The following is a 71931-nucleotide window of genomic DNA, read 5'->3' as shown; positions in this document are numbered from 1 at the left end:
TTCAATTTAAATGCTTTGCAGTTGCAACTTCTTCATATGCTGCTGCTTCATTACAATTGTGCCACACACGACGTCCTTAGCTGCAAGCGTTTTGGCCTTTTGCCTTTTGCCTCTTTGCTGCCACAGCGAACTTGCCACACCAGCTGTCTCAAGATGCGAGCAAACTGTAAACAGACCTTTGGTCACTGTCCAAGTCCGAGTCTTGCAACAGTTGCACTTCCGTCTTGCCACCGACACAGACTTTAATTAGATTCTCGCACAAGTGACCAGTGGCCATTTGAATACTTTTGCTAGTCGAAATGTATTCATTTATTTATTCAAACGAGTATTGTGCATTTAATTATGAACTAAGTGAATGAATAAATGAATAAACGAATAAAATTCTCTGATTCAAATTGTTAGTGTCGTAAAAGAAACCAATTTTTTTGGCTTTACATTTAACTATCCTTTCATTTTGCTTCTTAGTTTTCTTGTATAATTTAAAATTAAATTAAATTAAGTTAAAATTATTTTGAAACAACATTTTTATATTATGTCAACCAGCGCCAATAGCTCAATATTATCATTTGTTCAGTAGTTATTTTGAATTTGCATAGTTTATTTTTTAAATTGGAAACTGTTTTATTTTGTTGATTGAACACAGACAGATTGTTATTGACTTTTATATTATTAAGTTTTATTTATACTTTTTTTTCTGAAAATTCCAATTAAAAGATTCTTTGCTTAACTTTAATTGTCTTTAAATAAGCAACAGCAAAGCTAATATTATTAATATAATATAATAGGGAATTTTGTGTACGTATTTAATATTTGTACACAACAAAAAAAAAACACTTTCTTTAATATAAATTCCGAAGCAGCCTCCAAACTATACAAAATAATTGTAAACGTGGCCAACTTTGGATCAATGTGGATTTGGCAATCGAAGCAAGGATGCTGGCAAGGAATTTGTAGTTGTTCATTTGGCTAATTGAATTGGGATGAACAAACAAGAAAAAAGAGTGCACACCCAATTATGAATTATCGGTGGGGCATGAGATACCGTTATGTGGAGCTGCCTCGCTGTGTGTGGTTGCCGTCCTGGCTGCCTTTTCATAAGCTCATAATTCATATATCGAACGGCAAATCTTGGAGTAACGCCGGAAATCACGTACCAGCGGCAAAAGTTGCCACGTTGCGTGTTGGATTTTAGCGTTATTGTCTTTTAAGCTAAGACAGCATGAGTAGCACTAGTGGCAGCAGCAACCAATCCCTGCACCACCCCACCACCCACCACCCGACCGACCACAACAGCTAATTAACGTTAATTTATTAAATCAGTGTGTAAGTAAACGAGAGTGGGTGAAAGGGGGAGGGGGTGTAGAGGGAGCGTAGAATGTGGTTGTAGCTGCCAGTGGCAAAGATAAAAGTTTCACACGATTCGGAGAATGCCGAGGCTAAGGCTTAAGCATAGCTACACTCGGAAAAACAATCTACTTAAAATGTTGGAAATGGAATTAAAATGAAAATCAACATGAAAAGTAGAAAATTCTTCAGAATCTTACCAACAATTAATAAATAAACAAAAGAAAAAAAAAAGTAATGCAAATCATCTAAATTAAATAAGTAAAGAATTAATAAGATCTGTTTATATTTGGGAAATATTAAAACACTAATATTTAAGCCACAAAAAAGTATTTAAGAATTCTGTGGATACATATAAAAGGAAGGCTAAAAATTCGACAATTTTATTTAAATATTTTTATTATATATTTTATTAAAAGAGAAACTTTAGTTTTAAGAATGACAAAACTCTGAGTTTTATAAATATACTTTCTGGTTAACAAGTTGTCGCCAAAAGTAGGTTGATTTTCTTAATTACAGGTCGCTTTTTTCACAGTGTATATTTTCCACTTTGAGGGGGGTTTTCTTAGCTGGAAAAGCATGAAAACCACACGCAGCAATTATTAATTCAATTATTTTAGCGCAAACAGCACCTAAGACGCTCTCTGCAGCAGCAGCAGTGGCAGCAGCAGCAGTGGCAGCAACCAGGATCAGAGCTAAATGGTTTGGTCTTATTTCAAGTGCGGTGTGGGGTGAGATGAAAAGAAAAAAATGGGAGTTGTCTTTGAGTGTGTCGACTGAAATAGAGTAGCACAAAACACAATTAAGACAGAAACGAGAGGAGGAGTGGTAAAGAGGCGGATGGAAGAGGGGTGGAGTGTGGCAAGGATGTGCGAATCCTGATGCACAGCGCAAATAAAGTGGCAAATTTAATTAGCAACACAACAAAATGACTAAGATATACACAGAGAGAGCTGGTAAAAGTGAGAGTGAGACAGAGCATGAGTTACTTACCACCTGGACTCAGCTGGACTCTGTTGCTGTTGTCCGTCCTTTGTTGCCGCCGCCGGACATGCAAATTAATAACAGGCTTCCGTTTCCGGTCAAAAATGAGCGTGGAATATGGCGACGACATAATGCTAGATTATACGAGCTATAACAGTAAAAGCAAATAAGGACTTCGCAGTGTACGTTGTCGGGCGTAAGCGACTGAGGAATACTCTGGTAGATTGCCGGGTCAGGAAGGACTTTACCAATATTTACAATTTTAATTATTACTCCACATTCTAAGTGATCTAACTTTAGATCTAAAACTGTGCGACATACCTGGTTTTCACGATGTTTGAGGGTCTGAGTGGAGAGGGTCCAAGAGGAAGATTGCCACCTTCAAGCTTGGCAACTTAAGCTTTAAAATGTGGACGGATGTTGTTTGAAGGGCTTATTCAAATCAGCTTTTGAAATTTTGATAACTCTGCTTTATTTTGGCAGGGGCAAGATATTTATTAACCAATCTAAGAAGATAGTAGCTATTAGTCTACTTTGCAATTCCTGGAGGCAGAGGTGGAAGTGGCCAGAAAATGGATAGATCGATTTTTAAAGGACGTCATAAGCAATTTACCTTCCAAATTCGGTGACAATAGCTTTCAGATTGTGTAATAATTTTGATTGCATTGTTCTGCAGATATCGATGTTATCGATTTCTTGGGTCTTCGGTGGGTGAGCGTAGGAATGGCTGGAAAACTCTATGTCGATCTTTGAAGAAGGTCACCAGCAATGCACTCTTTAAATTTCAGGATTCTAACTTTGTGGGTGTTGTATGAATTTATCGATATTTTCTTATCGATCTTATGGATTTACTTACCTTAACATCGCAACTCTAAAATATTGCACGTTTTCGCTTTCAGTGTGTCTGACCAGCTTTATAAGTGTCGTTTACGAGTATAAGTGGTTCCATCGATTTGCACTCATCGATGTTATTGATTTCTCAGTCTCCAATTTCCGCATCTTGTCTAGCGACAAATCGTTTTTCAAAGTTTCAATTCTCTAACGCATTGCAGGTGGCCAATATACTCGTTTACCTTCGGTATTCAGTGTAGAATCATAATAATAATAATAATAATGAGCAGCGTGGCCAAAAATATATATGCCAGGCTAACACATCCGCACATCCGACAAAACGTGTCCGTAACAACTTCCGGCTGGGGAATATGCTGCAGGAGTCGCTCACTAAAAACTTGCTGCAAAAAGAATAAATAAAATAGGTGAAATGCAAAAGTTGGCAACTTAAAATTAAAGTCACCTGCGCTGGTTCCCAAACTATATACACAATTGTCCCAAACCCCAGCCCCCTGGAAAAGTTTACGAGTGGGAGGAGGAGGGGGTGGGAATGGGAATGGTATTGGTCCCTTTTGTTTCAATTCACGGCAATTGGAAGTCAGCTAGCTCATCAGGCATCAGGTATAATTTGGCCGGGGACTATTTCATTTTACGGCCAAAGTGGCGCATTTGCATAAAGTTTTATTTTCTTTGACCCGCACTTGGGGATTTCCATTCGCAGCCATCGCCATCGCCATCGTCATCGGAGTCGTCGCCAATTTCCATTTCATGTTTTTCCTTTGTATTTGCTTGCTGCTACTTTGTCTACAGCTTTGTCGCCGCTCGTCTATGAAGTGATTTCTTTCTTGCTATACTCTGTTGGCGCAGGTGGAAAGGGGATATTGGTTTGAGGCAGTCTCCGTCATGCTGACTGTCCATTTCTTTTCATCTCAGCTAGATAATTGAAGCTTTAAAATTAGATTCGTGCAACAAAGTTGGGGAGTTACGAAATTGATAACATCGATAACTGCTTATCGACCAGACCTCACCAAATTCCAATAGATGTCGATCTTATACATTCCACAATTACTCCCCCATAATAAGTCCTATATCCTATATCTCCCTCAATTTTGGAGCTAATCGTTGTAAAAAGTCTTTAGATTGGAAATTGATAAGAGCGATAAATGGAAATCGATTAAACTTCATATCTTCCACAGTTTTAAAGTTAGAGGCAACAAATTGTGATGTTTCTATATATGATAGAAAAAATGATTAATACCCCCAAGAAATTTCTTTGTCAACTGTTATCAGTTTGTATTACACTTTTATTTATTTAATGTCAACTAAAGTCAGTCGACTAAAAAAAATAACTAAAAATATAAGATATTTGTAAGACATTTCCAGAGTATTCCTCAGTCGTTTACCCCCACTGCAACTTGCTCACTTATTTTTTCTATTTCTCTTTATGTAGATATTGAAATTCAATATCAACTGGCTGGGTCAGCTATAGCTTTCTCCCTCTCCCACTCTCTTTGTATTCCTCTCTCTCTCTCTCTTCAAGCAGTGGCCATATCCATGTCGTGGCTTGAAATAATGCTGTTCTGCATGCTAATACCGTTACAACTGTTTCCAGTTACGCACACACACCGTCACACACACACATCATTCGCCACACTCACACCCACACACCAACACACCCACACACCCACACACACACGCGCACACCAATGAAAGGTAATTTCAAAATCAAACACTCACCAAAAACAAAAATGATACATGGGGGGAGGTAAGTCTATTCAAGTGCAAGAGGGGTAGCTGAAGGGGGGTAGTGGAAGCCATCGCTTTGCTGTCGCGTCTCAACAGTAAATCCTTTCAATTGCTGCAATTTACAGGATAAATAGGATCAAAATCGAATTTAAATGGCAAACAAATTTTTGTCGTGATTTTGATTTTGTTGACAGAACTTTTCACTTATGTGTGCAAAATAAGCAGATTATGTGAAAACGTCGCTGAGGATAAGCTAAACAAGGGTTGCGCCTTGTATATTGAACACCTATAGCACTCACACCCCACACGCACACACACTCATCACACACACACTCACGCACACCCCACAAATAAAACCAGCTATTTGCATATATAAATAACATTTGTGAGCATTTATTTTTTATTTTACTTTTATATATATTTTAATTAAATGCTCACAGTTATCAGTTCAAGGAGCACGCAGAAAACTATCCGAGAAACCAAAACCAAAACCAATACTAATAATATAAATGTATAAATGTGAAAAGACTCGATTTTATTTGGTTTCTGTGCCTCAAAGAAAGTTTGGGGACTTGGGCACAAAAGGGCACGCAAAAGTTTGGGGCGCCAACTTTTCACGCGAGTCCTTGGAAGCTCCTCCTGCAGACTGCAGACAAACATAAACAAGATTAGTTTCACATATGCAAGGGAGAGAGGGAAGGTGCTGCTGGGAGGGGGTGTGGGGCCGAATAACTTGGTTTTCTTAGAGTTGAGCTGTGAGGCAGTTATTACTTTGATTATGTTTATTTTAGTCATGAATATCCTAATTCCATTTTCATGTGCACTTCTCGTTCATTTAATAAACTCCCCCCTCTCTTCTCCTCTCCCTCTCTTTCTCTCTCTCTCTCTCTCTCTCTCTCTCTTATTCTCCATCTCTCTCTTTCTCTCTCTCGTACAGACGAAGCGCGAAATTATTTTCACTGAATTTTTGCTCCTTGCGCAACTTTTGTGTGATTAACCAAGTGAAAAAACATGAGATTAGGCAAAACTATTCACAACTTCATTAGCATCGTCATAGGAATTATTATGGCATAATTTTATGGTGGTAAGGTGAGGTGAGAGGTGGTTCTTATAGCATATATACTCCTAAGACTTAAGATAAGCATAAATTATGTATAAATGTAACTTTTAGCTTCTTCTTTTGTGCGCACAACTTTTAATTCAAAGATAATTATTTATTTTCATAAAAATAGTATTAACCATTTTACTATTGCACTTCAAGTTTGAATCCCAGTTTTGTTGGGTTAGATTAATTTTAAGATTTTAATGCAGCTTGGTCATCTGAAGAGTTGTAGATCTTGTTGCTTAAGATCAGAAATTATAATTTAAGCCTAATAATTTACAGTATACTAAATTATAATTAAAAGTGCAGATAAGGCTAAATGCATTTACTTTTCTCTGGAGTAGACTACACCTCCAACCTTACCCCAGTTAATAATTGTAGCTCTTTCCAACACTTTTTCTAGCCTTATTTAATCTTATGACAGTTAACAACTCTAATTTCTTTTCACATTACTCAGCACTTTCAATAATGGAAATAATTTGAGTTAAATAAGCGAAATCAACTAAAATTGTTTTGTACTTCGACTAAATATCTGAGATTTAGTATGTGGGAACAATAAGTGGACCTTGATGAAGTTAAATAATTACATTATTCTCTGCTAGAATTATATGTATTATAGAATCAATTCAAATGTGCACTATAATTTTATTATGGCTTACCTATTTTCAGTAGACCACTTAATTGTTTCTAAACTAGCATCATTAATTAATTCATTTAATAAATCCACAAAACAAAGGAAACACAAGACAAATACTTGCGACCAGACCGTCTAATGCCCATAGCTAATCGCCGCCTAATTATGCTCATTATCTGAATTATTTTTGGTATTTTTCATTTTTCGCAAAAACAAAGTGCGCTTTTGATTTGAAATGATTGCCTGCAATTGGCCCGATTAAAATCGGGGGCTGCATACGAAAAGAAATATAAATGCGTAATTCAAATGGCCAAGACTGCAATCCACAAGTGCATCTGCCAATTTGGCGCAACTTGGCGGTGCTCCAACAACAGAAGGGGCAAGGGGGAGATGGGGCAGCTGGGGCAGCCACTGAAGTCAGAGGCAGGCGGACGTGCGTCTTAAGTGCTTTAATTATGTCCACGTCCACTTTAAACCAAATATTGCAAGTTTCCGAATAACGCAAATCAGAGAAGCTAATACATGCCTAGATATTTTGATGTATATATCTATGCATATATATCTGCATGTATCTGGCAACACCATCTCCTGCCAGCTTCGAGGCGGGCAATTAACAGGAGAGCTGGCAGACCACACTCAGAAAATAAATTGCCCTGAAATTTCAGAAAATTGCTCTCTAATGAAAAACACCTCGAAATCTGGCAAAATGTTCTGTTTATTAGAAAAACACAAACAAATATTTCTTCAAGTTGAAAGGGCTGGTTTACATTTTTCTTAGCAATATTATTGGTAATGTGAAGTCTTAAAATATAATTTATGTAATTAAAAAGGTGATGAACAAATTTAGATTTAAACACACTGAAAACAATATACAACATTTGAATTCTTAGCAAAACAAACCTGCAACTTAACAAAAAGTTGTTGCTTTAAAAAAGGCGCAAAACTTGCCTGTTAGTAGTACACATTTTGAATAATACAGTGAGCTATCCTTGGACGCAATTTTTTTCTGAGTGTAGCGTTGCTTTAAATAAAGCGTAACAATTTATGAAATTTTAATTTCTTACACTTAATAACACGGCGAGTTATGGCGTGCAAAATCTCGCTATGCTCGTCTATAGAGACATCAACGTGCCTTGCCAAGTTCCCTGCTGCCCTGTGTGTGTATGCGAGTGTATGTGTGTGCTGCAACTTGTGTGGCATGGCAGCAGACGGTGAGCATAATTAGAAAACGGTGCGCCAGCTATAAGTTGTCTAAATTTGGATTCACATTCCCAGTCGGATTTATTGCATTTGTGTGATGTGTGAATTAGCCAAACCCATACGGAATACACTCAGAAAAAAAGTGATATGAGTAACTTCATAACTTCTTAAGAGTCACCTTAATGTTAAAAAGTTTAGTCTTAAAAGGCAAGCTTTTCCAAATTATTTTGAAGTGTTAGAATTTGATTAATTATAGTTTTCACTTATACTTTTAGGAATATTTTTTATTAATTGAAAAATGAAATCGAAATCGGAATCGAAAAACAATATTTAAAGATTCCAGCTATCAAACAAATTTAGATAGTTTGAAAATTAATATAATTTAACATATTTAATTACTTCTGAATTTTTAATATTTTTTCTAAATGTAAAACCTTTATTTGTAGGAAATAAATTGTAAAATTAGGAAAGCTTTTTTAAATTAAATTATATCAATTATCAAAAAATATAAAACTTTTCTAGAAAGTTTGAAAGGCCCGTCCTCCAAAATACTCAAATAATGATAGTCCAGTATTTTTTTTGGCAATTCATTGCTTTAAAATTGAAAACGTATCTAAAAAACAGTAAAAGGGTAGTTCTAATTTTAATAATTTTTTTTTCATATATATGGAAACTATTTCTAAGCACTATAGAATTTTGCCATTTTTCAAGACGATTTGCTTTTTTTTTCCAGTGCACACTGCGCACTCATTTAATAATCTGATGTATAAATAATTAATTTAATTTCAAATGTCCGCATCTGGATTATCGGTACCCTCTTCGTGGCGACTCTGCGGCAGCGATGCATTCGAACTGGACTCCGATTGGGCATCCGTCTCATCGAGCAGTTGATCGAGGAGCAGCTGCTGCTGGACCTGAAACTTGGCCTGGAGACGCTGCTGTTCCGCTGCCTGCTGCGCGACGAGCAACTGGAAAAGTGGTCGCTGCTCCTGTTCCATGTCCTTGAAGAGGAGCTTCTGCTCCACGCCGCTGCTGAGCGTGGCAGCCGCCACCTTCTTCTTGCGCTGTGTGGCACGCGGATCATAGCTGAGCCGCCGCTGGGTACAGCTCATCCTGGAGCTGGAGCGCTCCGCCTGAGCATGGGAATGGGCATGTGCCGCCGAGCTGTAGCTGAGCTGTGATTTCGATTTTCTGGATTTGCTGCCACTCGGCTTGGGGAGCGAGAGTTGCTCGGTGTTTGAGTGTATTTGCTTTATGTGTATCTTGCTGCTGGGGCAGATTAGGGCTGTGTTTGGTTTGGTGCTTGCTACACGATTTGGTGTCGTCAACTTGTAGCCAAGTGGATAGGAGTGATAACGTTTCCACAGCTGCGAGTGCTGCCACTCCTCAGCCTGCCCATCATGAGCAACCTTTGGCGATTGTAGCAACGGACTCGTTGAGGCACGTTGCAACAACTCCTGCTCGCTTCTCTTTGATTCCCGCTTGAGTGGAGATCGCTCCAAGCGCCTTGTAAACTGTGGCAGGGCCTCTTTAGTCACCGCATACTGTGGCTGCAGCTGTGGACAGAGCCAACCCACTGCCTGGATTAGGCTTGTCTTTGTGTACTTGATGATGGCATTGCATCGATTGTCGTAGATCAGCGTCTCCGAGAACTGCAACTTGTACTTCTTTGTCTTCGCCTCCGTATTGGTGCTGGCATCCACAAATTGCGCCCGCTGGAACGGCTTGAGGCTCCTCGGCAACCTCATGGACAGGTGTGGCACTGGCTGCCGCTCAATGGCCATGGCGGCCTGGCGATACTTCTGCATCTCCACACGACGCTCAGGGGTCATCTGAAGAGATAAAGGCATAATTATAAATATAGATATAGATATAGATATAGATATAGATATAGATATAGATATAGATATAGATATAGATATAGATATAGATATAGATATAGATATAGATATAGATATATGTATAGATATAGATATAGATATAGATATAGATATAGATATAGATATAGATATAGATATAGATATAGATATAGATATAGATATAGATATAGATATAGATATAGATATAGATATAGCAATGAATGATCATTGAATTTTTTAAAGTTACTACTTCTTAGAAAATTAATTAATAATTGCAAATTATTTCTAAAAAATTAAAAGAAAATCATTTAGTTGGGTTTTGTCGACTTATGCCGTTCTAATTTTTAGAAACATTTTTTTAATTATTTAAAAATATATAAAAATTTGTAAAAACAAGAAAAAGTACGTAGTTCTTAAAACGCTTCTTTAAAATGCAGTGCTATTTTTTGTTAAGTGTAAGCATTTTATCAGCGACTTACCAAAGGTGGCAAAATGCATTTGCCATTTATGGTGAAGATGGATTTATAACCATCGTTCCTCTCCTGTTGCTGGTGCTGCTGCTGATCCACTTCCGCCCACTGTTGATCAATCTCGTCGGCCATTTTGAGCATATAATCCATAATGGAAGGAGTTCACTTGCCAATTAGTTTGAGAGCAATAAATTTCTTGATTTTTGGTCAATTTTTTTTGTTGTTTTCTGCTAACAATTCTCAGAATGACAAACACAAATCGACTTTGTATAAAAGAAGCAAAGAAAATAAAATGACAGGAAATTCCTGTGCCAACTACGAATTCAATTTGTATGCCAGGCACACATGCGAGTACACACTGTACTCTGCCACGGGTTGACAAATGTGCGGCTCGGCGAAGCGTGCCACAAGGTATGAGGCACATGGGGAAGCCCTGGTCCAGTCCACTGATGCGTTGCAACAAACACAAATAAAGTCCACTCCATTACCGGCAAAAGTGTCTCGAGTCCGGAGTCCTGTGTCCCGTTTCCCGTGTCCTTTGAGACGGCGCAAACTTGTGTGCACTTCCGACCCAAAAAAAAGCAAAAGAAACGTTATATGTCGGAAATTTGTCTTGCGGGTTTGAGTGCTTCTTGTAGGTGTGTGATTTGTTTTTTAAATTTTCAACAGTCCTGGAAATAACATGCTTGATTCGGGAGTGCTCGACGGGAAGATACTGCTTAAACTTGAAGAGATGAGATTGTGGCAGGGATGAGCGTGTCAGCTAACTGGAATAAAATTAATTAACTTAAGATGATATTCTGTAAATATACATATATTTAAAAATGTATTGAAGATCGTAGTTGGGCTCAGCAATATCAGCCAAAACAGACATGAAATATGTTGATCTAAAGAGATATAGTGTGTTTGTATAACTTGAACGCATAACTACCCATTTCAGAATTTGATATCGCTTTATTCCATATATCCGTTTATAAAATATTATATCCATTGTTTTTGCTCAAGAGCATTTTCATGTCGGAGAACTGAGAACGAGAACTAATATTCAAAATTTAGGGTTTCTATCTAATATTGTCTCCGAGATGGTCCTGTTAATAAATGGACTGTTTTTAAATATCATATATCTGGGCATATTATGTATCAATTAGAATATAGCTTTAAAATTGTGGTTTCGCCATCGGAAATCGATTAAATAATAATAATATTAATCTACGTAGGCTATAAGAGTACCTATATTTCAAATCTTAAGTTTCTGGCTCATGCAGTCTGTCTGCCGATGCTGATCAGGAATATATAGCCCTTAAGGTTTCACAGTTGCTTCCCTCTGCTTGTTACATAATTGTACTTAACTTCATCAAACCCACTTGGCAATTTTTAATGGGTTCAGGGTATAAAAAATGTGTTGCATGGCAAAGTGAGGTATTGGCCAATTTGTCGCATTGTTCAGGACTTGCTATGTGTGAGTGCGGGGGGTGGGTGTGAGCCAGTGTGTATTTTGGCAATGGAGTCACGTAGCATTTCACTTGCATATTTTGGCCAATGACATGCGACAATTTTCCACTAAATTTGGCATGTCAAACATATTTTGCTTGCTTACTCCTCGCTGGCTCTTTGTAAAAAATATAACTTAAATTAATGCATTAACAAGTAGAGATAAGGCAGGAGGGGGTAAGCTGGGGGTGGCCAAGGGGGAGAGGGAGATTAGGTTATATCAGGTAATAAACGCTCGAGCTCATTGTCATTAAGTTTTGCGTGCCGAATGTCGGCGAAAGTTTTTGCGCCTGAGCAATTTGCCACAAGTGGCAATTCGGGAGCGTGCCAAGTGCCACCGATAACAGCTAACGGTAACAGCTTCCTTCAGACAGGGCTGGGCTGCAAAGGGGGGTGAGTTGGGTTGGGTTGGGTTGGGGTGTGCTCTGAGCGCCAACCACAAAAGGTATTTATCTCATTGTGCAGATTAAGTGTTGTGTCTTCAAATTAGGTGAGTGCCGCTGCGTGAGACTGACGAAGGCGGTGCGAGTTGAGGGGATAAGGGAACGAGGGATGAAGGTATGGTGGGGAGGGGTGGTGCTGTGCACCCCTCCATGAAAAAGCGTTGCCAACTCAATCAGCGTACGTGCCCAGGAAGCAGTTGTTAAAATGAACTTGAACTTCTGTTGAGGTGTGTTTTTAAAAAAGACTTCATTGTTATGGAAATTTGACATCATTGTTTTTCCTTACTTAATCTGTCTTATGTAATCTTGAGATCTATGCTTCAGTTGTTAACTGGTAAGAAGGAAGGCATATTTAATATATGATAACAGCTGACTAACTGACTGGGAACTGCTTTGTATAAGAAGTTTGGATATATCATCCAGTTTATAGTTATTGCCAAACATGTAATTAGGGCTATCATACATCATACAGAACTCGAAACCAGACAGGTATATCTGTCAAAATTCACTAAAAGAACTGAGGACTACACTGACAAATAGACAGACAGACAGACATTCAAGCATGACTACATCTGAATAATATTTAAGTAATGGGTATTTAAGTGATATTTGTCCATAACTGACTATAAATAGCCAATTTATTCCTACTTTACCTTAATCAATATTTCCAGATGACAAAGAAAATGTGATTTCAGCAGAATCGTTGATAACTGTAATTTATAGGTAAACATATCTATGATGTAGCTTGATAGCTATTCCGATATGCACTTGATAAGGTTCAGTTCTCTCTCTCTCTATATATATGTATATATATATGAATATATGTCTAGCTAGCTAGCTGCTCATTGTCAGACTGAGAGCTCGCGGTTCCAGTTCATAAATTCGTGGAATTATGAGCCGTGACGTTGCCTGCCACGTTGCCCGAGCGGAAGTGTGTCCATTGCTGTCGCACTCGGTGCACGTAGCACGTAGCACACAGCAAATGGTGGCCAAAAGTGGCCAACGGAGCCACCTTTCCAGTTGTTGGCCAACAGGTAATAACGGTTGCACGATTGGTTAGCCTGACAGTTTTTAGAATTTACAACGTTTGCAAATGGCAAATGGCAACTGGCAACTGGCAACTGGCAAAGCCAGACAGTTTTCCCTTTTTCCCCAAATCCCCTTCTTGCTGCCAGTCCATTATGCAATATGTATCATTTTGAGCTTTATTACAGCTGCAAGGCAGCTTCAGGGGGGTGTGTTGAAGGATGTGGGGCGTAGATGGAGGGTTAGGCAACCACAACAAGTTGTCGTCGTAAATTTGCTCTTTGTATTTACTTAAAGGTCGCCGCATTTCTTTTGTCTACCGCATGCCATTTTATGACAATTCGAACTGATTATACCCTGTACACAAATCAGTGCTTCAAATTGGGTATATTGAATATTAAGCTGTTGATTCAAGTAATTAGTATACATAATTTGTATAAAAATCTATTTTTGTCTGAGCATTACTTAATTAATTTATCTAATTCAATAACATATTCTCGATTTAAAGATGTTGTTACATCCTGAACAGCAAAAGTTAAAAATAAACTCAACCATTTTTTCTTTAATCAGGAATCAATTCTTTATTTGAAGTTTGACATTTTTTTCCATGTAGGCATCAGTAAATAAATTATTTAAAATATAAATCAGAGACCCATTTACAGGCCATCTTCTAGTTGAGCATTCTGTCTATTTGTAGTTGCTGCCTGCCTGCTGCTGGCCGTCATAATTTTATGCGGCAGACGATATCGTCGTCATTTTATGGTTTTGCCCAATCGATGAAAGTTTTACGATGCGCATTCGCATTGATTTTGCCAGCGGCTCAAAGTTCAAAGACGGCCAACACTTAAAGCCGAAGAAAAAATGACAGAAAAAAGTTGAAGTTGAATTTGAAATTGAAATTAAAGTTGAAGTTCAGAGTTCGTATTAATTAAGTTGCTGCCGCTGCTGCTGCTGCTCCTGTTGTTGCTCATGCATATGCAAGACTCAATTAAAAGTGCGCCAAGTAATAAAAAAAAGTGTAGACAAACAAACCGAAGACCTGAAGGTACTGGAAGACATGCCCCTGCCACATGCCGCGTTGCAAGAACGTGTCTGCAAGTGACTTGACTTTGGCGAGATGCTGCGTCTGCGGCCTTTTCTTCTGTTGACATTTTGCGGTATGGAAAAAATTAAATTAAAATGCAAATTAGACAGTCGTGAAAGACACACACACACTCAACATACACACAACCACACACACACACACATATACACAGTGCCTGCAATCCGGCCGCTTAACAACAACAGTGACAAATTGTTGTAAACAAAAATGTTGCCGCTGGTTGCGCATACGCCCAGTGGGACCGACCTCTTGACTTGTCAGTGTCACCTCTATCTATACAGTGCTGGCCAAACAAGTAGCACTATTATCAAAACAGATATGTTTGCAATAGTTAAGGGCGGCCAGAAAGCATTACAGTTCTCAAAAAAATATAGATATAAAAATAGAAGAAATAGATTTTTATGAGTAAGGCTCATTTTTGAACATCTAAACCTTAATACCTGTAGAAAGACCCAAAAAAAAAATTGGCCTTTTGACCGCAAGGCAAGTGGGACGTGGTCAAATCAAATCCACAGGGAAATGAATAAATATTTTATAGTCAGATGAAAGTAAGGCGTTCTTTTGTTAGGTGATGTATAACTCGCAATTCACTTGCAAAATTATTACACATTGAGCTTCAAATATATATCTAGAGTTTTTAAATTTTGTTTTGTTTTTCCATAAATTTTTAGTTTTTATTTCCTTATTTTCTAAATTTATTTTTGAGAAAGTAATAAATCAAGAATAGATTTAATCATTTTCATGCATAAAAGCTGTTTAAATTGGCTGATAAGAGCCACTGCCAAAGTTAGATTTTTATTGTGGTGCTATTTTATCTACCACAGCTGTATATATATACATATACATATATATATAGAGGCCCGGTTAAGATTTACACAGCTACCTATTGCCCCCTCTCTCCCTTCCCTTTCCCACTCCCTGCTGTCGCCTAGCGACTTAAGCAGAAGATGAATGTTTTCATTTTTAGGTGTGTTTTTCTTTTTTGGCTGGCTTTTCTAGCGGTAAATTATGCAAAGCAGTTACGTAATGCGCTTGTTACAATAATTTAATCTTGTAATCTGTTGCTGTTACGGTTTTCAGTGTGCGGCAAGTGCCATAAATAATTCAGCTGACTTGCTCTGCCTCGCCTTGCCACACTCGATGCGGCATGCACCAAGAAAGTAGTTGAAAGTTGAAAGTGGCATCTGCTTTCGTCTGCTTCACATTTTGCATTTTTAATTTCTCAAAAGGTAAACAAAACAGACGACAAGTCCAAACGGAATTTTAATGATGCTTGGTTTCCTCAAGGTAAATACACTCAACAAAAAAATCGAACTAAATCACCTTATTATTGGGAAAGTATATTTTTAAAGCCAGTGTTTGTCTTAATTAACTTTCAGGTTACTATTTTCTAAGATGTAGAAACAATATAGAAAATTTTCAAGAAGTATTTTAATATAAATAAATTTGCATTTTTATATTTCATATATTCAAAATTTTAGAAAGCTAATGAGAATGTATAATTTGGTAGTGACTGCATTTCTATTTTCTAGGAATGCATTTCTGAAAATTAAACAATATTTTTATTAAATAGAAAATATCACCATATTTTTAAAATTTAATTAGGCAGGCATTTTAATTCTGGTTGTTTTTTTTTCTGAGTGTGTCACCAGCCCACCCACTCCAGTTACCCCTTCCCACAACCCCTTAGCTAGTCAAGAAATTGACATTTGAGCAAAGCGCGCACGTTAATTCAATTTGCTGAGCTCAAAGAAAAATAAAACCAGTGAAAAGTATTTTTGTTTTTTATTTTAAATTTGTGCCAGACCAAAGATAAACCAACCCTTTGACAGTTATACACTCCCCCGAAGAGCTAAGGGGTGGCATATAATTAGAGCAGGCAAGGAGCGCTTTAAGATAGCGCAGCTTAAAGTGAACACTCGATATGAAAGACAGGCCATAAATCAGCTGCCAGCAAAGACGCAAATCCCGAAGCCCCAAAATCGCAGACAACATAAAATTTCAATAACGCTTTTAACCCACTGCTTGTCGCCTGTCTGTTGGCCCTGGCAAGGTGCACCGCCTGGTGAACACAACAATAAGCAAATAGACAACAATAACAAGAACAACAAGCAACAGCAAACAACAAACGGAAGCAATACACGTTGACACGTCGAACGGATACAAATATGGCGCTTTTAGTTCCGCACCAAGACAAAACCAAAAGCCCGTCGTCTAATGTAACGGAAACTCTATTGAATTGCGATAAAAATCGCGTTTGCCTCGCCTTGTCCTCTGTCTGCCACACACACACACACACACACACACACACACACACACACACTGAGAGACGCACACGTGCTACAGCAGCTAAGCCATTTTTAAAGCACACTTTGCGGCTTGTCAACAGGCGGCGAAATTTATTGAAATTGCGAGCCAAAGAGTTGCAAATTTTGTTACCCTAACCAGTTTTTGGGGTATTTGCAACTTTGTTGCCACATATGCAACACTTTTGAAAAGAGGAAAGAGTTTAGTTCAATATTAAGAACAAACAAGGATGGAGTAGTCGAGAGAGCTCGTCTAGGAAAGCAGCTTTAAATTATTTATATTTAGGTAAGTCTTTAGGTAAGTTAAAAAAAAAAAAAAAATTAATAAATAAATGAATTTTATATTTATGTGTTTTCTAACATTGTTATCGCTTGCAATTGGGAAGTGTATGCAAAAATTGGGGTGAGGTAAGTTTAAAAAAGTATTACCTCCTAGTTTATTTTATTCCTGTGCTGACAATGTTATCGTTACGGTTATTGATTGAAATTTTTTACTTGGAGTTTGGCCGTGGCAAGCGGAGTTTCGTTGCATGCCAGCTGCTGCCATTTGCTTGCCACAGGTTGCGCTGCTCCTTTTCGGGGTTACGTTATTGCATTTATATCACTTTGTAAGGAAGATAGTCAGAGGAAGAGAGAGTGAGAGAGAGAGAGAGAGAGAGATAGCAAGAAGGAAATAGAGAGAGACAGAAATACCTGTTAGATACCATTCTGGGACAAGTAATGTATATGATTTTCAGCTATATTTATTCTTCTCTCATTAAATACAAATTAATCTTTGTCCTTCTCTCTTTCTACATAACTTTTCAGAGGGAGACATCTACATCTGCCTAGCACAGCTACTCATATTATTCACTTTCAATATACGAAAAATAAGTAACTTTCCTTCCCCTTAATGCTGTGACTAGCGATGAAGATAGTCATAGGAAGACAGAGACGGAGAGTGAGAAATTAAGAGAGAGAGAGAGAGAGAGAGAGAAGGACAAGCTGCACCTATCCTTCTCTCTCTCCTAGATACACTTACGAAATACAAAAAATAAAAGATATATATGAATTTTAGCACACTTCTCTCTTTCGAACCGAATTTAATTACCCTTCTCCTTAGCTCTCTCTCTCTCCCTCTCTCTTAACGAATTCAGGTCATACTTGTCCTTCTCTCTTTCTGCTCTTACCTTAGTAAAAGAGAGATAAAGCGAATGCTTCACACTTGCCTAGCAACATTAGTCTATACAAATTCCAGCGAATTTATCCTTTTCTCTTCTTTCTGTCACTTGAGAAGAAAATAGAGAAAGAGAGAGAGAGAGTGCTACACTCCTCCCTGGAACATACGAAATCTATACAAATTCTAGCTATCCTTCACTCTCTCTCTCCACATAAGAGTTTTAGTTAACTTGTCCTTCTCTCTTGATGAAAGAGAGATATTGGCATGCACCTGCCTAGGAAAATTATGCGATTTCTAGTTACACTTATCCTTCACTCTCTCTCTCCCCATAAGGATTTTTTGTTAACTTCTCCTTCTCTCGTGCGGCTGTCACTTGCAGCATCAGCAGCAGTAGCAGGCAAAAGGACACACAAATGCCACATCAATGTGCATTTCATTTAACTTGCCACGCCCGTGTGACTTTTAAGTGTTGCCTCGCACACACACACACACACACACACACACTCGCACACACAGCCCTCACAGCCCTTTAGGCCAGTATTAGAAATTTGAGTGCTGGACATGACAGCTTCTGCATGAGCAACTTTTTGCCCCTATGCCAAAAGCCAAAGTCAATGGCTGGCCATGTGTGTAAGTGTGTGTGCGAGTGTGTGTGTGTGTTGTAGGTGTGTGTAAGGTATTATCTTATGTGTGTGTGTGTGTACGTGTGTACGTGTGTATCCACTGCGTGCGTCATCATGTTCTACGCAGCTTTTGTTGTTGTGTTTTCAAAGTTTGTGTTTGTGTCATTGTTAAATTTTGCGCTCGAACGATCTGCAACGAATGACATCCGTACGGCAAGTTACTTTTTGATTTACAGTATGCTACTTTTTGTTCATCAAACGCCTGGCTGGTCCTCGTCCTAGTCCTGCTCCTGGTCCTGGTCCTGGACCTGCCTGCCTGCCTGCTAACCAACCCCCCATCCCCCACAACTCCCAATCTCCCTCTCCCTTGATCTGTTTATACGCTGAACACATTGAAAATTTATTAGAAGGGTAGAATGGTTTTTTGCTTAAGTATGTAACAGGCAGATGAAAGCATCTTTGACCCCAGAAGGTATATATATTCTTGATCAGCAACATGAGTCGGGTCGATTTAGTCATGTCCGTCTGTGTCTGTATCTGTATACAAACCGATCTCAGAGACAATAAGAGATTTACAAATTGGCATATAAGTTCTGCAGTTGAAGTTTGCTTCAGTTTATCGATAACTGTCTCTGTTTTGCAAATATCGATACTTATCGATTTCCGATTGCAATAAAAGTCACATTTTTTAAGGCAGATCCTGACTTACTAATATATATTATACATTGACATACTATTGATCAACTGTACAAATGTCATTGATATTGAATAAGAATCAGACAAGTTGTAGTCGAAAATATATATTTTCATATTGATCTCATTACAAGCATTACTTTTATATGTGCCAGAAAGGGCACATGATCAAAGCGAGAGTAAATATGTGTGTTACCGTTACTTAAACCCACACACACACATGTTTGTATATATCTTTATTTCTTTGTATATACACATATATTTTTTTTAATCATGGTTACATTTGGGTGTGCAAAACATTATAAAGGTGTTGTAATAAATTTCTCTTTTTATCTAATGCGTCTGCTTTATATTATCGCTGAGAAGGTAACTTTCTATCAGCAGAGTTGCTTCGCATATTTCCATAAATGGTTCTTAAAATCGACTGCAGGCTGCAGGGTATCTCATAGTCGAGCTCCGTCGACTACCTCAGGCCTACTTGTTTTATTTGCTTCAGCTGGTCGAAGGTGCAGCAAAGGTTGCTTGTTGCTTGTTGGTTGTCGCTTGTCGGTTGTTGGTTGTTGGTTGTCGGTTGCCGGCTGGTTGTGTTAGCTGTCGTTAGCATTTGGTTTAAATTGCGCAAAATGCGTGTAATTGCTGGAACTGACGATTGAATGAGCCCATGTCCACCAAAAGGGGCGGGGATGGTAGCGGAAGGTGATGGGGGGTGGGCAGTGGCAGGTCCAGTGTTTAGCTGCAGCTGCTGCTGCTTCGACTTGGCCCCAAAGATTTAAAGTTTCTGATTTGATTCGATTTCGTTTCCCAGTTAGTAATTATGAACGCATTGTTGTGCAAAAATTGAGTTTCAGTTTGAGTTCAGCTTGTTTAGACCTCAACTTGTGCCCCAAAAACTAGTTGTTGCCTTTTCAACTTGGACTTGGAGTTGGAGTTGGAGTTGGTCTTCAGCTGTGGCAGATGTTGTCATTTCCGCTGCCAGGCGGTAAGTGAAAGTGTCTTTTGCCATGTAAACTTAAGTAAACTAAAGAGAAGTGTGCGCCTCTGAATTCAATTACAATTTAAATAATTATTGATTGAAGTTTAGCATATTTAAGCAACTATTTAAGCTAGTCTTTTTACTCAGTACAAGAAACATCTACTAGTTGATGAAGATTGGTTGAACTTGTGAGATAGTGTCAAGAAAGTAGTGTATTAATATTAATTAATTTATTTCGTATTTCATATAATTAAATAGCTTTTTCTTAAAGTTTGTCACATTTACGCAAAGATTTAGTTATCAATTGCCATTGAATAGGAGCATTACAGATTTTAAATAATGCAACAAAATCTGTGATTCTTACCCGATTGTAATGAAATTCTTACATTTCATACATTATATGCCAGGGTAAATTTAATGTTAACTAGAAGGCTATATTCTTACAATTCTTTCTTTAATTGCTATTTGAATTTGAATCGATATTCAGTTGATGGGTATCGATAAAATGGAATAAACTTCATCTGACTATGGTTTATATATTTATTAAATTTTGATGTTGCTACTTCTTATAGTCAGTTTAAGAATGAGCTTGTTTTAAGTATTTTAGAAAAGGCAAGGTAGCTGGGACCACTAAAAAATGAAAACAGATTGATTTTTTATTTAAAGAGATCGACCTTTTTAAATCCTGTTGAGGAATATGTGCACTTTTGATGAGCTTTTATATATTATAAGGAAAATTATTTAAAAATTAGATTGCTTAAAAACAGCTCTTTCAGCTTTTCATCTTTCAACTTACATCTTAAGAGCCACCATAATTTACTTACCGCTGTCTAAAAGATAATGCACGTGTAATTTAAAATGTGCTGTGTACTATTAATATACCTATATATATATATATATACGAGTATATATATATACTCCTCCAAATATATTGCCTGAGAGATTTTAACTTTTTTTTATAGCATTTCCCTTTAGCGCTTAAGTAGGCGCAATTAAATATTGCCCTTTCCTATTGCCATTGTCATGTCTGTTGCTCTTGTTGATGTTGTTGTTGTTGCTGTTGATAAAAGATTGCACAGTGTTTACACACGCACACGCACACGCACACGTACACACACTCTCCCCCTCCACTACCATTCCCCTCCTTCAGAGAGCACTCGTATTCGCCGGCATTGCAACATTTTCGCAGTGTGTAATGCAAATTGCGGCCAATGCGGTAATTGCCGCTCATTATGGTCAGGCAAATGTGTCGCAAATGGAGGGGTTGACCAAGAGGGCCGATAGAGGGGAGTAGCGGGGTCCGGCAATGCCAATGCCAATGCCAGCAGCCTGCTGATAAGACAAACTCCAGCCAAAAAATAACAAAAACGAGAAAAACTCTTGCCACGCTTTTAATGCAATTTTTACATGGAAATGGAGAGCAAATGGAGAATGCAGTTCCAATTGCAGTATGGAATTCCAATTGGAGTCGGGGTATTCCCGTTACTGCTGCTTTTGGCCAACACATAAGTCACTTTAATGGGCTTTCAATGAGGTGTGCCGAAAATGGGGGGCAAGGTCTGAACTGGCCTCGAATATTACACACAACATTACGCGAATGCATTAATGGCATTTTAATGTTGAGGTATTTCACAGACCAAAAACCACTCTTTGCCAGGCAGGTGGTGTGTGAGTTGTGAATTACCGGTTTGAGTTGAGTGGAACCACTGCAGAATGGCCAAAATGGCATTTCAACTATGCAAATTAAAACTGAAAACGATGCCAGAAATAAAAACAACAACTTTAAATGACGATAAACAGTTGACAAAACTTTAAGCCACACAAAAAGGTAGCACAAATGTGGTGACAAGTCAACGTGGGGGGTGGTTGGGTAGTTGACTGCTTGGCTGACACACACACTCACACATTAGCACACACACTCGCACACACTCGAATTTTCACACAAAACTCAAAGTGAAAATGATAAATTATTTTCGGGACACATTCAGAGGCAACCAAAAGGCAACGCCGCAAGAATTTTGCTTGCCAAAGCTGAAAGTTAAGAAAGCAGTTGGGCCAAAGGGATTATGGAACTATATACTATAAATATAATTACACTCAGAAAAACAAACGCCTTCAATTTTAGAACTTCGTCTTATTATTCAGCAAGTAAATTTATAAAATTTCACAGTTTTGGCTCTCTAGAAAAGTACGGTTTGCATTTCTAAATTTCTGGTTGCATTTTTTCAAATTTTATAAAAAATCTGTCTGATTTCTAGAGTGCTTTTGTGTTCTACGTGTGAACAGAGAATTCTTATATTACAGCTGCTATTACTTAGAATTTTAAGATATAACATATTATAACAACACACACTTTACATAGTTTAAATAAATTATTGTAACTAAGTCTGATTAATCTTAAAATTCTATGGACACTCTGTTCTGGGACACTTCGTTCGCGAGCAGAATACATATAACAATATAAAAGTGAAAAGAGGATATTTCAATAATATATTTTCTACGAATAAGGCCTTGCATTTTAATTTTTAGAAATTAATTTCTTCTTAATAAAAATAATTACTAAAAATAATATTATAGTTTTAGGGCAAGCCTCTCTAATTTTTAGAAAAAAGTTTTCTTATATTGAGAAATTACTTGTAAGAGCAAGAAAAGTTATCTACTATTCTGGGCGAACTTTGAAATCAAGATTTATTTTCTGAGTGCATATATATAAAAATATGTGTATAAGAATATACATACATATACACGTGCATCTGTCTCGAGTGAAAGCACCAAATTTTAAATCGTTTTTCGTGAGATTTATTGTGGCTCTGGTTAACCGCGCAGCCCTCCCACCCTTTCACACACACCCATCCACACCTCTAGCCCTCCGTCCCTCTACTCCCCCCTCTCTACACACTTTAGTCAGTTAAATTTATGCGCCTGCGTTACTCATCTCGCAGCGGCATTTGAACAATTTACACCTCAGAAATTTTTATGTCGCCACGTCGCATAACTTTAAGGTGCTGCCTCTCTCTCTCTCTCTCTCTCTCTCTATCTCTCTATCTCTCTCTCTATTCCATATCCAAAACTGGCATCAAACTTAATTTGCTGGAAAATTTTAGCAATTAAACATACGTTTTCATACCCTGACAGCGGGGATGGAGTATTAACAACAGATGAACTCGGACTTGCACACACATATGGCCGGACATTGAAATTAATTTCGACTGCTGCTCCACGAAGGGCAGAAGAATTAAGGGCAGGGACATAATATGAGCTTTGACAAGGGGCGGAGGAGGGGAATATTATATGAACTTTGACACCTCATGCAACAATTTTGCGGTTGACAATGAGCTCAGCATCTAACCCTTGGCCAAAAAAAGCAAGAGGAAGGTGCCAGGCGAAAGAGCTCGACTGGAAAATACCCTGCAAGCAGCTGTTGAATTTGTTGAGTCGTTAAAACACAATTGCCAGTTTTGTAAAATCGAATCTTAAAAGTAAAAGTGAAAAGAAATTTGACAAATCGAGGCCAACTGATAGAATGGGAATCAATCTGGGAATACGTTATGGGCCACAACTTTGGTGCTTACTTTCCTATCTCTGAAGAAACTTATAAGCTTGATCAATAATATGGCTGAGTATGTTATTTAATAATTGAAAAGCTCTCTCAGATATCCATTTGTATGGATATTCGTAATACTGATTCAGTTATCGATAAAATGACCTTCTGCCTTCTGAGTCTCTAGTTATTGGCGGAGAGACATGACTAAATCGAATATACTCTTGATGCTAAAGAAGGATATGTATATTTTATCAGTACACAGATGCTTCAAACCATTTTTAGCCATTCTAATTTGTACAGGGTATATACAAAGAGCCAGCTCAGTGGCTTACATACGTTTACACCTAGGCAAAACTGAGTTGGGTTTTTTGGTTTTTTGGTTTTTTCACATTTAATGAGCCCAGACCGATGTCGGCATCAACATTATTATTTCAAATAAAAGCGCATTATGCTGGATTATCAACTGAACTTTTCGGCCAAAAATGCCGTAAGAGGAAAAAACCAAAAAAGCAGCCAAAACCAAAGAAAAAAAAGGTGGAAAATGCGAAAACTTAATTTCCAGCTGGTATGCGATGTATGCCGCATTTCGGACATGGGACACCGGATACTTGACCGCCCAAAAATCCACACACACACACACACACTCACATACTCTCGCACACACACACGAAACCCGCCCAAGGGTTGCTTAATGAATGTGTGTCCCTTTGTGGGGTTGGGAAGGGGAGACGGGGGTGGACATGTCCGGCGAGCGACTTGCAATTAAATGTGAAATGTTGAAAATAATTTGCATTACGTATGCGCCCCGTCTAACGGCTTATCTCATGCAATTAAGGTAGTTGGCAAAAAGTTGAACGCTTTATTTGCCGGCATTTGCATACATTTTTGGGAAATTTAATTAGTGCATGGATTTAATTATGTCATCCTCAAGTCCAGCAGCCGTTGAGTGCTCAATGAAGCGGAGAAGGAGTAGGAAAGGGGGCAGAAAGAGGAGTAGAAACAGGAGCTGGAGTACAGTTTTCCCTTGCTCCTTCTGGTGCTGTGGTGTACTCAGAAAAATTATCCCAATGCAATTTAGAAACTCGCCTTAAGATTAAAATCGTTCGCAAAGCTATAATCATTTTATGGTCTCTTATAAATGATTTCCAAATTTACAAAAAAAAGTGTCTTAAGATTTTAAGGGATTTGTTTATAATGTCTACATTAGAATTCACCTGTTTTCTGCTTTAGAGAACATTAGCTCAGCAAAATCTTTCTGCTTTTTCAAATTAAATCATTTAATTTTGTAAACTATCGAAAATTCGTGAATTCGTAGTTCTTCGAGACCGACAACACTTCCTTTAATAAATATTCACACTGAATAGTAAGTTGGCATCAAAAGAATATATATTCTAAATTTCTCAGTTGCGGTGGTTTTTCTGAGTGTATGCAGTGTCTGGCAATTGTTCAATGAGTCGTGCAGTTTTATTTGCATTCGCGTCAATTTGTTGCCGAGCTTTATTACAAAGGACAAAGGATAAAGGACTACAGCGCCATCTGCACTCAATTTACCTGCATTGTCCTGCCAGTGCATAAATATATATGCATATATCCATATATATATAAAAGTATTTTTACACTTGAGATTTTTCGCTGTGGTTTTTGTGTGTGTGTGTTGTGTGTGTGTGTGTGTGTTGTGTGTGTGTGTGTGTGGCGTGTGTGTTATTTTAAATGCAAAAGCGGCGCTGACAATAAGCGGAAATGAATTATGTTTGAGGGTGTGAGAGAAAAGTGGAACGGGAACAGGCACTGAAGCTGGTGCCCATCGGTGGTGCCCATTGCCCCACCTCGCTGAGGTGGTGCACCGGTACCCACTTGTGTGTGCTAGTGTGTGTGAGTGTGTGTGAGTGTGTGTGTGTGAGCATTGTACGAGTGCATTTCGCGTTGAGTTTATTGTTGTTGGCCACGCAGCAGACAAATAAATCAATGACAGCCCGACTTTATTGTTTCGCTCACAAAAATATTGCTTTTATATTATTAAATAGCGGGCCTTTCTGACGCTTCTTTCGCCGTCGATCGCCGTCCGCTGATATATAATAAAATACCTATAGGGAAGGCCAGCAACAGCAGTATCAGAAGCAGGAGGAGCAGGAGCTGGGTGGGGGAACTGCTGCTCTGTTGATAGGCTGGCCGCATTCAGTGGCTTATGTATATTAAATGTGCTGCGGTCTCTATTGACAAATTTTTTGAATGATGCATTGCTCGTTGCGGTGAAAATGCAATAAAAATCCGTTAAAATCCGTTGCATTCTGTTGGCCATGGCTCAGATTGTAGATAGCAACGAGAGAGAGAAAGAGAGAGAGAGAGAGAGAGAGAGAGTGAGTAAGTCCAAAACAAATGATTAAATGTTTTGATTTGCATAAAACTTTAAATAACAAATGTGTGTTTATACTTTACACTTCTCAAGATGTACTAAAACAAAGTTCTTAGCCAAAATTATGCGTAAGACTTGTAATTGAGAAATATGTAAGAATTTTATAGTCGAGACAGATTGACTAGTAAATATCCTGTTTAATATGAAAATACCTTAATTAATTTAATTATTATTATTACCCACAGTGAACCATGCATTTATATCTATTTATAAACCCTAGCTTCAAAGATCTTAGAGAAGTGACAAGGTCTCATCTTGAAAAATGAATAGCATCTGAAACAACTAAAATTCATAAAAGAATATCAACTCATAGTAACAATAAATTACCAAAGATCGAAAAATAAAAACCCTATTTTAACTAGAAGTTCAAATAACCAGTTTAAATTAAGGACTTATCAAAATTAATAGCTCTTATCTTATCCAAAGCAATTATTCAAGTGAATGAAGCAAGCCTAGTTCGCATTTCCAGTGCGCGACTGTGCAACATTGAGTGGCGCCTCATTTGTGGTTAACCGCAAGCAGCTTGTACGTAATCCAACTAAGATGCTTCAATTTAAATACCGCTAAATCAACAACTGCCACTTTATATTGAGCCGCAGCACCGAGAAGCGAGAAGCACAAGCAGAAAGCAGCAGCGAGAAGACGTTGCCTGAATAAAAAGCACAAAATTAAATAAACTGCGAGTAAAATTAAAAGTAACAGAGGCAAAAAAAAAGGAAGAAAAAATAAGCTAACAAGCACACACAAATACACACACACACACACACACACACACACTCTACACACCTACACACACACCAACTCCCCCTCTCTCTGCACCCCTCTACTGCTCCACTGCCAATTCAGTTTGAGCACTTGAGCAACTTTCGGTACAATTTTTACGCTTCTTTTACTTCATTTTCAATGCATTTAACTTGAGTGACTCTTTAATCCTTGTAAGTATCTTAACTTGGGAGTGTGCGACAGGCGTGGTGGAGAAGGGCATATAGATGGGGAGGGATGAGGGGGAGGTAGGTACTGGTAACAACACCGTTTGCCTTTCAACTTTCAACGTCTTCGTCGGCATCTTCGCATTTTGTGCTACAATATTTATTTACCTTGCGCCTTTTGTGCCCACGTGCAGCATCTTCGACTTCGACTTCGACTTCGTCCTCGTCTGGTTCTTGCTTCGTCCTGCTGCCTGCTACATGCTGCTAGCTGCTGCTGCTGTCGTCGCTGTTGCTACGTGCAACAACTGAGTCCACAACCAGACCTAGACCTGGCCACGCCCCAAACTCCGCTAGCTGCCTCAAAACGTCTGCCACTTGGCATATTTTAAATACATTTCATGCGCTCCTGAATTTTGGTACACTCAGCGAAAAGAGTTGGCGATTAAATTTACTGAAAGTGTATATAAAGTTTGTGTCTTTCTTAAAGCCAGAGTTTTTATAATTATTACTTCCAGGGTTGTTATTTTGAAATTTTTAATAAACATTTTCAATTTGTCCTTGCGAAATATGGCATTGATTTTTGCAAACTTTTCATAGCTTCGATACAAAACTCGATAAATCATCACAAAACATACTTAACGAATGTTGAAAGTACAGAAATTTGTTCCGTATATGCAGACAATAACCTAACATTTTGTAGACATTATAGTTGGTAGAGACTTGTCGAGAGAGCAAAATTTATTATTTCTTTCACCATTTTACTGAGAATTTTTTCTAAAAATAATGATTTTTATTTAAACTTTTAATAAAACTATTGTTTAATAATATAAAACATTTCTAAGAAATAAATACAAGAATATTCGTATAGTTAATAATTTTTTGAGTGTAGGTGGTCCTGCTGCTGATACTGCTGCTGTTCCTCAAGGATATTTACTTCTTGAAAATATGTTTACTCGTGTTGTGCATATTTTAATCGTTTACTTTGCCAACGACGAATGTATTTCTGTGAGTTTGTACATTTTTTTCCTTTTTGTTGCTTGTTTAACTTGCGTTTAAGTTAAATAAGCCAGGCGAGTCCTTTCGCCCTGTTCCTCATCCTGTTGCTGCCTCCAACTAATTTAGTCCGACTTTAATGCTCGCTGTTATTAGCATATTGTGTATGTTGTATGCCACTCTAATCATAATTGTTATAATAACCCTGGCCACAAATTGCTGACTGCAAGTTGCAACATAAATTAGAAAATTGCAGAGCGACGCATAAATAACGCGAATCCTGACTGCCTGCCGCAGTCAGTGGCTGCCTGCCACTAATAGAAATATCCGGTTGCAGTTATCTCACGTTGCTCGCCCGGACAATGGCCAGGAATATGATATAAGCCCCTGGCTGCCTTGCTTTGTGGCCTGCAACCAGACAATGCCGCGGCAAATGGCAAAAACGGCAAACAGGTGTTGGTTATTTATTTGGCTGGGTTGAAGCCACCAACCTCTGCTTCTTCACCTCCCCTCTTGTTGTTTGCTTAGTTTGCGCTGTGGAAAATTTATAATGAATTCTAATGAGCATGTTGAAAGAGATACAGATACAGATATAGCTACAGATACAGTTAAAGATACACTCAAACTTAGGCAAGCGCTTGCGGCAATTCGTTAGAACACGGAACAAGCTTCAACGCGTTTCAACTTTCTTCTTCTTTACAAATATCTTGAGGTGAGTTGAGTATACACACTTAGAGAAAAGATGGCTCTGAATGTTGAAAGTACAGTCTATGAAAATCTATGGCAACTATGCAAATTCTCCTTATTATTCAGAAAGGCTATTTATAAAAAGAAGGGTTTTCATTTTCTTAATTTAAGGGTTCATTTTTCTAAGGATTTTCTGATATGAGTACAAGTAACTCTAAAATTCGATTTTTTTAAATTGTTTTTTCCTTTTTTTAATATATTTCATGTACAACCTTTTTAAATAGCTTGTAAATTTAAAAAAGTAAAATGAGAGTTTGCATTTCTGCTCGTATTTTGTTTTATAATTTTCAGAAAACTGGGAAAAGTATTTATTCTGAGTGTATATTTTTATATATACACATGTATCTTATGGAGTTTGGCGCACAAATAGCCAGCGGGTTTTTTGCGCTTTATTTACAAAAGTTTTGCGTGGCTTTCAAATGTTTGCGGCATTTGGTCTTGAAGGATGACTTGATATGAAACGAGAACATGTGTGCCAAGCAAAGAGCTTTCAATTACTTTACCTAGCTAAGCACACAGATCTCACTGACAGTCTATCTGTCTGTCTGTCAGTCTCGCCTCACTTGCTCATTAATTTGCATTAGAGTAGCCAACTCATGCAGCTAGACCTAATCGAAAAGATATTCAGAGAAAGAGTAAACAGAGTAAAAGAAGAAGGATAAACACTTTCTTTGAGCACTTATTCCTTATTGATGTCAGCAAGTTGCTGTTGATTGTTTTTGCCACAATAGATAAATTAAGTATTCTTATTAACGACTTGACAACATTTTGAAGGAATTTGACTGATAAAATCGACTATTTTTCTACTAAAACCATACAATTATTAATTAATTAGCCATTTATCTGCTTCTAGAGTGTGTTCGATATCTTGCTATTGAAAGCATTTTAAAAATAATCGATAATTATCGACAAATTTTGAATTGAAATTTTTACTGCGCTTGCAACCCATTAGTGCATTTTCAGGCAGCCAACACGCTTTCATATGATGAGCAGTAAAATATTCACAATCTTTTAAAAAAACATTCACAATTCTCTATATACTCAACTGGCTCTTTAGTTTAATCGAATCCCACACACATATATTATAGGTAAGTTACTCCATCTTTCATCCCCCGCCAAGCATTCCTAAAATGTTTGCACTTTGATTGCGTTGCTTGTGTATCAAAAACTTTGGCCAAGAGCTTTATGAGGAACCCTCGAACCCTCGAACCCTCGAACCCTCGAACCCTTAACCCACTCCAGCTAGTCAGCCAAAATTATTTCAATTAAGTTTCTTACAAATAGCCCCACCCAAACTGTTGGCTCTGGACTTACTTTCATTAGTTGAGCTTGTTGTTGTTATTGTTTTTTTGTTGTTGCTGTTGTTGTTGCCACACCGAAATTTATTGTCAGGTTCGATGGTTGGCAAAGTTTTTATTGCACGGCGGCTTGGAATTTGCCAGTTGCTGTTGTTGCTTTTATTGTTGTTGTTGTTGTTTGTTGGCTTTTGATTATTCAAATTACGCTTAATTGTTAAGGTGGCCATAACGCTCCTAATGGTTATAGCCAAAAGGTTTGCTTTAAGCGTTCCCCCTCGAATTTAAAGCCCGAAATTGTTTGAAGTGCATAATTGGATTATGGCTAACATGTTGCTGAGATGAATCAAGTCTGAGCATAGATTTGAGAGTGTTGAATTAATTAATAGATTGTAGATTTTAGCTGAAGCCAATAATTAATTCAACTCTCAAATCTCAACTCAGAATTGCTAATTTTAAGCCTCTTATAACATATATTCAACCAACGAATAAGCTCCTTGGTTCTATTGTCTTCAACTACTCTACTTGAGCTCTAAACAGTTACTTCTTTACTAGATTTACAGAGCATCTAGAATATTTCTTATATACAACTGCATATTGCAGCTCTTAGCCCAGCTCTGTGAGGGGTGTTCTCTGCTTCCTTCTGCTGTTGATTCAATTTGTTGTTTCATTGTGCTCCAGTTTGCGTATCATCACAATAAGCCCATTACAAATTTTACTTTCCCTTAGTTATAGCATTTATACCCATCAAATGCTTAAGCAAAGCATGTATAATTTATACCATTCACAATTGAATCACTAAAATATGATTTTTTGATGACTGGAGCCAGCAAAACACATATTTTAACTATGATTAAAGTCATCAAAATTCACAATCAGTATTTTTGTATATTTATTTGCTTATATTATTTAATTATATTGACTTAATACAATTTTCTCTCTATCTGGCGTGTTTTAGAATATATATATATAAGATATCCGCAAGAAACCTACCCAATATGCGTAATTTTATGCTTTTAATATTTTGATAAGACAACGGTCATCAACATCGGCCCACTATATCATATATCTTTCCTAAGACTAATCGGTTGGTTTTTAAATTTATAAGAAAATGTAGATTTCTGCAATTTCACTTCGATCTCTTTTTTATGTTTAAATAAGCCACATAATATTTGATACACACGGTATCTGTGAGCCGAGTACTCTTACTTCTACTCAAATAATTAGGTTTCTATGCAACTAGTGAGGCAAGTTAATTTGTGTGCAACAAGTGTAGCATGCTAATCACATATTGCTCTACACTGCAATTAATTTGTCCTTCAACATTTAAGCTTCTCAGCAGAGAATTTCGTTTAAAGTTAAACGTTTTCTAAGAGTTCGACTCGATTGCACTTCACTGAGGTTTTTTGTTTATGGTGCAAGCCTCAAAACGGAAACGCTTCAAGCGGCATATATTTCTTTTTGTTTTTTGTACAAAAATCATTTGTGGTATACGTTTTTTTTTTTTTTTTGGTTTTATTTTGTTTGGCTGACCCTCCGTTCAACCAGCATGGTGTTTACTGTATGGTTGCACTCTGTGGACAAAAAAATGCAACTCACAAAAAGAGAGACACAAAGTTGAGCAACGTAAAATGCGGCAAAATTCGTGCATTAAATGGACTGAACTTCCGGTGTGTGAAATTGTCGCACACACACACACACACAGAGAATGCATATTGAGTTGTGGACTCTGCTAGCGTGTTTTTCTGGCCATATGCGAGTTGGCTGTTTTGTGGGCGCTGACAAATGCTATATAAAAAAAAAACAAACAAAAAAAGATGCGGCGCATAGAAAAGCAACTGTAAATTTATGCCCATTGCCAATAATCCATTTTTGAGGCTGGTCAGCAACAGCAAAAACAACAACAACAGCAGCAAAAACATCAACCAATATTTGAGGGCCCATTGTTTCCGCGCTAATTGTTTGGCTTTTTGACCAATTTGCTGCTGCTGTTGCTGCTGCCAGCGACGATGACGCCGAGTGCCATAAGAGTTTTGGCCACTCCATTTTTTGGCCATTACTAATACACACACATACACACATACCCCCCATCTCTTGAGAAGTGATAGAAGGAGGGTCGCAGCTGCCTGCGTAGATTGCAATTATTTTCCAAACAATGGCAAATTGTTGCTGCGTGTGCAAACATAAAATCAAATTGTTCGTAGGTGTGTGTGCAGCTGCTGTAGCAAAACAGTCAAAGATACAGATACAGATATAGATACAGTTACAGTTACAGTTACAGATACATTTACAACTGCTACACCAGGTACACACAGAAAAAAGAATTGGCCTGCATTTTAGTACATCGCTCCAAAATGAAACTCACCCTGACCACTAGAAAAATATTCTGATTTGTATAAATAGTATAAAAAATTATGAAGATCCTTTTCTATTTTTTAGAAATGATTTCTACAGTTAATGCAGATATATCAAATATAAAATGAACAATCATATTTTCACAAATATTCTCATTAATTTGAATAATCACCAACAAAATATTAAGCGCCCTGAAAACTTAACAAATTTAATACTTTTTAGAAATAATTTATGGTTTTTAGTCACCAATTTGTGGTTTAGAAAAATACTTTCTCAATAATTAGTTGAGATGCCATTGATGACTTTCAGTTTCAGTTCGACTTGTTTTTCTCCGTGTACATTTACGGCTTGAGTTACTTTTGTTTGGTAAGGTGTCTGCGTGTGGCGCATCTGGCATCTGCAACATTTGCCTTGATTTGATTACATGCGGGGATACACCTACAACGACAGACGACCGACGACCGACGACAGACTCTCTCACAGCTTACAGGGGTTGCATGGATGGATATGCAAATGATTTTAGAGAGAGAGGGGGGTGTGGAGGAGGGGCGACAAGGTAACAAGCAGTCAGCAGACAACAGGTGATGGCCACATAAAAATACCAATCGATATATGTTTGAATATATATTTATATATATCTGTGTCCAAGTGTGGGAGTGTTTTGGCGCACCATTAAATACGCATAGATTGTCGAGAGGCTTTGTGTGATAATAAAGTGCAAATCGCTGCCAACAGCAGCAGCAGCAGCAGCAGCAGCAGCAGCAGCAGAAGTGCCAGCAGAGCTATGTGCCACATGAGTTGGCTAAATTAATCACTCGCCTTTGCATATATATCAAAATAAACAGATCATGACAAATGCAGTGCGTAAATCGTGCAGAACATCGCTGTGACTCTGTGTGTGTGTGTGTGTGTGTGTGTGTGTGTGTGTGTGTGTGTGCACCTCATCTGCAAGTTGCGTGCAATACTTGATCTTTACACCAAGGAAAAGTGCTATCTAAAAACAGTTTGCTAGAATTTATATTTATTCCTCTTTATTTATTATAATTTTTGTAACTTATAATCTTACAATTTAAATATATGTTTCGCAGGGTCCAGCTAAAGTGTTTCTACATATTTATCATCTATGGGAAATAAATGATAAAAATAGAAAACTATTTAAATTAAGAGTATAAGCGTTAAATTAAAATCTAAGCTGCAAAAGAAAATGTGAAGGAATCAGGCAAGAAATAAAAAACTTGGGTTCGGGATAACTTCTCGACGAATTCTCTCGAGTAGAACATTCTTTGCTTGTTGTTTTTTCTCTCCAAGTCGAGCACTCTCGACTAGTGCATTCTTTTTTCACTGTGTGTGTGTGCACAACACCTCGTTTGCATTTAGTATACAATTTCTTTGTTTGTCTTTAGTTTTTATTCCGTTTTTCTTTTGCTTTTGTTCTTTTAATTAAAATAATTTTCTGGCTGCACTTTTTCCACGTGAAATTCCCGCAGACGAAGACGACGAAGACGACACATAGCCGCTGTCATGTTCGCATGTCTAGCAATGAGTTCGCTGGCCAATTCCCAGTCTCAGTTCATAGTCCCAGTCTCGATCCCTTTCCCTACATGCGTTTCCATTCCCATTCCCATTCCAACTCCAATGGCAAACAGACGAAACGGCGAAACGCATAAATTATGCTTTTGTTGACAATCCAGCCGACATTTTGAGGCTGATGCAGATGCTGATGCAGATGCAGATGCTGATGCTGATGCAGTTGCTGATGCTGAGGTGCCAAAGGTACAAAAACTATTCCACATTTCTTGGCAAACCAAACTGTCACATTTCTTCTTCTGTTTCGACTTTTACTTGTTGTTTTCGAGTCTCGAATGGACTTTTAATTGTCGCCCGTTTGCCATAAATTAGAGAAGCGCTTCGCGTTATTTGAACGTGTTCTGAAACATTTAAAGTAAATTTCTCTTGGTCTGGTCAGCAGGTAACGCATCATATATTCGTAACCACATGCTGCATGCCACATGCAACTCAGCTTTTTGCTGGCTTGCCTTTGCCTTGCTCTCTCTCTTCTTTAGAAATGAAATTGGCTGCCATCCAAAAAAAAAGAAAGAAAAAAAATAGGCAGTCAGACAAAAGCATCTTTAAAGTGAGTGCGGCACAGACACAAGTTGCAACAAAGTTGCGAGACCACCCTCCACCCGCTGGCTACACCTCCGTTACATGTGTTGTGGCTGGCTAAATGTTTTGCATTTCAAATTGCATTTTAATCGCATTTCAACCTGAAATGCCATTAGACATAATTCGTTTAGCTGCATTTGTCGTCGTCGTCATCGTCATCCTTGTTGGCCAGCAAATCATTTCGATATGACCAGTGTGCCCGCCCACATTACGCCCCCCATTTGAACACAATTGGCAACCGCACGTAAATCAACTTTGCCATTGATTTCGCCTTCTCTCCAACTGACAGTTGTCCACTGTCCACTGAACTGAGTCGGTTCCTTCCACACTCAGAAAAAATTTCACTGAATTTTGTAAATTAGAAAGTTTTTCTTGATTTTAGAAATAATTTGTAAACATTAAACATTTTTCTAAGAATTAGAAATCGATAACCCCCAATGATATATTTTTCTAAAATATATATATGTTTTTTTTTTATATTTTCTATTATTTTTAATGAAATTCTGAAAAATAGAAATGCAAACTATAATTCCTAGAAAAATTCCATTTGATGAAATTGACTCTTTCGACTGATATATCGAAAAATCGTTTTTCAAAAGAATATGTAGATGAATATAAATAAATATAGAATCAATATAATCTATGAAAAATGTTTGTATTTATGAAATCTTAACATAAAAATGTATATTTGTAATATAAATAACAAAATATCTAATAAAAAGAACATCCCCGAAATTAAAAAAATATTTTTTCTAAATTTTAGAAAAACCCAGCATGAAATTAAGAATTGTAATTTCAATTTAAGACACTTACTAAGGATAATAAGGTGAGGAATCCTTGACGACTTACAAAATTCAGGCAGATTTTTTTTCTGAGTGTGTCCCCCTCTTCTGCCCTCTCACAGCTTGCTTGTCAGTTGCATGTTGCAGGGCTGCATTGACGTACTGTCCAGATTATGCGCATTGCATCCGTTTTGGAACAAATCACACACATATACACACAAACTCACACACACACACATACATACTCTCGCTTGTCAAATTTGTCATTTTGTAATTGATTGTGAGCCGATTGACATTTAATCAATTTATGTTTGTTTCGAGCAATCGTTTCTCTAATCGAAAATAGAGAGATCTGCAACTCATTCGTCACCTGACCGACTTCCACTTGTCATCTGCTACATCTGTTGTACTCTATATACCATATATATATGTATATATATGTACACATATATATTTATATATATATTTGATTACAATTTAAGTGACAGCGGCACTTGTTGAAAGGCGGGTCAGTTCGAGTCCAAGTTCCTTGGCAGCGAGCTGAATCTATCGAGTGTTGCTCAAATGAATGCCAGACAGACTGCCTACCAAAACTTAAATAGCTAAAATCTCAGTCAACACTCACATACACCACACACTCTCATACACACGCTCGCATTCGCATTTATCGATTTTTCTAAGCATTTACATTGTTGAACTAAATGAAAAAAATAAAATTATATAAAAAACGTGGCAAAAATAAGAAAGCGGAAAAAACCAGTACTACTCTTTGTATATTTGCCACGCCGATAATTAAATACTCTTCTATGTAGACTATTACTATTATTTATTATTTAGCTTAACACTGCAAGCTTGTAGTTTATAAAAGTGAATTTAATAAAATGAGGACATTTTAAGTAATTATAATAGGAAATTTAAATTATCATTTTCCGTTTATCTGCATCTAGTATACAAGTACTTATATTCCAAATTATAGTCTATCGAAAAACTATTTGTATCGATATGGGGTGCAGTTATCGATAAAATAAGTTATATATACCAAATTTGAAATCTCGAGTTTTTATAGTATCCGATATCAGTTTGTTCTTACAGACAAACAGACGAATATGGCTACATCGACTTGGCTTTTGATGCTGAACAAGAATATATAAATTTTAATTTTAGCAAATTCTAACAATTCTTCTGGATTAATAAAAAATGTACCTTTTTCTTCTAGTAAATTTGCAATTTTTTCGGTTTCAATTTTTGACAGAATTATTGAGTTTATTGTGTTGGTTTTTGCCCAATGAATGGCGTATATTAAGTTATTTAATTCCTCTTTAAAAATTTGTATTTTGTATTTCAGTAATGTAGCTATTTCGCTTTGAAAGTTCTTATTGTCTATGGTTTCTTTTACAATTTTATTTGTGTTTTCGGTTAATTCATTCATTCTTTTGCTTAGAATTTTATTTATTATTAATTGTTTATTGTTATTTTCTACTTGCTCATCTGTTTTTGAAACTAACATTTCATAATCGTAGTGGTCCGGCGTGCCGGCCAGCCATTTCCAAACTGTGCCTAATGCATTGACTGCTCTGGCTTTTCTTTGTGTTGGTTTTAATGTTTTCAGATCTGATTCTACTTTTGCAAATTCAAATGTGAGTAATGGAAATAGTGGGTGTGTTTTATTTATTTCGTTAAGTTCGTTCGATAAGTTGCCGAACGCCATTTCGTATTCTTCGATATTGAATACGTGAATAATTCTGTAGGTGCCGTTTTCTAGTGCGGTGACTCCTGTTTTTATGGGTATAATTTGTGAATGGGAGTAATCCAATATGGTCGCTAAGCCGAAGCATGTTGGTAGGAAGAATCTGTAAGGATATTATGTTTTTAAGTTATTTTTGTGGATTACCCGTCCACCTTGTGTTTTTATGGTGGTATTTCGATTTTCTTCGACTATTTCTTTTTTGTATTTCGGGGTCAGTTTGGAACCTAATCTTTTGTCTATTTTGCAGTAAACTGTGTCGCCCTTTTTGTATTGTTTTATTGCTTTTTTCTTGTTATTATGATATTCTAGATCATTAGCTTGTTTGTTTTTTAATTTATCTGTGACTTTGTTTCTATTTTTCTCTAACTCCTGGGGGTCGTTGGTGATTCGAGTTCCGAAAAATATGTCTATCGGTTTTGCATTCACGGTGGAGTGTATGGATTGGTTGTATAACTGAGTCGACTTAAATATTAGATCTTCGAAATTTGTTATGCCGTCATCCTTTTTCACACATCTCATTATTTCAGTGAGTGTTGAATGAAATCTTTCGACTTGACCGTTGCTTGTTGAGCTATATGGTGGTGTCGTGTATATTTTTGATTTTAATTGGTTTTCTATTAGGAATTTTATAGATGCGGAGTTTAGGGCTCTTTCGTTGTCCATGACAACTAGTTTGGGCATACCGAAAGCTATCATAACCTCACGTAGTGGGTGTTTTATATCTTCGGCTGCTTTTGAATTTAGGATTTTAATCTGTGCATACTTTGAGAATTTGTCTACGGCGGTGAGAACGATAGTTCTCTCTGTCGTATATAGGTCAATGTGGATAATTTGGCCGGGATAAGTCGGAATAGGAGTTGGTTGCAATTCACCTTTTTGAGGATGCCTGTCGTACTTGCTTTCTTTGCAAGTTTCGCATGCCTTTGTTATCTTTTCAATTTTTTTCTTTAGGCTAGGGAAGAAGAAATTATTAAGTATTTGAATTTTATTCTCTATTGCATTTCTATGAGCTCTAGTGTGTTCTTTTGCTATGATTTCTAATTGTTCGCTTTCGCATGTGACATCCTGAACTTGTTTCTGGGTGTACCTGACTTTGTAACTAGCAAAATGGTAGGGGTATAAATTCTGGATTTTTGCCATTATATTTTCCGTCGTGAACAATCCATTGACAATTTTTGGGTCGAGCCGTTTTTTCAAGATGTCTATTAAGTCGTCTTCTGAGTAGTCTGGTCTTTCAACTATGTGTCTGTGGTGTGTGGGAAAAGGTAGTTGGAATTCGTATGATTCCGTTTCTGATGTTAGTAAGAAAAGTTGATTTTTAAAAACGTTAATTGGGACTTCCATTACTGGAATAAGGTTGTGTGATGAACTGTCATCACTTTGTACAGTTGATGTTGTTGTGTTGTTAATTTCTGGCGTTGGGGGATTTCTGGATAGAGCGTCTGCAACAACGTTAGAAGTTCCTGGCTTATATCTTAGTTCATGGTTGTACTCTTCTATGTAACTTTTCCATCTTTTTAGTTTTCCGTTATGATTTTTGCTACTCAGTGCGAAGGTTAGAGGTTGATGGTCTGTAAAGATTATCACCCTTGATGTACCGTAGAGGTACATGCGCAGATTCTGAAGTGCCCACACAATAGCCAACATTTCTTTCTCGTTAGTTGCGTAGTTTTCTTCTGTTTTCGAGAGTGTGCGCGATATGTAGGTAATGGGTCTACCTTCTTGCTCTAGGACTGCTCCGATGGCGAAATTTGATGCATCGGTAGTCAAGTGGAATTCTTTGTGGGTACGCTAGTACCACGTCGTTTGAGCTGAGCGTGTTTTTAATCTTGTCAAATGCTTTAATTGCATTATTGTCAAGTGTTACTTCCGCTTTGTGGGAGAGATTCTTTGAAAGTCTACCGTTTTCTCCTCTTAGGAGGGTTGTGAGGGGCTTTGCCAACTTGGCGTAATCCCGAATGAATCTTCTGTAATAGCTTGATAAACCCAAGAAAGAACGTAAGTCTTTGAGGCTTTTGGGAGTTGGAAAATTTTTGATAGCTCTTACTTTTTCGCAATTGGTTTTAATTCCATCTGCAGAAATAGTGAAACCTAGGAAATCGACTTCGGTCTTGAAAAATTCGCATTTGTCGATTTGAATTTTCATGTTTGCATCATCTAAGGTCGTGAAGACCGTATTTAGATGATTGATATGTTCGTCTTCCGACTTGCTAAAGACAATGATATCGTCGATGTAAACGTAGCAAATTTTTCCGACATGATCCCTTAAGATATCGTCTAATGCTCGTTGAAATATTGATGGCGAATTTTTTAGTCCGAACGGAAGTCTGGTGAATTCATATTTTCCGCCATTAACCGCGAATGCAGTTTTTTCTATGTCTCTTGCCATGAGAGGGATTTGGTGAAAGCCACTCTTCAAATCTAGTACGGAAAAATACTTATTCTCGCCCAATTGTGCGATGATTTCTCCAATCTCAGGGATCGGGTATCGATCCGAAATTGTTACAGAGTTAAGTTTCCTATAGTCGATGACTATTCGAAACTTTTTTTCGCCTGAGGCGTCGCTCTTTTTTGGAACTACCCACACGGGGGCGTTGTACGGTGACCGTGAAGGTCTTATTATGCCGTCTCGCAGCAGCTGGTCTATCTGTTTTTCGACCTCTCCTCTTAACGAAGTAGGGTATTGGTAGTGCTTGCTATATACTGGAGAATCTGATGTGGTTCTTATTTCGCCTAACACTCTGGTTGTGTAGGTCAGTTTCTCGTCTGGTTCTGCAAACAGTGTTGATCGTGTCTTAGTGACGTGATCTATGAAATGTTTTTGTTTGTTCGTCATGTGCTCTGTCCGTACTTTTATGTTATTCACTGCCTGTGTTTCTAGTTGTCCTTATTTTAATCCTATAATTTCCCGTCAATGATTTAATGTTTCGTTCTTGACAACAATGACAGCGTTCAGCTGTTTCAAGGTATCGTTACCTAGAATACCATGGAAGGTTTTTAAGGTCGGTAGTAAGAAAAATTGAATTGGTCTATTTCTTTGACCTAATAAACTAAGGAAAGTGTGGTGGGATATTTTGTTTGTCCACTAACGGACATTGCATTAAATGCATTTTGGTTTGGTCTCGGACTTGGAACTAAACTTGGTTGGATGTAATTTTGGTTTGAGGCTGGATCTATTAAGAAATTAAATGTGTTGCCGTTCCTCGTTATGCAATAGAAATACGGCAGAGAGGAACTATTTAATCTAAAAAATGAATGTCGGAAGCTTCGACCATTGTTGGTTGGTATCCATAGTACATTCCACATTCCGGTTCGGCAGCTTCAAGATAAATTTGTTCCTCGTCCTTCATATCGTAAGGGTTATGTAGTTCGTCCTCTCCTTCTGATTGTCCGGTTGAGATATGGAACTATCGTTGAATCTTAGGAGGTTGACCACTGGGTGCGTTGCTGGGGTGTTTGCCAACGAAATCATTGGTCCTTGGCTTGTTTATGTAATTAACGTTTCTGGTTATAATTGAGTTATCTATCTCCATTGGTACAAGTTTTGGCTCTGGTTTTGGAAAAAAGGGCGCGGGGGCGCTTGGTATCCCTGTCTAAGGTTGAAAGATTGTGGCGGCAATGTATATTGATCACGGAATGGTTGAGGGTATTTTTTATGCTGTTGGATCATCTGATGATTCATATTCGGTTTGGGGGTGTGATATAGGTTTGGGTTGGAATTCCTCAATTGCACAAACATTGGTTTGGGGCAATTTATGTAACGGAATATGATTTCTGGGCGGTAGAGGTGGTATTTGTTGCCTTGGTTTGGGTAAGAAGGCATTTCTAACTTCTTGGTTCTCTTGCTAAGAGTCTAGGGAGATCTTCATTTAAACCTCTCACGAACGTATCTAAGGATTTATCTCGATAATTATTCGTCAGAGCTCTAATTACCTCTGGTGCGTCTTCTTGTACGCTTATTTGGTTAAGGATGAGGACATTTGGTATTCGAGAGTTTTTAAGTCTCTTTTATCAGCGTAATGTTCTGTAAGGCACTTGGAAATTGCTTTCCAGTTCATAGGAGTGTTACAGGATTCGAGCACAGCGTCGGCTTCTCCTATTATTTTGTTTCGGATTGACAGAGTTATTAAGTAGTATTTGTAGGTTTCTTCTTGGCCATTATAAATGGTCATTATTCTTTCTACGTTTTTTTCCAAGAACCGAATATGGTTCGGTCTCCGGAAAAATCTCAAAACAACCACGTTATTTCGGGCACCTTTTCCCGCTCTTCCCCTGATCTCGGACTGGTGAATGGGATATCGTTAAGACAATCGTTACCTTCGGTATTGATTGCTTGCCTTATTATGTCGCCACCCTGGAGAGTTTCTTTTACCAGTGATACGATAGTATCTTTCAGGCTTTGGCTTGTATAAACTGTGTTGCCTGATTGGGTATTTCTCTGGGAGCTGGTACTGGCTGCTCCCAGCTTCAAATTGGCTAGGGATTCGGACAATTCGTTTGACTGCATCTTGTGATGTTGTCTTTAACGAATTACGGTGAATTAGTATTCGGACCACTTTTTTTTAAAAATTGTTTTGAATTTTTATATTGGTGATATTTTTGGAAGGTTATTTAGTTGTGAATGATTTTTCGAAAACTTGTTACTTAATCTATGGTTGCTTTGATTCGTAAAAATTGTCAATATTCTTTGTTTAAAAACTTCTTTTGCTTTCTTAATTTATGTTTTTTTCTTTTTGGATCTTAATTTGTATGTCGTTATTCTTTCTTGGTTTTCTTCGTAATTATTTTTTCTATAGTTATAATTATTATTATTATTATTATTATTATTTTTTTATTTTTTTTTATTTTAGTTTTTCTATTTTTTCTTAATCGTTAAAATTTTTCTTAATCACTATGCTTACAATATGATCAGCATTCCGGCGAATCTCCCGCGATGATCCTTTAGAATTGCTCCTTTTTGTCCCACGACGATTTCAAGTCGAGCTGGGTGACTTGGGTTCCTCCGGATACTTCACTCACGGTACCCTGCGGACGGACACTACAGGGTTTGTCGGCGGTGTTATTGTGGCACCGGTACGAATGTATTTTTGAAACTTTTTTGGGTTTAGATCTGCGGCTGCTTGAGGCGCTTCTGATCAACCTGTCTTGTTCGTATCTGCGGCTACTTGAGGCGCTTCTGATAGAACTTGCACTTTTAGACACTGTCCTGTTTCGCGGAGTTATGTTCGTATTTGCGCAGTAGTTAAAACACTTTCACTAACGCACTATAACTTTTACTTCCGTACCGGTCCCTGCTCGGGCGCCAATTAAACGAGTCCTCGAGGTTTTTAATAAAAAAAACCAATTTGTTCTGTTTGAATGTTTTATTAAGACTGAATTTATAAACTGAAACTTATCATAACTTAACCTCGGACTGCTGCTTCTGCTGATCGTTGCGGTTTTGTCGCCGACGGTGTCAGTTGCCCGTTGTGGGTCCCACGATGGTCTTCCCGTGGGATCTGCTGACGGGGCGCTTGTCCATGCGCTGTAGCTGTGAAATATGCTGACGGGGCGCGCGTGTTTTATGGAATTCGTTCGAGTGCATTGACTTTGGATATTCGTAGTGTTGGCTTATTTATTTGAATGCGTTGGGTTTAGTTATTTGTTATGATGGATGTTAACTTATATATCCATGGCGTCACAAATGATTTGTTCTGCCTATTTCCCATTTTGAATGGGTTTTAGGGTATAAGACTAGCCCTACTTAAATGCGTTACACTTTTGGTGACATAATCACAATGCCCTTTGCATTGAGTAAATCAGCACAAGCTGACCCTGAGATGCTGCTGCTTCGAAGAAAGCAGAAAAATGAAGCGAAGGAAGAAGAAAAAGAAGCGAAGACGACGACGACGGGCCAAGCGAATTTGTGCGCTTGAGTGCGTGCATAAATTTCTTCTGCTTTTTGCTGGCTATTATTTACATTACACACATATAAATATATATAAACATATATATAGTAGATATATAAATGTATATATTTATATATATAGATGTGTATGAAAAACTCAATTTCCTGCAACGAACACAGGCACATCAAATGCTTTACGGCCGCGTTCTCTCTCTCTCTTTCTCTCTCTCTCTCTCTCTCTCTCTCCCTCTCTCTCTCTCTCTCTCTCTCTCCTTTTGCTTGTCTCACTCCCACTGCATTAATATTTCCATGTCCATCTGAAATTTAACACACGTTTGTGGCACGGCACACACACATACACACACACACACCACTTGGCCACAACCACCGTCTGGGCGCTGTGTGTGGAACATTCGCATGTAATGTGTGTAATCAAAGTAACAAAATCCAAATCATATTTCCTTCATTGACCACAAACCAACCGAGGCGCAACCCTTTTTTCAGACTGTGCATAAAACATTTTGCTCGATTTCCACAATCAACGTTTGCCTTACAACAACCAACATTTCTTAACCTTGTTTGATTTTTATTTCCCCAATTTTTTCTTTTCATTTTTGCTGAGGCAAAATTATTGGTCTGGGCATATGTAATCATGTTGGTGGTGAGCGTATAGGACGCATCATAAAGTGCACACAATCAAAATGAAATACGTTTTAGGTACACGTTCTATCTGCATTTGACCGGGGCATAGACGACTAAGCGATGAGCTACAATCATTAGAAAAAAATCGCAATGAAATTTAAAAAAAAAATCGCCATATTTTTGTCGCCAAAGTCAGCTGAATTTATTGTTCAGAAAGTATATTTCTGAGATGCAAGCCTATATGATTTTAATAATCAGTTTTTTCTTTACATAATTGCACTTAAGATTTTCTCTTTTGTTTTTTTTTAAGTTTTTTGTGTTTTTTCGTGATGATTTATCGAATTTGGCGTGTGATAAAAGTATGAAAATATCACAGATATGTCAAGAATGTTAAACGCTCCTTTTAAAATACAATTATAATTTAATTAATGCTTAATCATAATATTTTGAATATAAATTTGAGTAAGTTCATGAAAAACTAGAAGGGTTCTTAACTTGTTTCTTATTTATTACATTTGATTGTAGAAAAATCCTTTCTCCTATTTTAATTAATTAACTTATTCCTTAGAGCCAAATGTAAGGAATGTGATGTACGAAATGTTGGACTGATGAGTGGAATTCGGATATTATTCTCTAAACGTAGCATATTTGAATGTCTGCAAAGCCGTTTAAGCTAGTTAACATTTCGCATATGTTGGCAATTTTTTATTTATAGCTGTGGTCGCTCTTTACTTAAAGGTGTTGGGTGTGCAAGTATGGAGAATCAGGGATGGGGTTAGGGTTAGAGGGTTATCCTTTACTTGTAAGGTTGTAAGGACTTTAGTTGCCGCTGGCCATTTGGTTTGCTGCTTTGTCAAAACTTGTATAAGAAATCTTTTAGAGCAGTTGCATTTCACGCTAAAACTTTTTGCCCAAAAATTCTCATTTGTGGTCAAGGCTAAAGTTTTATTTGAGTTCACAGTTTCAGTTTAGCCCAAAAATTCAATTAAATCTACGCATTATGCACGCTGCACTGCTCCAGTTCAATTTGAACCTTTCCAGGGCTGGCCAAATAGCCCTGCCCCAGTGTTTGCCTCTATGCAAATAACTTTGCACAAAGGTGCGCCGAGTGGATGGTAAACAAATTATCAAAAGTGCCCAGTCAGCAGACAAAACTAACTAACTCAAGCAGCGTGCTTAACTGCACTTAGAAAAAATAATTGATCTGAGATTTAGAATGAATAAAAGAATAATAAATTAATTTTAGGTTTTGTCTTTCTAATGGAAAAACGATTAAGTTTTCAGTGCGTTTTACATTTGTTTTATAAATCGGACCACAGAATTGATTAAATTTTATTATTTTTTTCCCACAATTTAAAAGGAATTTTTTAATTTGTCCTGTTTAGAAATGTTTTCCTATGTAATAGAAAACATTTAAAAATAACATAAGAAAGATTTTCTAATTTAAAGTATTTTTTCGAATATTTACAAATTATTTCTTAAAACCACAACATTTTTCTAGTATACAGGGATAATTTCACTATTCTTAATCTTTCTAGAAATGCGTCCCAATTTAAGAATTTTTGTTGTTAAATATTTTTTTTAATTTTTGGAGAATTTTATTTTGCGGCAATATTCTAAATTGTATTTAGATTTATTTATTTATTTTCATATTTTTCTGAGTGTGGGATTTGAACGTGCAGTTCTTCATTTGGTGAGCAACGCACACGTTTCTCGGTGGTAAGCGTCAGTTCATTATTAAAACTTTTAAAAGCAGATAAGTGCACAGACTGATATAGAGATGCTGACACTGATACACACACACACATACACTCGCACACACAGGATGATAAGGACGATAATCTAAGCGGGTAGAGAGAGAGAGAGAGAGGTAGGGAGGTGTAGACGCTACCAACGTGGGCGCCACTTTACCTCTAATTGAAACATTAAGTTGCACATCACGTACGCGGTGTCAGACACCAGACGCCTGCCTGAACGGGAAGGGTGTGGAGTGTTGGGGGGCTATGGACTTTGGTCTGTGGCGCCTAGGAGTATGCTAAAATTGTGTTCGACTGCGGTTGCTTGGGTGTTTTTTACCTAGTCCCCAACAAAAAAGAAGTAAAAACAAAAAAATTAAGCCCAAAGTGCGAAAGCTTCGACTATCAACCACTCAGCACTTTATTTTTTTCATGTTGGCGTTTTAAAAAGCATTTAAGCCACTAGTAGCAAGAGGGGAAGGGTATAGGTTTTTTGTTAAGTGTGTAAAGTGATTACGTCGAAAATTTGTTTGTCTATGATCCTGCATACGTGTGGGACACTCAGGAGTCTAAGTTGGAAAAGAGCGTTGCCGAAATCCCTAATAAACGATATGTATATTCACACCTGATAGTTGATTTCAACTATATTCAATTAGCGCATCGGCTTAGACAAGGTCTAGTAAAAAGTTGAGCACGTTCATGTATCCAGAGGGTCATCACTGTAAGGGAAAAGTCGGATTAGATAAGTGACTAACGGGTTTTTGATTGCTCGTTGCTTGAGGAATTACCCCACTTGGAGCCCACAAGAACTGGACAGCCTCCATGAAGGGTTCGCGTGTCGCCAGTTCCATTGTCTAGCAGATTATACCAGAAGAGAGCCATTCCACGCTCTGGACTGACAGCCAGTTTCAGATTTGGAAATACTGTGGCGCCTCCCTGCTCCACATCAGACAACTACAAATTAAAATATAGATAATAGTGATTTGCTCTTTACAAATAACAAGCAATAATTTACATACATAGAACAGCACAGTTGCAATGCGATCACCAGTTTCACTTGTTTGTTGCTGGCAGTGAATTAATTTGGTTATTAATTATTATGACACTCACATGTACACTAAGAAAAAAATCACACTGAATTTTAGAAATTCGTCATACTTTGGCGCCAACTAACCTTATTGCATCAGAAAGTATATTTCTAAAACCAGGGTTTTTTCCCATAATTTTAGAAAACATTTTTATAAAATTTCTAATTATCATATCTAATATTCAGGTTGGTTATTCTGATGTGTAACAAACAAAGTTGTTTCGGATATAGTATTAGTAAAAATTCGTATTTTTAAGAATTTACGAACATTCTTGATAGTTTCATATGAAAAATTCCATCTAAAACTGTTGGATTTGTTAGATCCGAGCGCACAGTTTCATAGCGTATACAAACAAGATAACGATATTGGGGAATCACACTTCTTACTAGTCTAATGACGCGACGCATTCGACAGTCTAAAACGGAGTGGGTACATAACTATTGAGAGATTCATATTTGAGTACATGCGAACGAACGGACAATGCAAAACTTAGGATAAGCTAAACGAGGGTTGCCAGATTGTTACATTACAAACATTTGAGTCACATTTGCAACAAAAACAGAAAACAGCTCAAATTTCATTACTTTTATCTACATTTTAGAAAGAATATTTTCTAGTCTTCAAGGCGATTTTCTAAGTTTCAGTGTGATCGTTTTGCTAAAGACACTCACCTTTGTGGTATTAAAGAAATCGTAGTGAGCCGCATAGTGTCCACCCAAGCCATAGTTCATAATATTGTATGCCTCAGAGCCCTGCATGCTCAACTCAGTCATGTCCACAACTCGTCTTTCGATGCGCCTTGTGAGATTGTTGAGATCCCTTTCCAGCCAGGCTCCTTTCGAGGTTCGCACTCTTCTCGAAACATATTTGCCATTCACATGGACAGTTGTCCGCTTCAGCAATGGTCGGGCAAGATTCTGGAGATAATCGATTTCCTGGGGAGACAATGCATCATGGAACACAACTATAAATGGATTAAGCAGAACAATTTCCATCTTGAGGGGTGCCAGTCGTAGAAACGGCGAAGTCTTCATTTTATATTCGCAGTGCAGATTTGATTGTGGCACAAATTGACCTCGACAACCTAAAGAATATGAAGCGATATTCTCTTTGGCAACAGGCTTTAAATTGGGTTCATTTCTGATCATATTGTGGACGTAAGATCTCAAATTGAATACTTGGGTTTTCATTGCTTGATTTCCCATCATCAGAGCATGATCCAAAATGGGAACAGCAATCGAATAATACTCTAAAATACGGCCAAAAAATGAGACAGCTGCACAAAATGAAGTGGTATTCACTCACTATTTTTAGCAAATGCACTGGCCAAGAAATACATCAATCTCTCAGGATCAGCTCCCAATAGAGTTGGAGTTGTCTGATTGGAAATTAGCCATTTGCCAGTCTCGGCAAACCATTGCCTGGCCAAATGTGGTTTTCTGTGCTGATGCAGGAATTGGCCAATCCTAAAAGTGTCCATTGCATTTAGACTTGATCTGTTGGTGGCATTAATATGGGTTATTCTGAGGAGTGTGTCACTAATATAACTCACTCGTACTGCTTTCCGTTGAGCAATCCCTTGACCATGTCTCCAATTGACAAATTGTACACATCGCTCAAGCGTTGAATTGCCTCACAAGCCTCCCTAAGATCAGTCGGACTCGGCAGCTCTGATTTGTACTGGGCTAGATAGAAGATGTGCGACCAACCCACGGGCTCCTCAATGAACACCTTCCAATCAATCCAATCCTCTTGCATGCGGCGTATCAGGGAAAAGGCATTCAAAGGATTCGAAATATAATCTTCCTTTTGAGTCATGCCCTTATCGCTTTCGGCCCGCAATCGTGGAACGACTCTGAAAATACTAATAGTTATAGCTTCAAATAAATCAAGTTAGACTTTCCTACTTACCTTTTCAGTATATCCAATTTTCTCTTTAGTTCATCTGTATATCTGTTGAGATTTTCGATTAGTTTGGCCTCCAGCAGGATCAGCTTCACCATTCCCGAGACTGATGTCGAATGACTTTCCTCCAACGTTTTATTTCCATTTGTTAAGATTATGGCAATGGCAAAGCAGAAAAATATTAATTTGAGTGAATCCATTTCGTATTACGTTTCCAAAGTATTCAATTCTGACAACTTCAACAATGTTGTAACGGTTCCTAACTGACCTGAATTTTATGTATATTCTCAAATTAAATTTGAGTAAAAGAAAAGACGCTTGAATTTGTCTGCTGTATTGCGTATGGGAATTGGGCAAATTGAATGAATTTTTTATTTCGAATTTTTCACATTTTTCATAAGTCCAAAGTTAATGAGGATAGGTGCGCCTCTGTGCCTCCTGCCCCACCGTTTTCCTCCATGTCCCCACGACCCCCCTCCTGAGGCTACAGTTGTGTCTTCAGCTGCGGGATCAGATGGGTAATCAGTTGAGGGTTCAGCCGGGGGATCATCCACCTGTCCTTCGGTGGACTTTACCAAGCAAATGGCTAAGACGGCACAGCTTAAGATCAACGTTTGGAATTTCATTGCGATATAAGTGGAATTCTGTTGAATGTTGATCTCTGTGAGGAGATCAAGAGCTATTTATATAAATTTCAATTTGGGTTTTGTTTCCCAACTATCGCAGCTATGTCAATAATTTAGCTCGAATTATGTTGATTTTGCATTTTTGAACATCTGTTTTCAATTTGGGCAACTGAACTAATAATTAATATCAGAACTCATGAGTTGTTAGACGGCAAATACCCGAAAAACCAGCGAATATTTCTGCATACGTGTTTTCTTTTCGACAATAACAAATGTGCTTAATTTAATTGTTTGCTTAAGGTTGGCAATAGTTAATTTGCTGTTTTCGCAATTTTAACTGAACACCTTGAAATTTGCAAATAAACTTATTTCGCAGAAATAAACAAGTGAGAAATACTCTACAGAGATATTTTCATTGCTTTATTTATTTATTCATTATTTATTTCGCAGTATTTTAAAAGGTTGCTAGTTAGTTATTCAGTCTGAACTAAAAACAGTTTTAAAAGGCTTTAAATAAATAAAGAGTTTAAGTTGAAATGCAAGTCATCAATTTACAGTTAGAATTAACAGTGAATAATTTAATAAAATTAAAATGAATTTAATGAAATTACTATTGTGTAATTTAATAATATACACTCGGAAGTGTTTTCATTGAAGTTACACTAAATACTTATTCCTCTGTTAAAGTGTAAATTTCTATTTAATATTTTAAGTAGTTTTATTCAAACCGGTTTTGATTAGGGAATGAAAAAAAAAATTATTTTAATTTAATCATAATTATTGAAACAATTTTATTGTGTGTATATATTATATAATTATATGTAATATATCACAGACTCAAACTTAATATTTTAATAAATTATACTTGCCTTCTTCGTGCATATCTGTGGGCTGAGCTGATTAGAAATTTGTTTTTAGACAAGGTCTAGTATACAGCTGAGCACGTTCATGTACCCACTTCGTCATTGCTATTAAGGAAATGTCAGATTAGTTAATAAAAGACTTATACCACTGGTTAATAATTACCCCACTTGGAGCCCACAAGAACTGGACAGCCTCCATGAAGGGTTCGCGTGTCGCCAGTTCCATTGTCCAGCAGATTATACCAGAAGAGAGCCATTCCACGCTCTGGACTGACAGCTTGTTTCAGATGTGGAAATACTGTGGCGCCTCCCTGCTCCACATCAGACAACTACAAATTAAAATATAGATAATAGTAATTTGCTCGTTACAAATAACAAGCAATAATTTACATACATAGAACAGCACAGTTGCAATGCGATCACCAGTTTCACTTGTTTGTTGCTTGGTTATGAATTATTATGACAATCACATGTACACTAAGAAAAGAATCACATTGAATCACAGAACAATGAGCTCAATGAACACCTTCCAATCAATTGAATCCTCTTGCATGCGGCGTATCAGGGAAAAGGCATTCAAAGGATTCGAAATATAATCTTCCTTTTGAGTCATGCCCTTATCGCTTTCGGCCCGCAATCGTGGAACGACTCTGAAAACACTAATAGTTATAGCTTCAAATAAATCAAGTTAGACTTTCCTACTTACCTTTTCAGTATATCCAATTTCCTCTTTAGTTCATCTGTATATCTGTTGAGATTTTCGATTAGTTTGGCCTCCAGCAGGATCAGCTTCACCATTCCCGAGACTGATGTCGAATGACTTTCCTCCAACGTTTTATTTCCATTTGTTAAGATTATGGCAATGGCAAAGCAGAAAAATATTAATTTGAGTGAATCCATTTCGTATTATGTTTTCAAAGTATTCAATTCTGACAACTTCAACAATGTTGTAACGGTTCCTAACTGAACTGAATTTTATGTATATTCTCAAATTAAATTTGAGTAAAAAGAAAAGACGCTTGAATTTGTCTGCTGTATTGCGTATGGGAATTGGGCAAATTGAATGAATTTTTTATTTCGAATTTTTCACATTTTTCATAAGTCCAAAGTTAATGAGGATCGGTGCGCCTCTGTGCCTCCCGCCCCACCGTTTTCCTCCATGTCCCCACGACCCAGCTGCCGGGGGATCAGCCGCGGGATCAGCTGGGGGATCAGCCGCGGGATCAGCTGGGGGATCAGCCGCGGGATCAGCTGGGGGATCAGCCGCGGGTTCAGCTGGGTCCTGTCCTTCGGTGGATTTTACCAAGCAAATGGCTAAGACGGCACAGCTTAAGATCAACGTTTGGAATTTCATTGCGATATAAGTGGAATTCTGTTGAATGTTGATCTCTGTGAGGAGATCAAGAGCTATTTATATAAATTTCAATTTGGGTTTTGTTTACCCAACTATCGCACCTATGTCAACCAATTAGTTCGTATTGTGTGATCCTAATTAGCATATTATATTCTGCATGAATAAGTCCACATGGTTTTTTGATCAACTGTTTGTGCAACTGGAAAAACTCATTAGTTGTTAGACCCGAAATTAATAACGAATATTTTTGCATTCTCAACATCAAACAAAATGGTTTAATTAATTTGCTCAAAGTTGACATTAGTTCATTTGCTTTTTTAGTTGTTTTAACTGAATACCTTGAAATTTGAAAACAATAAAATTCGCATTCGCAATATTTTCTAGAACTTTTATTTATTTACTCAGTGTGAATTGAAAATAATAATCAAATTTAAAAAAATTGAAATTAAAGTAACAAGCTAAATGATTTAAAATTAAAATTGAATTAACAAAATTATTATTGTTACTGTTGAAAAAAATATTCATTTACATTCAATGCATGTTTACATATCAAGAAATAGTTATCGATAGTCAAAAATTCCATGAAATTACCATAAATCCAAATCAAATAATCTGTAAAAAGGTCTTTTGTTACTTTTATTTTATCTTAACTATGTATTCCTTGTATCGGTGAATATTTGGTCTGTAGTAATAATTATAGAGTTTTGCAAATGGGTCCGATTTATTTGATAGTTTCTCCAAAAATGGTAAGCGATCTCTTTTCGATGTATCTGATCTATCGATCAGCAGAGTTGAACAATATTTTTAAAAGGTTGTTTGTTATTTATTCAGTCTGAACTAAAAACAGTTCACAAGTTTTAAAAATGTTTTTAAAAAATTAAACGTTTGAATTGAAATTCAAGTCATTGTAATTACAATAAATATTTGTACCTCAATTTCATATTTTTGGGATATGATGTTCAAAAAACTATCTATAATTTATCTTAATTATAGAAACAATTTTGTTGTGTGTGGAGTACGCTTGTATAATTTACTGGAGTATTATGCCTAAAGTTATGCTTTGGTTTTTTGTATACCAATCCGAGTTTTTGCCGACGCCCTCTATGAAATAAAGTAGTAGAGTTAAGTTTCTTCCGATTTTTCTTATTGTCAATTTCCCTCTGATTCAGCCTGCCGAAAGTTTTTGGTTTGCAAGTCCCATCGACTGGGGCTTTCGTCGTTTTTTTTTTTGTGGAGATTCTAAGACACAAGTGGAAGCAAATAAAATCGACTAAGAAAAAAATTTGTTTTAAACAATTAAAAAAATAAAGATAATGGCCACCAACCGAAAATCCTCTTTCAACAAGTGCATCTCCAACAAACAAGCAAAAATACTTTTTTTTTTTGTTTTTTAAATTCATTTCAATTTTATTTTTTCTACATCGGCACCATACATATATATAAAGACAAAAAATAGGATAATAAGCTCAGTGACCAATCTTTCTACTGGAGAAGCTAACAAAGTAAATGCCAAAGCGGCACCAGACGATTTCACAAGCCAAGTGGGTTTTTGCTACCGCCACAGCCAGCTCGGTCCGATTGTACAGTCACCGCTGCACTACAGTGGTCTGGAGGGGATTGATGATTCAAATTAATTAATTAAATTAATTAAATTTTGTATAACAAAATGAATTCCATCAACAAACAACAGATTTGCTCTCAGAGTAACTTTAATTATTGATTAGAAATTTGTTTTTAGACAAGGTCTAGTACACAGCTGAGCACGTTCATGTATCCACTTGGTCATTGCTATTAAGGAAATGTCAGATTAGTTAATAAAAGACTTATACCACTGGTTTATAATTACCCCACTTGGAGCCCACAAGAACTGGACAGCCTCCATGAAGGGTTCGCGTGTCGCCAGTTCCATTGTCCAGCAGATTATACCAGAAGAGAGCCATTCCACGCTCTGGATTGACAGCCAGTTTCAGATTTGGAAATACTGTGGCGCCTCCCTGCTCCACATCAGACAGCTGCCCATTAAAATATAGATATAAGTGCTTTGCTCTTTAAAAGTACCAAGCAATAATTTACATACATAGAACAGCACAGTTGCAATGCGATTGCCAGCTCCTTCTAAGTCGATCTGGAGGCGTTATATTTGAATAACGACTGCATGAGTCTTAACTGAAAACTTACCGTTCTGTCGAAGTAATCGAAATGAACATTGTAGTGTCCACCCAAGCCATAGTTCATAATATTGTATGCTTCAGAACCCTGCATGCTTAACTCAGTCATGTCCACAACTCGTCTTTCGATGCGCCTCGTCAGATTGTTGAGATCCCTTTCCAGCCAGGCTCCTTTTGAGGTTCGTGTCTTTCGCACCACATACTTTCCATAGCCGTAAGCCTTATTCCTCTTCAGCAGAGGCCGGGAGAGTTCCTGCAGCTCGTTGATTTCACTTGGCGACAGCACATCGTAGTATCGCACTATAAATGGATCCAGATTTAGAACCTCCTTTTTGAGTGGTGCCAAGCGGAGAAATGGGGATGTTTTGAACTTGTATTTGCAGTAGAGACTTGATTGGATTGCAAATTGACCGCGACAACCCATAGAGTAAGGAGTAATATTCATGGGTTTGGGGTTTATTTCGGACTCAACTCGGGCAAGTTTCTCGATTTCAGCCCTCTTATTCAGTAGGTTGTCTGTTTTATTTCCCATCAACAGTGCATGATCCAAAATTGCCAGCGCAATCGAGTATTGCTCTAAATAAACCAAACTTTAGTATTATTTTCAAGGCGGTTGGGTATACACTCAGAAAAAAATCATACTGAATTTTAGATATTTGCGAGGGTTTCCTCACCTTATTATTCGGAATACTAATTTGACAAATTTAATTGGGCCTTTCTAAAACCTGGATTTGCATTTTTTAATTAGAGGATGCAATTTTCTAAATATTGCAAAATGTCTAATTTCCAAAGGTTTTTGTTTTCTGTGTACTACTGCAACTTACATTACCTTTTTTATTATATGCCTTTTTTTCTGTAAATCTACTTTTTAGAAATATTTTCTAAAGCGTTTTTTGAATTTCAATTTTTTCTGAGTGTACGATGTGCTCACTGTAGTTAATCAATGCGCTCGCAAAGAGATGCAACATTTTAACTGGATCAGCTCCGATTGGAGTGGACAGAGAATGATCCATGAGCCACTTGCTGCTCTCCGCAAACCATTCGCTGGCCCCATGTTGATTTTTATGCTTGTGCAAGTGTTGGCCCAACACATACGAGTCCAGAGCATTTAAACTTGTGCTGCAGATGACATTCTTTAGGACTATTCTCAGGAGTGTTCGACATATCACTCACTCGTACTGCGTTCCGTTGAGCAATCCCTTGAACATGTCCCCAATTGTTAAGTTGTACACATCTTGCAGAAGATGTATTGCCTCACAAGCCTCCTCCAGATCAGTTGGACTTGTTAGCTGTGCCTTGTGCTCATTTATAAAAGTGGCATGCGAACGACCCACTGGTGTCTCCATGAATATCTTCCAATCTGTCCAATCTTCATGCATGCGACGCATCAGTGAAAAGGCATTCAAAGGATTCGAAACATAATCCTCCATTTGAGTCATGGCCTTATCGCTTTCGGCGCGCAATCGTGGAACCACACTGAGAAAATTATTAGCTATAGTTTAAAAATAAATCAAGTCCCACTTTGCTACTTACCTTTTTAGTATATTCAACTTTCTCTCCAACTCATCCGCATAGCTGTTGAGATTTTCAATGAGTTTGGCCTCCAGCAGGAGCAGATTCACCATTCCCGAGACTGATGTTGAATAGCTTTCCTCGATGGGTTCATCTTGTGCTTTGATGGGACACAAGATTATGGCGATCACAATGTAAGCGAATATAATCGAATACATTGTTGGAACTTAAAGCTGTCAATGTCTTAGAAATATGCTTTAATACACCTTTTTCGATTGGCAAGTCGAAGTTTACTATGATTTGATAATTATCTACTTTAAATAAAGCTTAATTCAAAGCGTAGTAGAAATAAGATTCTACACTCGGAAAAAAAATCGCATTAAAAATTAGAAAATTGTGATAGTTTTAGCAGCTCTTCTTATGATTCAGAAAGTATATTTCTAAATCGTTTGTGTTTCTCTAAAAATCTTTTTCTAGTTCCATTTCAACTTTTTCAATTTTTTGTATTATAATAAATAAAAAAAAATTGTTAAAATAAGAAAAAAAAACTTTTAAATTTCAAGAATTTTTTGTAAGCATAAAAATTGTTTCTAAAAGTGAATTCATTTCTAAAGTACAGAAAGTTTTAACATTTTTGCAGGTCGATTTTCATTTGAGATTTTCAAAATTTCATTGCGTATTTTTTCTGGGAGTAGCTGTAAACCTTTCAATACAAACGATTAGTATTTGCTTTCGTATACTTAGTATACTATATTTAATACTTTCAATATCCTATTCACAAACAATGCGAATAGAGAATCCACCAGTCGAGCAAGAGCATTTTAAATTGATTGAACTGATTGTTAGATTATTATATGGTAGTTGAACATTCTAGTTTTCACTTTCTCAGCAAGTTAATCACTTCTTATCAGATGGTTTGTATGGCGTATTGAGTTTCTGAAAAAAGAAGAAACCAAAGCAAAGCAAAGCATTTGGTGATTTCTTGTTAGTGTCTGTTATCAAAGTTGAATGCTTGTCTTATCGAGCTATATATATATAATAAATGATATTCATTTTTTTCGAGCTTCGAGAGTTTTCACTGCTTTAAGCACGGCCTTCTAAACATCTGTTCATTTTCACGTATCCATTTGTTGCACACTGTGAAATATAATGTATATGTATAGTGATTGTGGACATTAATAAATATATATGATAATTACCCCATTTGGAGCCAACTATAACGGGACAGGCGGCATGTATAGTGTTTGTATCAAAATCTCCGTTCTCTTTTAGATTGTACCATATGATGGCTGTTCCTCGTTGGGGAAAGACAGCTTTTTGTATCTTGGGAAAGACTGTAGCGCCACCCTGTTCCACATCAGAGAGCTACATATATATAATTATATAGTATTGAACGAGATTTGATATTATCTGACGACTCACGTAGAACATAACTGTAGCAATACGATCTCCGTTGAGTCTTGTCTTTGACGTAGCCTACAATTGAATAATTGTTTAAAAATTATATTGTTAGAAAATTGCACTGAGTTTTACAAAATTCATAAGCAAATAATATGAATTTAACTAAATGAGTTTTAAGACTATCTTTGTCTATGTGCAATCAAAAAATATTCATGTTCATGAATAACAATAGAAGCAGCCAAAAGATAATGTTACAGTTCTATTTTATATACTTTCTGAATAATAAGATGAGTTATTAATGCCATTTAAGTACTCACATTCAAAAAATCATAGTGTGAAGCATAGTGTCCGCCCAGACCGTAATTCATCACTTGTAACATCTCCGAGCCGTACATTGTGAAGCCAGACATGTCTTCGATGCGTTTGTTGAGGCGCATTGTGAATGCATTGGTTGCGTCCCCCAGCCAGGTAACCTTTGAGGTGCGCTCCTTGACCATCATATTGCGGTGGGTCACTTGATCGACGACCTTGGCGCGTTTCAGCCTGGGCATAGCTAGAAATTGCAGATCCTCGATCTCACGAGGCGAGATCGCATCGTGATAGAGCACCATATACGGATCAAGTTGAAGCAGCTCCATTTTCAATGGAGCCAATCGCAGAAATGCTGAATTTGTGCTATTGTAGACGCAGTGTAGCCGAGACGAAGTTGCGGGGGCATATTGGCCCCGACAACCCTTCTCGTACTTGCCCCCAACTCGCTTTTTAATCTACAGAGAAGACATGGAGCATTTGATTGATTGAGTGGCAATTTGTTAGAGTGCACACCTACCAGCTTGGGCACAGCATTCGGCTCCGTTCTTATCAATGTTTCCACTTCCGATTTGCGTATCAGCAATTTGAAACTATCTTTTTTTAAGGTCGTCGCAGTTTGAAGCACCTTTTGGGCATCGGCATATCGTTCTAAGGTTGACAATTGAAATTGGTCAAGTTATGTGGCAACTCTGCTGTCATTGCGATACTCACTCAACTTGATAAGTGCCTCGGCATAAACCTGCAACAACTCAGCTTGATCCAGTTGCAGTGGCAAGGCCAGAACGTTTTGCTTGTTCTGCAGCCAGTTGATCGCTTGGTAAATCCAATTACCGGCATCCTCAAAGATCTGCTGATCATACAGGAACTTGCCCAGCGCATAGCTGTCCAAGGCACTCAAGCTCACACTGTGTGAAAAGCAATCAAAAAGCAATTCAGTTAAAATCATTTGGTAATTAGTTTTGCAAGCTGCGCTCTGAGAAACAAAGAGATTATTAATTTTGCCAAGTTTGAACAAGTATGAATAAGTAAGTGCTATTCGAGAGAGATACATATTTTTTGATATGATCACAGCTCTATAGTTGAATATTTACTTTTTTCTTTGAGTGTACTCACTTGTACTGTCTGCCATTGAGCAGTCCCTTGGCCATGTCGGAGATCTTCAGGTCGTAAGTGACATGGATGCGATACAAGGCTTCAGCCGCTTCTTGGAGATCGGTGCTGCTGGGCAGCTGCTCCCGCTGCTCATTGAGGTATTTCACCTGCTGTTGGCCCACCGGCTGCTTCATGTATTTCTGCCAGTGTATCCAATCCTCGTGCATGCGACGTATCAGAGAAAATGAATTTAGTGGATTCGACAGATGAGCCACTGAATCCTGCTGCGCTTTCCTGCTTGCTGCACGCATTTCTGTCACATAACTAAAGAGAGACTCTAAAATTGTTAAACTCAACTTGGATTAATTACTACACGCAGAAAAAAAGATTTTAAATTTTAAAAATTCAACTTTCTTTTGGCGCCAATGAAAACTTTGCTTTCTATTCAGAAAGTATATTTTTAACCAAGGTTTTTCTTATTATCAGGGTACATTTTTAGAAATTTAAAAAAAAAGTGTCTAATTATTAAATTGTTCTTTCGATTGGTGTACAAGGAACTCTAGCATTAACTTTTACTTAATATATTTCAAATACAACGATTTCAGAGAGTTTTTAAATTCATTTGAAATTGAAAACTTCAACGATTGAGAAATATTTTTTCTAAAAATGAAGGAGTGCATTTTAACTCAAGCTCACCCGCGGACTGTGAGCAGCTTGTTTTCCAGCTCATCTGCATAGTTGCTGAGATTGTCAATGAGTTGGGCTTCGAGGTGAAGCAGATTCGTCATTCCCGCTATTGAGGTGCAATGGCTCTTCTCATCTTGGCCACTGACCAAATTGACCAAGAATAGAGCAGCGGCCAATAATCGAAGCCTCATCTTGTTTTGAGCCACGTCTTGAGGTGTCTACGTGCCAGTTCCCACTGTCAACTATTTGCCACTTTCCAAAATACTCGAAGTTGGGCCAAACAGTAGAATACATACTATAATGTTTAAAAATTTGATAAGCGAGGCGAAGCAATCCGGCGTATTGATAGCGAATACAAAGCGCTTACTTTTAATGAAAACAAACATATCAAATGAGGTACGCACAGTGGGACAACAGTCGGCAATACGCAATGAAAAGCAAGAGCTCTTGGGTAAGTTGTTGTATCCAAAATTTATATTGTGGTTATATTTAGTATTAACCTGTTAAGCTTAGGTAAAAATATCGCTGAAGCTAGAAAATTTCGCATCACGTGTAAAATATCTTATTATTCAGAATATAAATTAAAAAAATCCAAGGTTAAATTTTGTTAAAAACCAATGTTTTAAATTATATTTCCAGATAAACAAATACACATTTAATGAAAAAAGCCCTTTCAATTTAAAAAATGTTTTTCTTCGCATAGTTAGAAACTATCTCTAAAAATCAGAAAATCTTTTCACTATTTTTTATACGTTTATGAACTAAGTCAACCAGCTAATGACATCGTTATCATAGAACGAGGAAAATGTCCAGAATGATTAGGGCTAAATATTACGAGTATTTAGACACTGAAGATGCAAGTGATAGAGAATGAGCCAAAAATATGGTTCTCAGGGAGTCCATTAGAAACATGTAGGAAAGTAAAGGGGATATACAATTTATCAGTAATATCAATAGATATGGGAAGGGGTGGAATACAGTGTCTGCTAGCAGTCTGATTTCATTACTTCTACAGGGATATTTGATAACTGCTAACTTCTATTGCATTATTATTGGGCATCTGTGTAGTTTGTGTTTTCTGACCCTCAGCATATAGACCTTAAAATATTTTTAAATGTGGAAAACAAAAAAAAAACAAACTAATATAAGAATTCTGTGTATAATAACAACAAATTCAAACTCGTTTTTAGACAATGAAGATGTCTAAACAAAAAATGTTATCATATATAATTTCAGCAACATTATTAAGTATTAAGAAATCGAAAATAAAGAGCCAAGTTAAGAATTTTGTGTACAGAGAAAAATAAAATACCCAAGTTGTTAGACATCTTTTTTACTTGCAATTGGAAGTCGACCAAATATAATTTAATAAGCTTGAAAGAAAATTTGTATATGTGAAAAGCTTAATAAAAAAAATAAAATAAAAAGCTAATGCAAATAAAAATACACCTTAGCATATATATACCACAGTGCTTGTTGACTACTTTTGTGGAGTGCAAACTTTTCAAATTTTAGTTGGTATCTGAACGAAAAATATTTTTGATAATAAGTAATTTATTTTGGCTGCTTGTTCAACTTCTATTTTCTAAATTCTGATTAATTGTATGCCGTGGCGCAATTGCGAGTTTTGAGTTTAACAAGCGGGAATTTTACAAATAATATATATTTCACTGCAACTAAAGCTGAACTGACATCGAGCAGTCAAGAACAATTGTGGACTGTGGAATGTGACAATCTGTTATCTGCTTTAACCATGAATGAATTCATTGAAAGGCTTTGTGGAAAACCTAAAAACCTTTTTGTATACAAAAATACCAGCACACAATGCAAGGCCAACTTGTTGTTTGTTTGTTGGCAAAGGTATTGCCAACAACAAAAAAGGGGTTTTAAATTTTGCAATTTTAAGGGGATGCTTGGAGGGAGTGCGTGGAGTGGTTTTGCCATGTTGCAACGGCATGTGTCCTGCCGTTGATATCGGCTTAACTTTGCCATAAAACTGTCAGCGTCACGCGTGTAGTGGACACGGGGCGGCAACTGACGCAGATAGGGCAGAGAAGGGGCAGCGGGGTTAGGCAAATGAAATAAATTTTACAGCCAAATGGGCAGACTTTGGCCAAACAAAAAGGCCAAAAGGGGGAGAGGAGTAGACACGGAGAGATTTGTGTGTGTGGCCAAATGTCAGAGGCAAATCTAATGCGGACAACAAAAGCACCTGTGACCTGGAAAATGTCTAGTCCTAGTCGTTGTCGTCGTCGTCGTCGTCGCCGTCGTCATCTCTATCTCTCTCACTCTCTATCTCTCTCTCTCTTTCGACTGTACAGCTGGTCAGCATTTAAGCTGAAAGCTGCTGACCAATAGCATCACCAACACCACCAAAACCAACACCACAACCACCATCGCACTGAGAAAAAATCGTCCTCAGTTTTAATAAAGTTTATTTATTTTATAGAAATAATTTCTGAATTTTACAAATCACATAAATATGTTGATTTTTATTTTTAAGAAATATTTTATATAATTAAAAACTTGTGAAGAGTTCAAATGCAAACCGATTTAGAAAAAATTCTTATTAAAATTCAGAAAGTAATGCAATTTACTTGCTTGCCTTTTATGAAGTAATCATATTATATTATAAATATAAAATTGTGTAAAAAAGTGTTTAATAATCACATAAATAATAAGAAACTTATTTAAGAATTTCCTCTATACGTACGCACATAAAAAATAATGCCAATTTGTTTTTTTTTTGTTCGTTTTAGTAAAATCCACGCTGAAATTTAGAAAACCTAACTCTGGTTTTTAGAAAGCCGCAACCTTAAGTTTGATATATATACTTTTGAATAATAGGGTTGTTAACCATTTACTACAATTTGGGGTTATTTTTGTACGAGTGCATCCACTTAAAGCCAGTCAGTCAGTCAGTCAGTCAGTCATTTGGTTGTCTGGGCCAAGTGCAAATGTTTACGATAAGTCGCTTTTATTAAGCGTTCCCCTCCTACCCCTACACCGCCCCTCTGCTGCATGTTCATCAATTAAGTGTCATCAATCATCTGCAAGCAGTACAAAAATCGGATCGAAATCAGAAACGACGACAACAGGCAAACATGTCACGGTACAAAATGTCGTTTAACCTAAAATGAGAAAAACAACAAACAAAAAAAAAAGAAGAAAAATAAATCGAAAATAGAAAATCAACAACAACAAATATTATTTATTTTAGTGGCAGACATCGATTACACGTCATAAGGGCTGTTCCAAAAAGCGTTGAAACTTTCTAGATGATGATTTTATATTGAGAGCATAATTTTTTAGTGAAATTAAGGAGATGAGATAAGAATGGGTATAAAGGGTATAATGTATATATATAATGTATAAAGTGGTAGAAAAGTATTTAACAGGCAGAGGAAAGCAAAGTAAATGATCAACCGAATCGATTTAATCATGTCCGTCTGTCCATCTGTATGAATAAGAAGATCTCAGAAATTATCAGAGCAAGGGTCTTCAGGTTTTTTTTTTTGCTGGATTTCATTTAATTTATAAATAAATAAATGGTATACTTATTAAATAAGATCATTAATGTATTTCCCAAAAGAGATCTCTGGATTAGAGCATACTTGCCTGTGTTTTGGGAACTCGGCCAATTTATTAATAATTCTCTTTGAGGAGGGCTGCATTTTCTGACAGTGTATAGACAATGTGCAGATAAGCACACAAAAATTGCTCAAACAGTACTCAAAACAGGATCCCTGATTGCTGAAATTGATGGTTGTAGGCACAGCACCACCTTTTAGGCCATATCAATTTCAATGTTCGATTTTTGTTTTTCTTTTTTTCAAGTTTTGTTCTTTTTTTGTTGGTAATTTGATGACCCACTGGGTGAGCTGTGTCCATTGACATAAAACTAAAGCGTTAAAGTTACGCGCTTTGTGGCAGTTGAAACTTTAGTTGGTTTATGAGCTCGTTGCCAAATTCAAATCAAGTGGAATAACGGACACTTTGCAGGAACAGGATAGCAGTAGAGGAGCAGGACTCGAAACGACTTGTAAGACAAAGCCATTAATGGCGCCTGGCGGTGGCCCTCAGAAATCTTGATACCAAATCTTCGCATTAGAAATCAATGTCGAGCGCTGCAGTTATGATTATTGCAGTTGTCAAAAAGTTGTCGCCACTCGCACAGCTCGTGTGGCTTAAACTCGGGGTCGTCCTGTTCGTCCTGGTTGCTGCTGGCAAGGTTTATGCAAATGCCAAGCGTTTATACGCTGGCAAACAGACGACCACGACCAAGTTGGTTAAGACGGCCAAGAGGGCCAAGACAACGTTGGCCTGGCTTGCTAAAAAATGCTTATGACTTGTGTAAACAATTTCCCATGCTGATTCGCAAGTCCCCGTTCCATTTGCGCGTAGGTATGCTCCAGTTGGAGCCGGCAGCTCGTCTGTACACTCAAGAAAAAAAGGCATAAAACCATTTTCTGCTTACCAGAAATAATTTCTAAATATAGGACAAGCTTCCAAGAATTAGTAAGGTTGTTCTATGTATTTTAAAAATGATGTTATTTTATTGGGAAATTTAATTATTTACCTTAAACATATTTTTTCCAATTTTACTAAAATCTACGCAGAAATCAAAGAAAAACAAAAATGGTTTTGAGGAAAACACATTTTTCTACTACTTTCTACTTCCCATTTTCTTAATAATAAGGTGAGCTGTCCCTGGCGAAATTAAGAATTTCAACACTTTGGGTTTTTTTGAGTGTAGCCCAAGTCAGAATCTGAATCGGTTTCTGGTGCATAAAAATATTTTATAGACTTTGGGGCAAAAGTAACTTTGTGTCGTGGACGATAAGCGAAGTTTGGTTTTGCGTATGTGACTTCCGTTTGTCCTTTGCATGTCCTTTCGCACATGGCCAGCAGCAAGCGTGTGTGTGTGTGTGTGTGTGTGTGTATGTCTAAGTCCTGTGTGTGTTTGCTTTCGCACATTTTTATGCATTTTCTTAGCGGCCATTTTTATGCCCGCACACGTTTTCCATTAGACGTCAACGGCTGTCATTTCCGCACTCGCCTGTTTGATTTTCGCCAGTGATTTCCCCCCCTTGGAAAATATACTATTATTCTATACTCCTTCTCCCCCTGCTGCACCCACCCGTTGCGTTGTTTAATTGAAACTGGGTCAACTGTTTGGGCCTGGCCCATTAATCAATCACATTCGCCTCTGACACTCACTCACTCAATTTGCATTCGCATTTAAGACAATTATCATGTTCGAACAATTATTCTTTGTTAGCGATGAGTTTTCCTTGATCTAATTGGAAACGGTGAAAATGGCATTAATCTTCATAAGGTTGACAACTTCATTAGAATAAGCTCTCTGCTTGAGTGTGAGCTGCTTTCCTCTCAAATACCCAGATTTCCGCTTTGAAGTGCCTTAACATGTATTCTGAGAAATACGTATTTTAAACACTGTTGTCATTGCATGTGAATGGCAATCCTGGTTTCGGGTTGCGACCACGCGGAAAAAAAAGTCGTGCTAAAAGTTAGAAAATTTCCATTCCAAAGGAAAATAGAAACTATTTGTGTCTGAGTCCATCTGCGCCTTTGCAATTGTAACGGAAAAGTCTTCAATTAAGTTTAATTAAATTTAAATAAAGTTTAATATGTTACTTTAAATTTAAAAAAATCAAATTTTCCAAGATTTGTTAATTGAATTGTATAAAACCATGTGAAAATGTTATACCTGAGACAAGAAGCTTAAAATTCATAATAAAAAAAATAGAGTACATTTAATTGATGAAATATTAAAGTCTATTATAAACCTTAATCAAAACTCGAAAACATTCTTGCGAAAAATAATTAGTATTACCAAGTTTAACAGAAAGTTGTAAGATGTAACTTCACCATTTAGTCATTTAGCAACAATCAAAATAGATACTACATATTTAAGTAAGGTCAATCTTGAGAATTGAAAAGAGGGAAGGAGTCTTTCGGTGTATAGAGGTAATACAACCCAGAAGAGCAAAAGATACGAATTTTTTTCGCACTCATATCAAACTGAATTTGTCGATCGGATACAGAATACCAAGAACTTGATTAAATATTTATAAATGTGAAAAACAAATTCTGTTTATAAAATACATATTTTGTTTTTAGAAATCGCCACCTAAAATAATTCTATAAAATAAAATATTTATAATTCTGCTTACAAAAGAAAAAAATCTGCGTACACAGATTTTTTTTTAATTGTAGAAAATTCTACCCTGTGCAACGCTTAACAACTAGAGACTTGAATAGCTTTGTTGGCGGTTCATTTTATGTCAATCAGATTTTAATTCATAATCAATCAGTCAATCCAAATCATTTGCTTCCATTCGATGCATCTAACAAACTGAATTAGACTATACTAAAATTAAATCAGCCTGCACTGAGAACAGTTTAATTGAAGCAAATTTATCTCTGGCAAGGTTTAACTAGTACAATGCCAATAAGCTCGTCATTGATTTGATTAAGCAGGTTCCGCTTTTTAGACTACCCCACCCTCCCCCATCCACGTAGTGTTTCTGCTAATTAAAAATGTAAAACACACACACAACACACACACACACGCACAACTTAAATCGCTTGCAATTTATCAAAGGCATAAAGCAGAGAGATTTTCTTTTTTTTCTCCTTTTTTGCATGCCACGGATATAATTTTTTAGCAAGGCGCTGAAGCGCGACGCGTATAATGCGCATAATTTCTATGCCACGTTGGTCACCCAAAAAGTAAATACTGCAAGTGTAGACAGATGGGCGGGGTGAGGGAGCAGGGGCAGGGGCAGGGGCAGGGGGCAGTGGCAATAAGCGACCTTTGTGCGCCGACAAGCGGCAGCCGCAACAAAGAGGCACGAACATGGCGTCAGATATTTTTTTGGCAATGAGCAATGAGTTTGGCAAGGGGTTCAAAGGGGGGTGGATAGGGGGTTCAGAGGGGGTGCAGAGGGAGGGGGAATCAGACAACAAACAAAAGAGGTACACGCGAAAATAAAACCTATTACCGGAATCATAATTATCTTTTATGGCCGCGTCTGTCATGACGACATTATGGCCAGGCCTGGCCTAGGCTTCTGGCCCTGATCCGAGCCAACACGTAGCAATAAAAAACCGCGAAATGCGGCCAAGTAGCAAAAAAAAAATAAATATCATAAATTACGCGCGCACAGGCGACAACCCCCCTAAACCCTCTTCAACTACCCGCCTCTGCGCAGCACAGAAAAACACAAATTATGTAGTCGGCATAAAATCGCGCTTATTTTCATTACGAGACAGTCAAGGGGGGTTGGGGGTTGTATTAAGAGAGGAGTTGGGAGTTTGGGGACTGTCTAGTTGCGCCGTGGACAAAACAGGTGTTTTCTAATTTATTACAACACAATCCCCGCCCCTCAACAGCTCCCCTCCTCAGCCGCGTCTCGCATTCTTATTATTATTGTTGTGTTGACTTTGAGTTATTAAAAGTGTGTTTTAGAGCGAGGAGTGTGGGCAAGTGGGTGTGGGGGTGTTGTGGGGGAGGGGAGGGGGGGTATTTGCATTGTCAACGCCTGTCTGCAGTTGGCAGACAAATCAAAGTGTGTCAGCCCCCAAACACCCCTGCCCCAACCATCACTTCCTGCCTGGCGACACTTGTCATGTGTTTTTTAATTTCTAATATTTCACGCGTTTTATATAAGCACAATGCAAATTCTCTCGTTCTATCTTTCTCCTTCTCTCTCTCTCTCCCTCTCTCTCTCTCTCTCTCTCTTTCTATGCCCCATCTAATGCTAATGCTGCGGCAGCTGCTATTGTTGTGCACTTGCGCTGCAAATTATGCGAGACACGTTGTTGTTGCCACCGCTGCTGCTGCTGCTGCTGCTGCTGCTGTTGTGGATCTCATTTTGCTGGGCGAGGTGTGCCTGAGGTGTTTACCGCAAAACCGCACACAAACAAACAAAAAATACACAGAGAAAAAAAATAGGACTTTAATCGAGAGAGCTCGTAAAAAGCTGTTATATTCCTAATAAGTTTCCTGGTAGTAGCTTTTCCAATATAAAATAAAATTTAGCTAACAAAATCTGCAGTTCATAAACCAATCTTAATGAACCAATTACTGTAATATTCCTATCAATAATATGTATAGGTATCAATACCTATCAATCATATGTGTAGGTATATTATATATCAATTGGAAGGCTATATCTTAACAATTGTGTCTTTATACGAGATCTTTTATAACAATTTAATAGACTCTGAGTTCGTTAAATAACTAAATAACATAACTAAATCGATTTGGCTGTATATCCTGATAGAGAATATATTTACACACCTGGACAATAAGTAGTTGTGAAGATAGCTCGTGAATTTTCAAAATAAAATGTACAAGCCATATACAAAATAGAATATATTAATGTAATAGTTTTGGGAATATTTATTTCTAATGAAATTCAAAAGCCAATCAATTCGTTAGGTTTAAAAGTGTAAATTGAGCTTGACTGTGAAATGTGCAATAAATTAAGTAAACTTTAATTCATCTATGGATTTTACTTTCAAAAGGTAAGATTTTAATATATTCATTGTAATGAACTGAGATACAAAATAATATTAAATGGGCAGAGGACATCACTACAGAACTGCGACAGAAGACTTGTGCGGAAGCTCGAAGATGAAGGAAAAGTGTAAAATTGCACAGCCACATCAATTGGATGGTCTCAGATATACATTATATATACATATATCATAGTTACATTTATAATACAATCTTTTAAATTTCTAATTGATTCAAGGTAGAAAAATGTACTCTTCAAAACAATTTTGAATCTTTTTATACTTTTAATATTTTAATTGTATAAATTTTAAATCTTGTTTTATTATTATGTAATTATTAATTATGGCATACCATTTGATGGCCCATTCAAATTAATTAATATATATTAATCTAATATTTCATTATCATTATTATTTTATTATTACAGATTTTATCAATAATTTGGAATACTTTGTTTTTTCTTAAGTAAAAAGCTATTATTCTTGGCTTAAGATCTTCGTCTCTCCTGGGCACATTTGCTCGATGTTATGGCTAGCACTTTTTCGCACTGTGTATGTACGTGTGATAATTTAGCGCGCCACAAAAGTTTTCTTCAAAATTGCCCAAGGCCAAGTGTGTGGCATGCCCCTTGTTGTTCTTGCCTCTGCTCAGCAATACCACAAAATGAGAAGAAAAAAAGCGCAATGCACGTGCTGTCTGTGTGCTGTTGTTGTTGTTGTTGTTGTTGTAATTGCTGCTGGTTGCTTGTTGACAGGACACTTCAACTATTGTTGTTTGCACTCCCCCCTCCAGCGCCGATACACCCAACAGCAACCACTGTGCACAGTGTCCTGTTTAATTCAGCATGAAATTGGTTTGTATTATTATTTTGCAGTCGTCGCTCGTCGAAGCCGGCGGCGATTCTGCGACTCTTCAACTCTGTGGCAACACCTTCAAAACTGTCAGCATCAGTTGTTTAAAGCTTTAAGCGTGGCACAACACACAACACACACCCACACACATACACACACTTGCACACACATAAAGAGTGTGTATGCGAGAGCAAAACTGAAAGTTTGCTTTGATGCTGTGCTGGGCTGCTGCTTTAATTAAAAACTGCGCTCGCTGAGTAACTAGCACTTGATTAATTTTTGGTTGCACGCAAAACGTAACGCGAGCTAAAAAAAAAAAAAAAAGAACAGCAACAGCAACCAGAAAACGAGCCACAAGCAGCAAGTGGCAAGCGGCAACAAATTGCTGACCAGTTGCTGGGCGGACCAACCCAAAAAAAAGGGATCCAAATTAATTATGTCCATGCAACGCTGTCGGTGGCCACGGCCTCTGTTACACTTTAAAAAAAACATTGGCACCAACGATAAGTCACATTATTATTCAGAAAATATTGTTCTTAAGGCGATGAATTTCATTGATTTTGTAAAATTAAAAAAAAATATGGCAAATTTACGGAATGTATTTTTCTTTTTTTTATTTATATATAATTTTATTAATAATATAAAATAAAAAGAAATAATCGCCAAACTATTGCGATTATCAACATAAGCCAAGCCTTTCTAATTTATGAATTTCTCGTTCCCTATATAATTTAATTCCAAACAGAAATTTTCTCGCTTTAAGGAGACTTTCTAAAATGTAGTGCGATTTTTTTCTGAGTGTATTCGCGTTATATTTTACGTTATCAACGCGTGCTCTGCATACGTGGACGCTAGCGAGCAAGACGAGTAGAATGAGGAGCACGATGAGGAGCAGGATGAGGAGCAGGATGAAGAGCAGGTTGCGGAGCAGGATGTGGAGCAGCACATGTACAGCAATAGTATCAGATACTTTTTAAAGGCGACCTCCGGTTTCGCACTAAGCGCATTCACATTTCCATTGCATACTTTTTAGCGCACGCTGTGCCTCATGAGTGTGTTTGCGTGGAGTGTGTGTGTTGTGTGTGCTTTACGTGGGCGGTTTGCTTTGATATTGAATTTTTGTGAAATGAAATACGAGTTGATGAACCTGCCTTCTGCTGCTGGTTTAGGGCGTGATCACCGCTTGCAGTGATTTAATATCTACTCCGATTGTAAATGTGAACATTAGTTTAATGTTGAAGTTGAAAAGTAAACGAGTTTCATTACAATTATTTTGACAAATGTTCTATTCTATTAATATTACACTTATTTCCACTAATTGCATTCATACTGATAGTTGACACTTATATTCATCAAGCGTCGATATCATTTCAAAAGAAAACTTATGAGCAATCAGGCAGAGTTATCCATCCAACCACATACGCACAATACGCACTCCATTGTTCCTATAGTGCCACTCTCTCCCCGATTTGGCGAGGAATAATATCTCCTTTCTTAAAACTTGCAAAAGGAAACTTGAAGAGTATTATTATTTTATATCTTACAAGATTTTAGACAAAATCTTGTTAAAAGTCACATCTAGTCTTCTTTACAATAAAAAAAGAAAATATATTTGTTATCATTGAAATCTGTCAACAGCTTAAATACTCTAAGAGACAGTATAATTTTGTATGTGCAGTCATCCGCTATATATATATAATATATATTTCAACATCATAAAGTATTGTATAACTTTAGCGAGATTTAAATTTAATCCATTAACATTTTACAGCACAGCTTTAAAAACTTTTTCTTGTAAGTTCTCCAAGTTGATTGAGTTGAATATGAATTCAACTGGCAACCAAATAAAACCCGACTGTGAATATGTGTCATCAACTGTAAGAAATGCTGAACAGGTCTCAAGTGTTGCTCAACACACTCAATTTTCATTAGGGTTTCTGGAAACAAAGCAAATACTGAAATGTCTCCGGCATCCACACATATTAAATACAATATTAATAATCTCGCTTGGCATTGTCAGGAAAAGCGCTCAGGGAAATGTTTATACATATAGGTATGTGTGTGAGTGTAAGTATGAGTGTGGGTATAATCATGCCGTACATTGTCTACGTCTACACACCAAGAGTCATCACTCATTCACACACACACACTCGCAGCAGCCACGCCTGATTTTTACCTAGAGCGCACGTTGGGCGCCAGACTGGCGCCCATGGCAAACAAAAGCCTTGCCACATTGAGAGGGTCGCTTAATAAAGCGACGATGCTGCAACGTCACCTTCAACTTAAAGCCACGCAACTGATATAAACCATGCCACCTTGTCGCCCAGATAGCGCCCAGATAGCTCCTTGAGGCAAATGTTAATGTAAATGTTTGTCTGCTATTTGAATTTTAATTACTTTTTGTCGGTTTCGGTTTTTCGCGTGGCGCACAAAAACTATTTATGCACGTTGCCCCATGCCCACTCCGCAAATAAACTTTCTAATAGAATCTGGCCAGAAAACCATAAAAACTTTTGCAACCAATCGAAGGTAGGGCAAAGCATCAGCAGCTATAGAGTCAAAGATTGTAATGCGCCTTAATTGAAACAAGTCCCAAACCAATTGGCTGCCACACAGCCACTTAAGGCAAGTCCAAGTCCAAAGCTAAAGGTAGACGCCACAGTGGCTCCCAGTTGCACAATCAAAAATCAGCAGCAGCAGCAGCCAACGATGGGTAGCATAAATTTCCAAATTGTTAGCAATGAGTGCTCCACCCCTCTTTGAAACGGAAACGTCTAATTCCAGCCGCTGAGATTGAGACTACAACTCCACCTTCCCCCTCCGGAATCCTGGCCGTCGTCTGGCAGCTGTTTCAGGCCACAGACAGTCAACTCAGTTAGTCGCTCTTGGGCCAGCACGGGAATTATTCGTGGACTGCATTGCTCTCTTTTATCGGATTCAGTTTTCGAATTGCGGCGTAGAGAGCTGCGGTACACTCTGAAAAAAATATTGCAGTGAATTTTAGAAATTTGTCATACTCTTGGTGCCAAGCGTAACTCAGCTATATTTTTGTTGATTTTATTAAAATATATAATTAATAAAGATTAATATTTAAAGATTTCACATATACACCTATTTAGATAGTGTATTGATTTAACTCGAAAGAATAATTTAATTTAAAAATCAAACCAGTATTAAAAAAATGTATTTATTAATAATGCAAATATATTTTTCTTGATTCAAAATATTTTTGTTTATTAGGAATATATTGTCGATTGAGGACAAGTTTTTAAAATTAAAAACGTTTTTTTCTGAGTGTACCAAAGTTCGGCAAGCAGAAAGAAATTCAATCAAAGGTACAAGTTAATCCCGCGTGAGTTCATAAAGTTCACAAAAGCCAATTTATTTGCCAGGCGTAATAAGTTTCAAAGTAAATGCCAGTGAGTCGCTCTCTTTATTTTTATTTTTATACTTTTGATTTACAAAAGCTATAACGGTTCTCAATGCTAGGTGAATGCATAAAATCTGCATTTTTCATCTGGGGGGTTTCAGGTTGAGTTGAGTTTGTGGCATGTGTCTTTTAGAGTTGTCAAACATATTAACGAGTCGAATTAAGACTCGATTTATTTCGTGTTTATACTTTGAACTGATTAATTATTCGAATTAATTTGGGGTGTATTCAATATTATTTGACAAAAATAAACAAATAATATAGTGAAGTAATATAGTGCGAAAATAGTGAAGATTGTTATAAACTAAGTAAATATTTTAATCTTTAAAACAATTTACTGAAAGATGTTTAAAAAAGGTCTCTACTCTAATTTATATTTCATTTATATTAAATCTGATTAGGTAAGTTTTTGTTTATTTTATTTGTTAGTTGATCAGAAGATTAAATTGCAGTATTGGAATCTTAAATAAAAAATAATTATTTCTCTAAAATATTAAATTTTATCTTGGAATATCAAAGTAAGCTGAGTTCCTATTGCGGCCTGGCCAAACTTCCTTTTTCACAAGCAACTTGGATATAGCTAAAACTATTTAGAGTTGGTTAAAAATGTGAATTTTATCAAAGCGCGCTTATTGAAGTGATTTATCAAAAAACACGCAGGCCACAAAGAAGAAATAATAATAATAAAAGAGCTCAAAGTGCGTTTAGCATGTTTGCAACTCGATTGAAAATCACGCGCCTTTGAAGTCACTACACAAAATAGATAGAATCGAGTCGAGTTGAGCTGTGTGGCATGCATCATTATGGAGTCAAAAGGAGTTTGTCGACAAAGCGAACGGGGCTTTTGTGATTTTTGCACATATCCTCAATTA

General features: G+C 37.2%; 5 protein-coding genes across 5 annotated transcripts; all 5 read right to left on the bottom strand.

Annotated features, from left to right (window-relative positions):
• Positions 1-8546: 8546 nt before the first annotated feature.
• Positions 8547-10378, bottom strand: LOC6569716. Its single transcript, XM_001995881.3, has 2 exons — positions 10180-10378; positions 8547-9673 (listed from the first exon to the last, which is right to left on the bottom strand). The coding sequence occupies exons 1-2, from the start codon at positions 10318-10320 to the stop codon at positions 8627-8629; spliced, it is 1188 nt and encodes a 395-aa protein (XP_001995917.2). The 5' UTR covers positions 10321-10378; the 3' UTR covers positions 8547-8626.
• Positions 10379-45192: 34814 nt separating this feature from the next.
• On the bottom strand, positions 45193-48402 carry LOC6569717 (prolyl 4-hydroxylase subunit alpha-2-like). Its single transcript, XM_032741680.2, has 7 exons — positions 48222-48402; positions 47863-48165; positions 47616-47806; positions 46982-47559; positions 46242-46289; positions 46011-46176; positions 45193-45941 (listed from the first exon to the last, which is right to left on the bottom strand). Exons 1-7 carry the CDS (start codon positions 48311-48313, stop codon positions 45871-45873), a joined length of 1449 nt encoding a protein of 482 aa, XP_032597571.1. The 5' UTR covers positions 48314-48402; the 3' UTR covers positions 45193-45870.
• Positions 48403-49686: 1284 nt separating this feature from the next.
• On the bottom strand, positions 49687-50155 carry LOC116806007 (prolyl 4-hydroxylase subunit alpha-2-like; the record flags this gene model as incomplete). The annotated part of the gene is made up of 3 exons (XM_032741656.1): positions 49687-49809; positions 49868-50033; positions 50099-50155. Coding segments are annotated over 3 exons (291 nt in total), but the record flags the coding sequence as incomplete, so codon positions are not given.
• LOC116806011 lies at positions 50112-50612 on the bottom strand. The gene is made up of 2 exons (XM_032741681.2): positions 50411-50612; positions 50112-50354 (listed from the first exon to the last, which is right to left on the bottom strand). Exons 1-2 carry the CDS (start codon positions 50602-50604, stop codon positions 50204-50206), a joined length of 345 nt encoding a protein of 114 aa, XP_032597572.1. The 5' UTR covers positions 50605-50612; the 3' UTR covers positions 50112-50203.
• Positions 50613-52749: 2137 nt separating this feature from the next.
• Positions 52750-58383, bottom strand: LOC6569718 (prolyl 4-hydroxylase subunit alpha-2). The gene is made up of 16 exons (XM_001995883.3): positions 58240-58383; positions 57565-57867; positions 57163-57356; positions 56969-57099; positions 56457-56906; positions 56161-56214; positions 55938-56103; positions 55818-55875; positions 55640-55674; positions 54760-54964; positions 54400-54702; positions 54158-54345; positions 53237-53802; positions 53136-53183; positions 52905-53070; positions 52750-52846 (listed from the first exon to the last, which is right to left on the bottom strand). The coding sequence occupies exons 1-16, from the start codon at positions 58329-58331 to the stop codon at positions 52779-52781; spliced, it is 3027 nt and encodes a 1008-aa protein (XP_001995919.2). The 5' UTR covers positions 58332-58383; the 3' UTR covers positions 52750-52778.
• Positions 58384-71931: the final 13548 nt, after the last annotated feature.

Source organism: Drosophila grimshawi, unplaced genomic scaffold (assembly GCF_018153295.1).
Source record: "Drosophila grimshawi isolate 15287-2541.00 unplaced genomic scaffold, ASM1815329v1 contig_311, whole genome shotgun sequence".
Taxonomy (NCBI): domain Eukaryota; kingdom Metazoa; phylum Arthropoda; class Insecta; order Diptera; family Drosophilidae; genus Drosophila; species Drosophila grimshawi.
This window is presented reverse-complemented; position numbering and strand designations above follow the sequence as displayed.

Coding starts and splice junctions, on each gene's coding strand:
- LOC6569716 (XM_001995881.3), bottom strand. CDS start 10,320: ATGGATTATATGCTCAAAATGGCCGACGAGATTGATCAACAGTGGGCG. Junction 9,674..10,179: donor AATGCATTTTGCCACCTTTG/GTAAGTCGCTGA, acceptor TTATCTCTTCAG/ATGACCCCTGAGCGTCGTGT.
- LOC6569717 (XM_032741680.2), bottom strand. CDS start 48,313: ATGGTGAAGCTGATCCTGCTGGAGGCCAAACTAATCGAAAATCTCAAC. Junction 47,807..47,862: donor CTCAACGGAAAGCAGTACGA/GTGAGTTATATT, acceptor TGCCACCAACAG/ATCAAGTCTAAATGCAATGG. Junction 46,290..46,981: donor ATTTCTTTAATACCACAAAG/GTGAGTGTCTTT, acceptor ATTCACTGCCAG/CAACAAACAAGTGAAACTGG.
- LOC116806011 (XM_032741681.2), bottom strand. CDS start 50,604: ATGGATTCACTCAAATTAATATTTTTCTGCTTTGCCATTGCCATAATC. Junction 50,355..50,410: donor AAATTGGATATACTGAAAAG/GTAAGTAGGAAA, acceptor TAGTGTTTTCAG/AGTCGTTCCACGATTGCGGG.
- LOC6569718 (XM_001995883.3), bottom strand. CDS start 58,331: ATGACGAATCTGCTTCACCTCGAAGCCCAACTCATTGACAATCTCAGC. Junction 57,357..57,564: donor CTCAATGGCAGACAGTACAA/GTGAGTACACTC, acceptor CTTTTCACACAG/TGTGAGCTTGAGTGCCTTGG. Junction 54,965..55,639: donor TACAAACCATCTGATAAGAA/GTGATTAACTTG, acceptor GACAGCTTTAAG/TTCCAACAATGTATTCGATT.